Source organism: Aegilops tauschii, chromosome 2 (genome assembly GCF_002575655.3).
Source record: "Aegilops tauschii subsp. strangulata cultivar AL8/78 chromosome 2, Aet v6.0, whole genome shotgun sequence".
In the NCBI taxonomy this organism is placed as follows: domain Eukaryota; kingdom Viridiplantae; phylum Streptophyta; class Magnoliopsida; order Poales; family Poaceae; genus Aegilops; species Aegilops tauschii.
The window spans coordinates 117,596,988-117,669,076 of record NC_053036.3 but is presented as its reverse complement, the minus strand read 5'-3'; the positions used below and the strand labels follow the sequence as shown (position 1 = coordinate 117,669,076).

The following is a 72,089-nucleotide window of genomic DNA, read 5'->3' as shown; positions in this document are numbered from 1 at the left end:
TATTGTGCTTACTCTAGAAAACAACGAGATGTTCAACAAAAAAACTATATGGCATTTGATCGAACATCTGTAGGGTGTGGTGTTCACCATGGACGGTGTCGGTAGGGGGAAGAGGGTACCTGGCTACATATGGATCCTGAGTGGACGGTGGCATAGTCCAAGGTGAGCATGCGCGTGGGAGAGGGATGCAGAGGTCCGTGGTTGCCTGGGCGGCGACCGAGGAGGTGCAGCAGCAGACGAGAAGGAAGGTGCGGATGCAAAGTAAAGGGAAAGTAAGGGCGGAGTGGAAGGAAAGTGGACCGGAAGGGGATTTGAGTGGGCCAAGGATGTCGGAGTCCTATGTGGCGGCGGTCTGGACACTCGTAGAGCACCCCCGTTTGCGTCCGGTTTGCGGGAATTCGGACAATCGGGCTGATCCATAGAACGATGAGTACCACATTGGATGGCAAATTGCATCTAGACAGCTGGTCCGGACGATTGCTTGGCTTTTGAGGGTCCCGTCGAAGATGCCCTTTACAATTTTTCTTTAGGGACTTTACATTCTTTTTAAGTAGGTATAGAGATAAATATAGATATATAAAAAAATATAGATATATAGATAGAGATAAAAACAAAAACCCCAGCAAAAAGGAAATACAAATGGCGCGGACTAGTTAACGCGGTGCCTTCCTTCCCTCTGCTCACGCACCGCTTTTCTCCTCACCTTTCGCCACTTCCACCACCGGGATATTCTTTCCTGCTCGAAGACCAACGACCGGGGATATTTTCATCTCGCGCGCCGAATCCTCTCCGAATCCTGAGGGCTCCAGCCTCCAGGGACCTCGACCGCGATTCGAGCTGCCGTGCTGGCCGGCAGGAGCGCCCGCCACAGACCTCCGGCTCCCAGGGAGGTAAATCAATCATCCACCATAGGTGCTGCCGTCGGCGCGCGTGTTTTTCCGCCGATTATTTTAGGAGGGTTTGGTCTTGCTGCGTCTGAATGTGTGATCCCTCCCTCCCTCCCTGCCGCGCTGGGTTGCTCGGCTCGTCTGGGTTCAGTGGCGGTGGTTTGGGACTCTGGGAGGTTTTGGCCGGCCGCCGCGCTGCGCTTGAACTACTCTTGTTCGCAAGTTGCAGTTTTTTTCTCAGAGTTTCTCGGTTCCTTTCTGGAATTCACTCGATTCTTGTGCTTTTCCTTGGCAGGGACGATGGCCGTGTACTTGAACGACGATTTGGAAGACCTGCAAGACGACCGCTTCGACTCCGACGGGTTTGGCGTCTCCGGCAGCCGCGACGGCCATCCCTCGAGCCCGGTATGGTTAACCAAGTCTCACTACATGTAATTTAGTAGTGCGTGTGTTGCTTCAAGCCTTCAATACGGAAGCAGATGGTTGCTGGAGTGATTTTACGTGCAGACCACACATTAATTTTGATAAAGCTAAATAAAGCATGCTTGCAATTCGGCGACGCAATAGGTAGGATAACATTTGCAAATCTTGCCGATGGCCCCACCTAGTGGAAATGGTTGGCACTAAAAGGAAATTTTTGTGCTAAATTAGCTTTTGGAGTGCCTGCCGAAATACAACAACATCACTATTGAGGTGGACATATGTGATGGCAACGAGCCAACAACTCGGACACCTACTAAATCATGATGCAGAAATGTGCACATGCACATCTATGATTTCTAATATTGTGCTAGTTTTCTCTGGTGCAGTATAACATGCCGATACTTGAGCCTTTCTGGACATGTTGCTTTTACTTTTTATTAGACTAATCTGAATTGTTTTGGTTTGCCTGAACAATTGCATTCTTTCATTTGTTTCATGAATATTAAGACCTCAATTTTGTTCTTGCTGTAGAATAAGCATAAGAATGATACATCAGCCGTGGAGTACAGAAATGGAAAAGACATGCAAGGGATACCATGGGAGAGGTTAAAATACAGTAGAGATCAGTATCGCAAGATGAGGCTGAAGCATTACAAGAATTATGAGAACCTCGCGAGGTCACATCAGGGGTTTGATATGGTGAGATTTAGTGTTGTACACCTCAACACAAGTGACATTGGTGCAAAGCTGTTTTTCTGCTTATCGCCCTTATGGCTCTGCATGCCAATTGTGATGGTAGTTGTTATCTTCTTTCCTGCTTATAAAGGTTGGAGTTGGTTGTGAGTTCACCACTCTTTTTTCCACTAATTACTTATATGTGGTAACAACAACCTTAGTTGGTTGCACATGGCAATGGCGGTGTTTACACGCATTCCCGTTCCTGAAGGCATTGCTTGGAGTTGCTCGGATTTGATCTTCGAGGTGAAAACCTATGATCTGACCTTCAGTGCTTGAATCCGGCAGCGGTGACGCGGTGTGTCGTTCCCTTCCTAGGGGCGTTGTTGTTGAAGTAGACCTGGGTATAGGCAGCCCGGCTGACGACCCGACCTGAAAAAGCAAGGCCCGCCTGGGTCAGGCTTGTCAATCAGGCCAGACTCGGGCATCCTTTTGCAGCCCGGAAGGTAGTTAGGGATGGGCTCGGGCTTCTTTTTTTCTTTGGGCTCGGATTTGACTTCGGGCTGGGCTTGGGCTTCAGAAAAGAGGATAGTTCGGGCTGGCATTTTGAAGGTTGGGCTTTTACAAGCCCGGCCCGACACATGCTCAGGTTTATGTTGAAACCTCTCTCGCAGTTCTTGCTTTGCCAAGGGCAGTAATTGGTGTTGCCTCCTTTATCCCAAAAAAAGGTTGTTCAACGCCCGCCGCATGCAAATTTCTCCTCGTATTTTCGCTCTCTTTTAAACCATGAACCGCGCGATAGTTGCACAGCACCAATATTTTTTGACAATCTCCTAAGCTGATGGTCCAACTTCTTGTCATTTTTTTTTGCTTCGTGGCAATGCACCGGCATTGTGCTGATGTTCCAATAAATGGGAGATAGCTCGCTCTGTGTGTTAATCATATTCATAAATACTCTTGATTGTTTGGTTATCACACCGCTAGTTGTTTGTTGACGCTTGACACAAAAATTGTCAGGTTTGTTTTGGTATCTATCTCAGGCTCAACTATTGAGGTGACACTGCAAGCAAACAATACATCTTCCCATAACGCCATAAAAAATATTTGTTTATTTGTTACATGGTTGTAAATTCTTATCATAGCCATTAGCTGTTTGACTTATCTCCTCCCCCTCCTTTTCTAGGAGTGCAAACAAGTGGAGACAAATGACAAGTTCTATGATTTCTGCTTCAACACACGACTTGTCAAGCCAACGATAGTGCATTTTCAGGTACAGTTACCTTCCCATTTTTAAGATATTTGATGCTTGCATTGATATAAGAATCTTAACATCAAAGGTGTTAAACAACATATTCAATTCTTTAAAGAATTCTACAGAGTTTGTGATTGTTACCCACTATAGTTAGCTCAATCTTCAACATTTTTAAAGGAAAATTATGTGCACTCAAACTGCGTGGTATGTTTTACTTTTTGAACAAAAAAAACTGAGCACAACCTGTTAATATGGTTGCCCAAAGTTACTACATCATAATGCACTGCATTGTTACTCCTCATATGTAGTATAAGAACTTTCAGTATTCACCTCATTGTTTACCTTTACTAGTGCAAAGATATTTTACTGTTCCCTCTCCGTCCTTTCTTCTCTTATGTCTTTGGCTCCAAAAAGAAAAGGAAGTATGAGGAAAGCTTGTGCCAAAAGCATATAAATAATAACTGGTGACTGCCTGACGTATTCAAGCTATATTAGCCTTTTGCATTTTATGTTCTTACTCTGTTTTGTAGATGTTGTGAGATTCTTGAAGCTTTGACCGGTTTTGATTTTGTTAGGTGAAGCTTCTAATCTTCATTCATGTTTATTCCATTGGTATAGACTGCAACTATAGCGTAACAGTGAGTGCAGGTCATGTCATAACTCATAAGTTGAGCCGGATCTGGTAACTGAAGCTGTAGTTTCATTTCTGCAATTAGTGGGCTTGTATATTAGGATAGAACTGCAATACAACGGACTCAACAGGGTTCTTAAGCAGGTGGTTGAGCATCCTCACTCCTCAGTGGCCGGCTCTGTCATATGACATCTTCGGAATATGATATGATAGGTTATTTTAGCAAGGTTCGGTCAGATTATTCATATTCCCATTTCTTTTTGGCAGGTTGAACATTAGAGAGATGCTAACAAAATTTTATGCAGGACTTCTTATGGTATTAACTTTGACCTACTAAAAGTCCTTGAATGCTACTCCCTCCGTCCTAAAATAAGTGTCTCAACTTTGTACTAACTTTAGTACAAAGTTGTACTAAAGTTGAGACACTTATTTTGGACGGAGGGAGCGGAGGGAGTACATCTTTTGCATTATTGGCCGAGTGAATTGTGTGTGCATGTCTTGCATTCTCGGATACATTCTGCTGTCGATTATTGTACTATTTGACATTTTGACGTCATTTTATTTCCATGAGCTCGTAGTTATGGGTCCGGTTCCTAAAAGGCCTTATCTGCCTATCCTCTTTTAAATTGCTATAAATAGTGTGTGGCCGCACCCGCACCAATGTACAAAAAGTCTGCATTAGCCCTTGAACTTCTGTAAGGAGTTGAAAATTGGGTCACTAACTCACCATAAACTGTTGCATTGGATTATCTTCAGTTGGTTTCAGGTAAGATAACCAAATGCTTCTTCAGCTGTATTTTACTAACGATGGTTGGTGTTTTAGACATAGGTATTCCTTTAGGTACATCTTGAAATACTCCTAGGTCCTAACCATAATGGTAGAGTTACAGTCTGTAGTTGAGTTGGTCAAATGGGAGTGATGCCTAGAAATGTGCATGAGTGTGTAGGAAGTTATCGGCCCTTTGGTTTGTGCAGTTTCAGACACAACTCAGATTGCCAATCGGTTTTCCAGCAAATTCTTATGGATACGGTAATGTGCTCTCATCTGCTGTTTTGCTAGGCCTTTTTTATTCTCTTTCTTAATGCAGTTATTTGTAAGATAATTTCAGTAATGTTGTAAGACCATAGAGAACATTATGTTTCACTATCACTAAGCATATCGTCAAGATCAAATTGTCAGTGTTTGGTTGCTACAATCAACTACGTTTTTTTCCATTTGGATAAAACAGCACCTGCAAAGCATTGTTCACATTTTCTACTCCGAAGGCACTGATCATTCCTATTCTTGGTATCTTCAGCTAAGGAATCTTGTGTGGGCCACATCCAAGCATGATGTTTACATGGCACAGAACAATTCAGTGATGCACTGGTCTTCTCTTCTTCAAAGAGGGACAGAAGTGCTCCACGTTGCAGGCCAAGTTGTTCCAAAGCAGGTTTGCATCTCTTCAATGTGTGCCTTTTTCTGTTATTTTTGTATATCTAACTTCCAATCTATACTCCATCTGCTTCACAGAAGACGCATGGAGCTCGGACACTGTCCAGAGTGCAGATCAGCACAATGGCCCTAAAAGACAATCTCATGGTAGCGGGTGGTTTCCGTGGTGAACTGATTTTCAAGGTATAGTCTCAAGACGCGCTGAATTTTCAACCATTTTATGTATCTTAGCTCATAAATTGTTTCTCGACAGTATGTTGACAAGCCCGGGGTGGCATTCTGTACGAATGCCGCTGATAATAAAAACTCCGTCACGAATGCTGTAGATGTGTACGAGTCTCCTAGGTAAGAACTGCACAATTTGGTTGATATTCTGATTCTGAATTTGTGGGCAATACGTGATCAACTATCAGATTTCCTGTTGTCAAAATGCAGCGGCGCTACTCGAGTGACGGCGGCCAACAATGACTGCACTGTCAAATTTCTTGATGCCGAGAGGTGCAGCCTGCTTAGTCGCTTTACTTTCCCGTGGTCGGTCAATGTGAGTGAATCCATGCTCCTCTTCGGTATTCCTTGACTCTACCTTCGCCCCGACAGCTGAATCATAAGTTGTCATGGGATCATGTCCTTCACAGAACACATCGGTGAGTCCTGATGGCAAGCTCCTCGCGGTCCTCGGCGACAGCTCCGACTGCGTGATCACCGACGCTCAATCGGGTGAAGTACGCAACAGATCATCAGATCACAGCTTCAAATCCCCCTTCATTCCACCCTGCAGCAAAACTGAGCATTGTTCATGCTTACATTTGCAGGAGATAGCGACTCTCAAAGGGCACCTGGACTACTCGTTCTCATCGGCCTGGCACCCCGGCGGGCACGTCCTGGCGACGGGGAACCAGGACAAGACGTGCCGGCTGTGGGACACGCGCAACCTGTCGGCGCCGTTCGCGGTGCTGGGAGGGAGGATCGGCGCGGTCCGGGGCCTCCGGTTCTCGTCGGACGGGCGGTTCCTGGCGGCGGCGGAGGCGGCGGACTTCGTCCACGTGTACGACGCGCGGGCCGGCTACGGCGCCGCGCAGGAGATCGGGCTGTTCGGGGAGATCGCGGGCGTGGCGTTCAGCCCGGACGCGGACGCGCTGTTCGTCGGGGTCGCGGACCGGGCCTACGGCAGCCTGCTCGAGTTCGGCCGGCGGGGCCGGCACGCCTACCTGGACTCGTACCTGTGACTGAGTGGAACAGTCATGTCGGCCGCGCGTCGAGTAGATGCCTAGATGTGTGTATAGTGCTCCATATGGCAAGTGGTGGTTTCTGTTTATATGCGGAGTGGTACAAGTGAAAAGATGCTACGGTGCAACTGGGTACAGATGGTACATGATCTGGACTGACCCTGATTCAGAAGTCAGCAGGTACTACAGAATTTGGTTCGCGTGAGAAGAGTTAAGTCTTTTGATGACTGCGGCGCTTTGGGAATAGATACCTTCCAACTTGGGGCGTTTGGTAGGCTGCACAGCCCAACCAGACCCGGGCGGGATGGAAAATGCCTGTTGGTTGCATGCAAGGAGGTCTGATTTGCATTGGCACGATACTTAAAGCACCCCAGAGCCTGCCTTGCTGGGAACGCTTGAATCGGCCGTTTCTAACGAGACAGACTGCAAAAGTTGGTCCCGACATAGGGTGCGGTGCAGGGGGATTCGGAAACGCCTGATATCATATTGGTTGTAGAGGCCAATCAGAGCCTGCCTAGTTGGGAATGCTTGAATCGGCCGTTTCCAGCGAGTCAGACTGCAAAAGTTGGTCCCGACATAGGGTGCGGTGCAGGGGGATTCGGAAACGCCTGATATCATATTGGTCGCAGAGGCCAGTATAATTGGTATCTTCTTAATATTAATATATGTTCTTTATCAAAAAAAAAAATCTTCAACGCCTGTCGCATGCAATACAGTCCTTGTATTTTTGCTCTCTTTTAAACCACGAACCGCACGATAGTCACACATCACCAATAAACTAGGTACCATCTGAACGAGTTATTTGGTAGGAATTATCCTAGGACTCCTCGGGAACTGTTCAATCTCAGATACTTCAGCCTTAGAGTTACAGTTGAGAGGGCATTTGGAGCTGTGAAGAATATGTTTAAGATTCTGGATCAGAAGCCATTCCACCCTTACCCTACCCAAGTTAAGCTTGTTTTTGCATGTTGCATCATTCATAACTGGATCCTACAATGGAGTTATGATGACTTGTGCCGAACGAGAAAGATGTGACGCCTAATGAGGTGGTCAACTCCGGCCATGGTGGAGGCGTTTGACAACGAAGTGTGGGAAAACAAAAGGTTGAAGTGGGCTCAGAGGTCAGACAAGGATCTGAAAAAGAAGAAGGAAAAGAAGAAGAAGAAGAAGAAGGAGGACAACAACACAAGACAAGAAGAAGCAGCAGCACAACAGCAGAAGAAGAAGCAGCAACAGAAGAAAAAGAAGAGGAAGAGGATGGTCTTCTACCTAGTTAGCAACGTTGAACTTTGCCCTATTCAGTCATAGGGCTCTTAATAATTTATACTGCCATTTGTTAGTAGTTAGGATAAACTGGCATTTGTTTCCTCACTAGGACAAGACGATGTTCAGTGTGTGTGGTAAGGTCACCACCAGTGAGAAGTGATGATCACACCTTATGCCGTTTGCAACTAAACAACGTGTTGTTTGTTTAACATCAGCGACACAGACAACCAAATAGCATGCTACAAATTGCTTTCTTGATGTAGGGAGCTCAATGCAAGCAATCAAACTACATGCAGATATTTTAATTTTTAGGCTGCATTAGTCTAAACAGATTCAACTGAACAAGTACGCAAAATGGACTAAAACAGAGATATCAATCAAACGCGCCCTTGGCAACTACAGTTCTTTTTTTTTTTATATACTTTGAGCTGAACTACGGCTGCTTTGGTTTCCCGTAGGATTGACGCGAATCATCGCTTCTTCTATTTTACCAACCAAAGGAATATCAGCACATTGCTTGCTTCCAGAGAGCTACCACTGGCTGGTGCTCTGTCCCGCCATTCCTCCACTACGGACTCAACCTGCAGAGCTGCAAAAAATGTAAGGTGTAATATTACATGGTGTTTATTAAATTCATGCTTCAATCAATTCATTTAAAAGTTCAAACTGATTAAGAAAGACAAACAATATATTTCAACACGGCCGTGTCACGTATAGACTGATTCCGAATTATTTATGCTCCAATCAATACATCCAGAAGTCCGAATTGATAGAGAAAGACGGGAAACATATTTCAAACAGTTTTAGGCCGCATGCGAAACTAAATTGTCATTTCGATTGCCTGGTGACAGTAATCACATTCCACATGTCACCGTTTTTATCCCAATGCATAAAGGAATGGATTGTCGGCTTATTTTGCATAACAAGTGAATAATTAATAAAGTGGTTGCATGCATTGTCCATATGCAGAGGCCGGGGGTGTTCCTCCTTTAAAAAAAAGTACCTTCAAACTGAAACATTGGCCCAGATTACCGCTAGACCTAATGACTCACCGTCTTGGAAGGGGTTAATGAGGATGAAAGAAATCTTTTTTCAGAGGGTGAAATTTATCATTGGTAACGGTAATACGACTAGATTATGAGAAGATGCATGGCTAGGGGAGACACCTTTAGCCCTGCAATATCCCACATTAAATGATATTGTACAACGTAAGGAAGCTTATGTCGCTACAGTATTACAAACAATCCCTCTTAATATCCAATTCAGGAGGTCGTTGGTGGGGGAAAATTGGAACTCGTGGCTGAATTTGGTGCGCAGGTTGATGGGTGTTCAACTTTTGGATCAACCAGATGCCATTCACTGGAAATTATTTAGGAACGGTTGTTTCACGGTGAAATCGATGTACTTGGATCTAATTGACTTTGGATCAATCTCGAGATCACTTCATATCTGAAAAATTAAATTTCCACTTAGAATTAAAATTTTATGTGGTTTTGTCCACAAGGAAGTGATTTTTTTTTGCGGGAAAACATCCAATCTATTCATCTTCAATCATGGCAGTACAATGAACACCAGAAATAATAAAAATTACATCCAGATCCGTAGACTACCTAGCGACGACTACAAGCACTGAAGCGAGCCGAAGGCACGCCGCCGGCATCGCCCCTCCCTCATCGGAGCTGGTCAAAACTTGTTGTAGTAGACAGTCGGGAAGTCGTCGTGCTAAGGCCCCATAGGACCAACGCACCGGAACAGCAACTGCCGCCGATGAAGAGTAGCGTAGATCGGAAGGATCCAACCTGAAAACACACGAACCTAGACGAACGATTAACAGATCCGAGCAAATCCACCAAGGACAGATTCGCCGGAGACACACATCCACACCGCCTACCGATGATGCTAAACGTACCACCGGAACGGGGGCTAGGCGGGGAGAACCTTATTTCATCTTCAGGAAGCCGCCGTCGTCTCGCCTTCCTGAGTTGGACACAAACCCTAACAGATCTCGAAGACACATCTAAAAACGGAGCCCTCCCACCGGCAAGGGCCGGGATCCGCCATGCTCCCATGACCCTAAGGCCACCGGAGATGAGGCGGATCAGCGCCGGTGCCGGTGGGAGGCAGAGAAACCCTAGATGGGGAGGAGGCGGCCGCCTGCGGAGTCACGTATGTCTATCCAGAAGTGACTTTGACAAAGGATAACTTGTTAAAGCGAAGATGGATGGGTAGTTCGCCATGTTGCTTTTGCGATCAGGATGAAAATATAAAACACCTCTTTCTTGATTGTCCGCTTGCCAAACTGCTTTGACGCACGATGCATATAGCCTTCAACGTTAGTCCTCCGACTAGCATCAACATGTTATTTGGGACGTGGCTACACGGAGTAGAAACAAATATTGTGAGACATATTCGGATAGGGATATGTGCACTATTTTGGCCCACATGGAACCGCAGAAATGATATGATATTTAACAGAAAAATTTCACCAACTTTTTGCAGGTTATAAACAACGCCACTGCATGGATTTGTACGTGGTCGTTACTCACTCTTGTAGACTCCAGATAGCTTTTGGCTACTAGATGCAACCGCTGAGAGATGGTAGCCCGGGTTATTTTAACCGCTTTGGCGAGCTAATAATAGGCTAGGAGTTTAGTTATCGTAGACTGTTCTTTTGCCGGTTATGGCATATTCTATTTTATTTTGCTTTGGCTACTTTTGTGAGTCAGTATTGGACCTCAGATTTTGTATTCATACTTTCATTAAATAATATGGCTGCATGTATCACTCGGAAGCAGAGCCCGGGCTATCCTCCTTTAAAAAAAGTAAAATAAAATTGTCGCCTCTCTTGAGCAGTACCCTTTTGGGTGGAGGGCTTCTTGCGATTGCGAAACTGTCGCTCGAGCGATAGAAACTTGCACTGAACGCGAAATCTAGCAGAAAAGAAGCAGCGGGTCAACGGATACCTAATGTTTGGCGAAGAGCATGTACAGGGGTGGGGGGCTTCTCCATTACTTTGTTTGCAATAGAAACAGGTCACCTTCCGTCGTTGGTGGCTTTCCACGACGATCGGGAGTGCACCAACTGCCAGCAAGCCTCCTCGTTAGACTTAGATCCAACCGCCACCAAGCTAGAGAGTGTGTGTGTGTGTGTCCGCCGTGCATACATCTTAGATTTTTTTGTTGCCAGGGCATACATCTGAAGATTAATTAGTGAGTGTTATGCTTCATAGTTGAAATGGATGGTTCCTCGAAAAAAAAAAGAGTTGAGATGGATTTTGAAGAAAATCAAGAGACCATATGTTCTTCAATGGTGTGCACAACAGAAAAAGGGTGTTCTTCCGTGAGCTGGCTTCGCTTTGGCCCTACTCCAGCTCTAACTTTTCTAGGCTTCGGATCCAATTCTCCCTACGAGCAGCTACTTCACCGCTTCGTTAGTTGACTCCATGATTCGGCACATGCGTACGAGTGTGGCTCGCATTTTTCGGTGAACGTGACCCTAGATTCTCCTATGCAGTGTGCACGCAAGGAGCCAAGGATCGTTCCACCATGATTAACAAATAAAAATCAGTAAATGAGTACTCACTCTGTAAAGAAATATAAAGGCGTTTATATAGATCACTACTTTACAGAGAAAGTAATTCACAGACTCAGCGTATGTCAGATAGTTAGGTTCCTTGTGCAACCAGCCCAATAGGTTTAAGTTCTAGACTTGACACTGGTGATCGCATTTTCATATATTTATTTTAGTCCGGTGATGTTTCTTCAGTAGAAGGAGACTTTTCCCTCGATTACGACGCGTCTGTGTTAACTTCGTTAATCTTGTGTTCATATGGCAAATATATGTGCGTGTATGTGAATATCTATGTTTCTACCGTGTTAGAAAAAATACATGAGTAATTCAAAAGAACAACTGCAGTTTCTGATTACATCCCACTCATTCACGGTTATTTGTTCATTCTTTTTAGACCTCCCGTAGTGGGAGTGTTGTAAGAGTATCATGCATTGTTATGTATGAAAAATGTGATGTGACACCGATGTGAGAGGGGATTCTATTATCATAGCACCCAAATGAGAAAAGTTAATAAAAAATAAATCCTAGCCATGACTTTGTAATGAGATTCTACAAAGGAATAAATGATGTTTTTCAGCTCGAACTCAAATGAGTTTGGGTGAACAGTAAATCTATTTTTTTAAACAAATCCAAAAAAATTGATTGTTTTTGTGTCAAACATTGAAAACTGTTCTAAGTAATTGCAAAATTTCATCATGAGAAAACATCTGTGGAAGTCATGAAAAACGTTATTTTCGAGAGCATTTTGGTGTGATGATTTTTTTTCACGAGTTCCACGAATGTCATTACATGATGAAACTTCGCAAGCATTTAAAACATTTGTCGAAGTTTGTCATGAATTGCAAGTTTTTCACGAGTTGAAAGTAAAGAATTGCAAGTGCTAGTAAAGTAGGAGCTTGATTTAACTTAGCTAGCAATGTTGACATGGTGAAGATTTTTTACTCATGGTTCTGATAGGTGATGCTATCGTACGTCCACCTTGATGGAGGCTTCGATCCACAGAGGATCTAAGATCACGAAGATATCGGTTGCAAGATTCCACGGAGAAATCGAGTCCACGAAGAATCAACCACACATATTCCACCATGGCTTATACCCACGAAGGACTAGCCTCACTCGGGTAGATCTTCATAAAGTAGGCGATCTCCAAGCTCTCGCAAACTTCTTGGCTTCTCCACAACGTTTGGAAACTTCCCAGCACACCTAGTCGATCTAGGAGGGCATCACCCTCCAAATGATAATAGATGTTGTTGTTGATGATGAACTCCTTGCTCTTGTGCTTCAAAAGATAATCTCCTCAGCACTCAAATACTCTCAAGATTTTTTTCTTTGGTAGGAGAGGATTTTGGTGGAAAGCAATGAGGTGACTATTGTTAGATAATAACGAGAAATAAACGAGACAAAGAGACACGGATTTTTACGTGGAAACCCTTGCGGGAGAAAACCACGGACGCACGAAGGCGCAATCACTATGAGGAGGAGTATTACAAGCACGAGACGACAGGCTGTCTTAGGTGCGACTACATGGGGTATATATGAGGGCAATACATGAGAGTCCTTGGAGGACAAGTAAACGAGTTGTACTCGTACGCGTCGGTACCAACGCAAAGGCCCACTCCGTATGTACAACGTCTAGTCCAACACGGTAGAATTTGGATCACAATTTAACTATCTCCATCTTGAGCCAAATTCCCTCCAGTAGTCGAGGAAAGTGAATAACTCCATCCAAATCAGCATAAACATCTTGTGCGTCAAAGTCCATAGGACTAGTGAGAAATACCAACTAAGCCTGAGCAAAGCTCAAACTTATTGGTTGGAACTGGCTTTGTCATCATATCAGCAGGATTATCATGAGTACTTATCTTGCATACCTTCAAATTGCCTTCAGCAACAACATCTCGAATATAATGAAATCTGACATCAATGTGCTTTGTCCTCTCATGATACATTGGATTCTTTGTAAGATATATGGCACTTTGACTGTCAGAAAATATGGTAGGGCAAGATGAATCTCCACAAAGCTCAGTATACAAACCTCTCAACCAGATAGCTTCTTTGCATGCCTATAGCCATATACTCGGCATCAGTAGTGGAACATGCCACAATAGACTGCAAAGTTGCTCTCCAACTCACAGCACAACCATCAATGGTGAAAACATAACCTGTGAGTGATCTTCTCTTATCCAAATCATCAGCAAAATCAGAATCAACAAAACCAACAAGTCATCTCTAGTTTTCCCAAACTGTAAATACGCATTAGAAGTACCTCGCAGGTATCTGAAAATCCACCGAACTGCTTTTCAATGCTCTTTTCCAGGATTAGCCATGTATCTACTGACAACGCTCAATGCATAAGATAAATCCAGACGAGAACAAACCATGGCATACATAAGTGAACCAATTGCACTCGAATAGGGAACTCTAGACATGTACTCAATGTCTGCATCTAACTTAGGACATAAAGCTGATGATAATTTGAAGTGTGCAGCTAATGGAGTACTTACTGACTTGGCATTATGCATATTAAAACGACGAAGAACTTTATCAATATATCCCTTCTGACTTAGATATACTTTTCCAGACGGTCTATCTCTGGATATTTCTATGCCAAGTATTTTCTTTGCTGCACCCAAATCCTTCATCTCAAATTCATTACTCATTTGCTTCTTTAGTTCATTAATATCTGACATACTCTTTGTAGCAATTAGCATATCATCAACATAAAGGAGCAAATAAATAGTTGAACCTTTGGCAGTTTTCAAATAAACACAACTGTCATAATTAGACCTTTTGAAACCTTGAGAGAGCATAAATGTGTCAAATCTCTTGTACCACTGTCTAGGGGATTGCTTCAATCCATACAGAGATTTCTTTAACTTACAGACAAGCTTTTCTTTTCCAGGAATAACAAAACCTTCAGGTTGTTCCATATAAATATCCTCTTCTAATTCTCCATGTAAGAATGCAGTTTTAACATCCAATTGTTCAAGCTCAAGATCATGCATGGCAACAATACTGAGTAAAATGCGAATAGAGCTATGCTTCACAACAGGAGAAAAGACTTTGTTATAGTCAATACCTGGAATTTGACTATAACCTTTAGCAACTAACCTTGATTTATATCTTGTCTCATCATTAGGAGAAACACCTTCTTTCCTCTTGAAAACCCACTTGCAACAAATAGGTTTCTTCTCTCTAGGTAATCTTACTAAATCCCAAGTGCCATTCTTTTCAAGTGATTCCATCTCATCATGCATAGCAATCATCCACTTATTACTATCACCCGAAATAATAGCCTCGGAATATGAAGAAGGCTCAGAATTACCTTCAATTTCTTCTGCAACAGATAAAGCAAAAGAAACAATATTGCACTCTTCAATTAACTTGTCCGGTTTATTAATACCCCGTCTAACTCTGTCACGTGCGAGATTCCAACTGGGCGGAACAATAGGCTGATTTGGAGTGGGAGTGACATGATCATCATTAACGACGGGTTCATCATGTGCATCAACAATTTCATTACCAGAAGTATCACCTGAATCAATAACATGCTCCACCTGAACAGTAGTCTCCTGAACAATAGGTTGTTGTTCACTCTCAACAAGAACATTAGTAGATAAAACATCATGTAACATAGCAGATTCATTAAAGATAACATTTCTGCTAATAACCACCTTCTGGGTTTCAGGATTCCACAATTTAAAACCTTTAACACCAGACTTATAACCAAGAAAGATGCACTTAACAGCCCTAGGCTCCAATTTTCCATTATCAACATGAGCATAAGCAGTGCAACCAAAAACTCTCAACTGTGAATAATCAGCAGGTGAACCAGACCATACCTCAATTGGAGTTTTCTTATTAAGAGCAATAGATGGTGAACGGTTAATGAGATAACAAGCAGTGGAAGCGGCCTCAGCCCAAAAACGCCTATGCAAACCTGCATTGGACAACATGCAACGGGCTCTGGAAATAATGGTCCTGTTCATACGCTCAGCAACACCGTTTTGTTGAGTAGTATAAGGAACGGTGTAATGTCTGACAATGCCTTCAGACTTGCAATAATTCTTAAATTGCTTAGAACAGAATTCCATACCATTATCAGTGCGAAGTATCTTTACCTTCTTTTCAGTTTGTCTTTCAATCATAATCTTCCACTCCTTAAATGCTGAGAATGCTTCATATTTACGCTTCAAGAAATAAGGCCAAACTTTTCTCGAATAATCATCAATAATAGTCAGCATGTAACTAGCACCACCTAGTGACTTCTTGCGAGATGGTCCCCATAAATCAGAATGCTCATAATCAAGAATACCTTCGGTTGTATGAGTTGAAGTGTTGAACTTCACCCTCTTGTGCTTGCCGAAGATACAATGCTCACAAAATTTCAATTTACCAGGTTCATATCCATCAAAAAGACCTCTCTTATTTAACTCTGCCAAACCAAGTTCACTCATATGTCCAAGACGCATATGCCAAAGGTTAGCAGCATCACAATCAGAATTCTTTGAAATAACTGGAGTAGCGTTACCTGAAACGGCAGAACCTCGAAGGTAATAAAGACCATTGGTCAAACTTAAATCACCTTTCATCACAATAAGGGAACCTTTGGTGACCTTCAAAACACTATCTCCACCTGAATACTTGTACCCCTTTGCATCAAGGGCACTAACAGAGATAAGATTTCTCTTCATCTTCGGAATATACCGAACATCTGTCAAAGTTCTGATTGTGCCATCAAACATCTTGGTTCGAACGGAACCTATGCCTTCAATCTTGCATGGTGAATTATCAAAACCCAAAACGGAACCAGCAGCAGAAGTGGAATCAAAAGTAGTAAACCAATCTCTATGCGGGCACATATGAAAAGTGCATGCAGTGTCAAGTACCCACTCATCATTGGTCTCAGCACATCCAGCAATAACGACAAGAGCATCACCGGAACTATCATCACGAGCAACGTTAGCAGAATTGTCACCTTGTTTGTTACCTTTTCTCTTTTCCTTGTTCTGCAACTTGAAACACTCTGAGATGTCATGCCCGTCTCTCTTGCAATACCTGCAATACTTCTTGTCTCTGGATTGCGACTGGCCCCTATAGCCGTTCTTACTTTTGCCTCTGTTTTCATTATGTGAGTTCTTCTCCTTTGTCCTGCCACGAACAGATAATCCATCGGCTTGGGATGAACTCGAACCATCATGAGGCACCATTAATTTCATCTTCTCCTTAGAGTTCAAAGCTTCATAAACTTCATTAAGCGTGAGAGTATCACGACTGTATAGTATGGTGTCTCTAAAATTGGTATAAGAACTTGGCAGTGAACAAAGTACATTAAAGCAGTATCTTCCTCTTCATACTTAACCTCCATTGCAGCTAGATCGGATATGATCTCTTTAAATTCTGAAATATGATTCAAAACATTACCTCCCTCGGGTAACCTGTGCAGGAATAATTTTTTTTCAGATGCATCTTGCTGGTGAGATCTTTAGTCATGCAAATCCCTTCCAGCTTTAACCATAGAGCGGCGGCCGTTTTCTCGCTCAAAACGTCTTGCAAAATATTATTATGCAAATGAAGTTGAATTTATGACAAAGCCTTACAATCTATTCTTTTCTCCTCATCAGTCCAATCTTGAATTCGGTTCTTCCCAAAACTATTCAGTGCTTCATCGTAGTCGGACTGTGCCAACAACGCCCGCATCTTGACTTGCCATAGGGTAAATCTTGTGTCACGGTCCAGCAACGGAAGATCGTACTTCATGGATGCCATGAGTAGATTAGTCTGTGTACACAAATTAGTGCAAGCCGATAGAAAAATTCTTGATAGAATTTAATATGCAGATCAAACGGAATTAGAAACAGTAGCACCTGGTGGCTTTGGATGGACGTAGCAAGTAGTAATGAATTACTACTAGTCTCATGTAGCAACAGTAGTAGCACCAGCAGGTTCGTAGGTTTGACCACGTGAAGCAGCAGAAAACACAAACCGGTCTTGTACCTCGGGACTTGATCCGGTAGCTTTGATGGATGGATTAGTAGCAGCCGCAGCTCACCAACCAACGATAACGTGCGCGAGGGCAGCGGATATATCGATCGCCTCCAAACTCCGTCGGTCTCGGCTTCGTAGGGCGGCGGTAGCAGCAGATATCGATCCGTGTTCGGATTCGTCGGATCGCCTAGTTGCGTCAAATCTCGTACGCACAGACGGAACCCTAACTCTCGCCTCAAATCTCGTATCTGAACCTCAGCTTTGCATATCACTTGTTAGATAATAACGAGAAATAAACGAGACAAAGAGACACGGATTTTTACGTGGAAACCCTTGCGGGAGAAAACCACGGACGCACGAAGGCGCAATCACTATGAGGAGGAGTATTACAAGGACAAGACGACATGCCGTCTTAGGTGCGACTACATGGGGTATATATAAGGGCAATACATGAGAGTCCTTGGAGGATAAGTAAACGAGTTGTACTCGTACGCGTCGGTACCAACGCAAAGGCCCACTCCGTATGTACTACGTCTAGTCCAACACGGTAGAATTTGGATCGCAATTTAACAACTATAAATCAAACGATCAATGGTTGGAGTGGAATCCCTTTGAAATCAGCACAAGGAGATGGAGCTCTCTCTCAGAAATATGGAGATGAGTGATGTTTGCTTCGGGAGACACTAGTGGAGTGGGTGGGGGGTATACATAGTGATGACAGAAAATCCTACTTTCACACACACTTCTGCACACATCGGTGAGGCCGTCTGGAATGACTTGGTCAAACTGATATGTACAAAAGGCAACAACTTTGGATCATTCTGCCACATCGGGTGAAACTAGTCGGTGACACCGAGATGTGATGACCTAAGCACTTTTGCACGCTTCGGTGTCACCAATGAAACCATACGAAAATACCGGATGAATTACAGAAGGTTACAAAAAGGTTGGCATAGGTGCTTCGGTGAGTCTGAATGGACATCTCGGTGAGACCGATGCAATTAGGGTTTTTAGGACAGTGACTATATCTATTGATCAGTGACTCCAAAGAGTTTGGTTCAGTGAGTCCGAGGAGCACTTTGGGCTTGATATAGTAGGAACTTGTGAATACGTATGAGGTTTGTGGAGTTTGATCTCTAAGTACTTGAGCAATGACCTCATCTTCTCAATCTCGTCCCTTTTTGATAGTATCAGTATACCTACAGACTCAATGCGATCTTTGATCACTTAAATATAAAATGGAGAGTCTTGAGGCATGAACCAAGACTTTTCCTTAGTATTTTGAGGGGGCCAATTTCACTTCCCAAGTTGTACCTAAAATGAACTTTGTGTAGGAGATATGCCCTAGAGGCAATAATAAATGATATTATTTATCTCCGAGTTCATAATTATGTTTATTTTCCATGCTATAACTGCAATGATTCTCGAGTCTGCAATATCCACGAGGCTCGGAGGAAGACTCAAATGCACGTGTGGAATAATAAACGGTAAGAAGTATTCCTAGTCTGGCCTCTAAGACTAGCTCAAGTGTTGCATGATGATTCTGTTTTCCTGGTCATGGGCATGTCTATGCCAGCAACTTTGAGGGCACAATGTTAAGAGAACATTTGTGTTGAATCGACCCGGATTGATGTTATGCTATGAGATTCATTCGTCACAAGTTTATTGGTACATAACACAGAGATGGTTAACGTTTGCATGATTCCTTAGACCATGAGAGTATCGAGTTTCTTCATGCTTGCTTCATGAACTTTGGAGTTTGTTAAACGTCATCCGTAAATGGGTGGCTATTACGGCGGCTTACGGGTTCATGGAAAAGTGTGTCAAGTAACTTGATAGCTCAAGATTGGGATTTGCTCCTCCGACGATGGAGAGATATCTCTGGGCCCTCTCGGTGTTACGGTATCCATCATCGTCTGGCCAGACACTTTGTGATTTGATCACGGGGATGCCGGAACACGATAACGAGAAAAGAGAACAATACCGGTAACGAGGTAACTAGCATAGTGGACAAGTTGTTGATCCACGGGAATGCCAACATGTCTCACCTCGGGTATTTGTAACATATCGCGAAGCAACAGGAATAGCACACGGCAACTGGAGGTTCACTCGGATATTTATTCGTGTGGGTATAGGGGTCAATATGGGTGTCCACGGCTCCGATGTTGATCATTGATCGGAAGGGGTTCCGGGTCATGTCTATACTTCACCGAACCTATAGGGTCACACGCTTAAGGGTCATCTATCTGCTGAATACTAGACAGGGAGTCTGAGAGAAAATCACCGGAAAAGTTTCGGACACCGAAAAGTTTCGGACAGCGGAATCGTACCACAGAGAGAGGTCATGGATAAGTTTTGATGATACCGAAAAGTTGTTTCGGGATACACCATTAAGTCAAATTGGTTTCGGCACATGCCTGATAATTCTTGGAGGATGCCAGAATCATTCTGGAAGCTTTTTGGAATTTTCTGAGATAAAAACCGGAAATGTTCCGGAGCTGCCGGAGCCACTTCAGATGCATTTCGCAGATGAAAATCACTAAAACCGGAATTGTTTCGGAACGCGTTGAAAATCATTTTAGTGGGTACTGGAAATGTTCTTAGCCCACATAAATATTTTCAGTTCGATCAGACGCTGAAAAATGTCGTCGTGAATAGTGAAAATCAGCTTTATGGTTACTTTATGGAAAGCCACCTTTTGGGGCTTTGCTCCAAAAGATCTTGGGGATGACATGGATGGATAGGAGCCATTTTTTGGGCCCCTCATGGGGGTGTGGCCGGCCACATGGGGTATCCCCCCTTGGGGACCCTCTTGTTCCTTGGTTTCACTCCTAGGTCCTTGTGGAAGGACTTCATTCATGTGCATTTTGGGTTTTTTTGTGAAACTACCCTACCCCCTTGGGATTTCCTATAAATAGAGGTGGAGGGGCAGCCCTCCACACTCATCCCTTGCTCTCATACACATGCCATGCATTATCTGGCTTCTTCTCTCCCTCCCACGAAAAGAGTTTCGTAGAGCCGTAAGGCTGTCTGGGTTCCGGCAGGAACTAGTTCTGGACGGCGAAGCCCTGCCGGATAGATGACACCGTATGTGTGCAACTCTGTAGAGAGATCGTAGTTTCGGTCTTAGTTCGTGAGTGCCTCCCGAAGGGCTGTCCGTGTGACCGTCCGAGTTTCGAAGGTCCTCCCGAAAGGCTGTCCGAGTGACCGTTCGAGTTTCGAAGGTCCTCCCGAAGGGCTGTCCGCGACACCGTCTGGGGGGCTGTTCGACCGCCTCCCGGAGGGCTGTCTAAGGAGCAGATGAGGGTATACATCCTCGCGGTTGGGAGGTTGTAAATCCTAGCTGCGGGGATCTGCACCGCCGATCGTCATCGACTCTACTTCCCGCTGCGCTACGAGTCGGTAACGAAAAAGATCAAACCATGTATGCAGTCTCCATAGTGGTCCTGGGCTGGTCCGTAGGTCAGAAATTTTTTGTTTTCTGTCGCGTTCCCTTTCAGTGGCATCAAGAGCCGTGCTATGCGTAGATGCAGGTTTCGATCTAGAATACATGGAGATGTATGGGTATTGCATAATATAATTAGGTAGTAGATGAGAACTATTGCTGAAAATTATTTATGCGGGTGACAGATGAAATCTGTTACTCGAGGTTCTTGTTGCTTCCCTAGAATTTGCGTTTGCTCAATCTCGAGACAGCATGGTGGAATTTGACAAAGTTCTGGCAATCCGTGATCCTGATTGATCATGAAAGTGCTATCAGTTCTTTGGGTTCTGCCGTAGTCAAAAGAAAGATGAAATTCGCAGATGAAAGTGCATTGCAGACATGAATAGTGATGTTCATTGTTTTGTTTTTGAGATAGCTCACCACTCATGTCGAATGATGAACGGCGATGTTATTGTTCGACACTATTCAACATTGAATTTGTTTGTTTATCGCTCACACCATGTAATGTGTTCGAACTGGAATTTTTACATGCGAATGGAACATCACCACATAAACATCCTGTATTTTTTTTAAACTTTAAAACATTTGTGCGTGATTTCCATCAATTTCCATGTGACATTCTCCCCTCCCCCGCTTCCGGCCACGAGCCGACTTCTCTCCGAGCTCCGCTTCCTCGAAGCTTTCCAGCCCGCGCCCGCTCCACCCGTTGCGCCGACACCTCCGGCCCGGTCGGTGTCCCCACCGGCCAAACGCCACGCTTTCCCGCGGAGACCCCGCGTGGGCCCCACCCCCACGACCCCACCACCTCTCCCTCCACCTGGCCGCGCGCCGCGCGCGTATTAAACGGCCTCCTCCTCCCCCTCGCTCCTCTCGCACCAACGCCACAGACAGACCAACACCGCAGCACGCACCACGCGCCCCCCCCACCCCACCCTGTGATCCCTCGCCGTGGTCTCGCCGCCGCGCCGACCCCTCCACCGGCATTCGATTCGGAGCGCAGCTCGTCCGCCGGCGCGGAGGTACGTGAGATCCCGGCCGCCCTGTTGCGAGATCTGGCGGCGTTGTTCGCGCGCTAGCCTGCTGTTGTTATCACCTGGAGCGTGTCTCGAATGTTGTCCCTTGGCGGGTTTTCGGGCGGGCTGTAGTCTTTGTGATCTGGGGTTGAGGGAAAGGATCCCGCCTCCCGGCTGGAATGGTTGGCTCCGGCGGCAGTCTGCGATGCAGATCTGACAAGGAGGGGTCCTAGGGTTGCGTGCCTGGGGCTGGATCTAGGGATCATTGCACTGGGAGTTTAGAGGGGTGGATGATCTATGTTGCCCGAATCAAAATAGAAAAAAAAATTGAAATAGTATTAGCGGTGGGTGATCTGCTTGTTTTGATCTTTGTTCATGCTAGCTGTAAGCGGCGGGAAATCAAGGGGATCGTAGTTTAAATCGGGTTATAATTGTGATCCCTCTGTTTGTCTAGCTCATTTAAAAAATGGACCCGTATGCTTGTAAGCATAACAGTGAATATGCCTTGGTTAGGTGGAAGGAGAAGAAATATCCTTTTCTAGAACAGTGTGTGATCCTGCCCTTGTATCTCTCTTGATTGATGCTAGGCATGGGTCACGAGTAATTTTCGGGTGATGAGCCCGGAAACTTGTACGTAGTTTTGTTGGTTGGAAATGAGAATACTGATTGTGATCCTGTACAAGTAATTCGGGAGTCTACTCAATCAGTGCAATGCTGTTTAAGGGTATGTTCATGTGTGTGTTTGTGTGTAATTAGTGAATCAAACTCCCTGATTTTTCTAAGTGGTTTAAATAACCAAAGTGTCCTCAGCCCTTCAACAATGTTAGTGCCGCTACTGATCTTCACCATATAGAGTGGTCTTTTTTACATGGTGTATTTCTTCTCTTTTCATTTTGAGATGCATAACTAGAACTTCTAAACTGAATATTCGAATATTTTTCAGCCATGGGCACGGTTGTGGATGCTCCCGCAGTTGTGACTGAGAAGGAGGTACGTGACTGGCATTACTTTTCATTCCTCATTCCCTGGATATATTAGATAAGCACTTGTTGCTGCAAAGGCACACTTTTTCATTGAGGATGTGCAATGCCTTCTGTTTTCAGTATTAGTGGACATTCTTCAATTTATTAACCCTTTCGCACATAAGGATTGGTGCCCCGAATCTCACGGTGTTACATCTACTTCTGTTCATAAATATAAGATGTTTTGGATATTTCAATATGGACTACATACGGATTGAAATGAATGAACAAGCATACTAAAACGTGTCCATACACATCCAATTCAGAAAAAGTTAGAACATCTTTTATTTGTGAATGGAGGGAGTACTATTTAAGCATTTAGTTTAATTTGGAATAGATAAACATTATTGTTGTTGGACTCGTGTCCAAAGAACTTGAATTCTTGAGCATACTGCCAATATAATTCTGGCACCTTGAGCAACGCTTCTTGTATATAGTCAGTAAATGAAACTCCCTTGTCTCACAGAAATTTTGCTATTCATGGTTCTTTGTTTGTCTTATGGTCGAAACTTTGTTTTTCATGCAGGTGGTTGCTGAGAACATGTTGGGTGACAAGAAAGTCACAGTAGTATTTGTTCTTGGTAAACTTTCTTTGAGAATATGTCTGACCATCAAATACGCATTATCAAGCATTACATGTATCTAAATAAATAAACTTTCTTCTGTACCTGACCAAGAATTTACACACAGGCGGTCCTGGAAGTGGAAAGGGCACACAGTGTTCCAACATTGTTGAACACTTTGGATTCACCCATCTTAGTGCTGGAGATCTTTTGCGCGCGGAGATTAAATCTGGCTCTGAGAATGGGTATGTTAGTTTCTTTCATAAGTTTCTCTAGAGCAATTTTTTTATGAAAATTATATTTGTCATGTCAATCTGTTTATTATTTAACATTTGCATGCACCTATGTTTATTTTTACACTTAATTTTACAGAACTATGATTGAGAACATGATAAAGGAGGGAAAGATTGTTCCGTCGGAGGTGACTATAAAGCTCTTGCAGCAAGCCATGATAAAGAATGAGAATGATAAGTTCCTCATCGACGGGTTTCCAAGGAATGAAGAGAATCGTGCTGCGTTCGAGAATGTTGTAAGCTCGTCTACTCCTTGCACTTCAAAATTGATGTTCTTTTTCACTACTAACTCACATAATAGTTCAGCAGCTTCTTCTTCTCTTCCATCATAATGTACGTATAAATGACTTTTGCAAGATTGCTGATTGCTTCACATTTTCTCAGACAAAAATTTCGCCTGCATTTGTGCTATTCTTCAATTGTTCCGAGGAAGAGATGGAAAGGCGTCTTTTGGGACGCAATGAGGTTTCATTCTTCACATATGTGCTCATGTTCGGCCTATGTATCCTTATCAAAACCACCCTTTTCCTGTTTCCAACAATTTGTATTATTTTGCAGGGTAGAGTTGATGACAACATCGAGACTATCAGGAAGAGATTCAAAGTTTTTGTTGAATCCAGTTTGCCTGTGATTGAGTACTATGACGCGAAGGACAAGGTTAAGAAGGTATTGCTGCACTCCCACAATGACTAATGATGGACCTCAAAGGAATGCATCCCCACATGCATGCAGGGGGGGGGGGGGGGGGTGGTTATAAATTGAACATTTAGGGAACACGTTAGTCTGAATCCTGAAGGAACAATATACTGGGATAACAGTCTTTCTTTTGATTGTAATGAGTTACTGAGGAGTGAGGACTGTTTTTTTTCATGCACTTTACTACCTTTTTTTGGAATCTGTCCACTTTCAAACTTACTGCCCAACTTGCGTATGATCAGATCGATGCTGCAAAACCAATTCCTGAGGTGTTTGAAGATGTCAAAGCCATTTTTGCCCCATATGCCAAGGTAATTGTTTAATTATACTTGTTTTATCTTTCGTTTGTAGCATTTCAACGCTAAATATTATGTTTGTTTCTACGCTAAAAGCTAAATAGTTCCCCCTATCATGAGTATGTCATGACACTTGTATATTTTTATATAACATTATGTTATTATATATCAGGCTACATAGAACAGTATAAAGGACCACAAAGGTGATAAATGGAATGATTTCATACAAGGTATAACTTCTCTCCTTTTTATGTTTCATTACATTCTTTTTCGTAATGGTTTTTAGGCAATTTTCATAAGTGGCACAGCCATTCATCTTTTTTGTTTGGGAAATTGAGCAATAAGATCCAGGGTGGGGCTCTGTTTAGCTGTCAGGTTGACTTGAAAAGCATTCTTACTCACACTTAATTTGGATATATTAGTACCAGCAACATTTGAATGAGGATATATCAAATACATGATCCAACAGTCATGATGGTACTATGGACTACTTGCTCTGCATTTAACGCTAGAACCATGAGGGTCTTTTAGAAGTTATGGTAGTTAGTGGCTGTGCAGTAATATTTGCTTTAAAATATGCAATAAACAGCACATAGCTTTATGGTGATACTGTGCGCTGGAAGGCATTCTGCTGCTTCTTCCATGACGTTGTTCTGGAACCCTAGTCAGTCTGAAACTTTGTTATAGGATTCTGTACCAAGGGTTTAAATTGACATGAGATTTCTGAACCCAAGTTAACGTAAATATCTCACTTTGACGAACTCCCCTCTTGCTTTCAGAGTGAGTACTACTGATTGCACTGATAAACTTAACTTAAAAGTGAGTACTACTTTGAGAACACAAAATGCCCTCCTGCTTTCCACTTTCCTTAGAATTTTCATTAATCCCTTCTGAATGTGCCTTATGCTATTATGAATATCGAACTATTACACTGATAAACTCCACATAAGTCGACCTTAATCACACTGTTTTCTTTAGCCTGGAAGAAGCATTTTTTCCTTTTTCAGTTCTCCCCTTCAGTAAAAATGTATTTATCTGGTTATTGCTGTCACGACATACTTGTTTAATCCTCGTTATGATGTCTTGCAGGTTTTGCTCAAGTGTGACTACATATCTGTGATTACAAACCCTTAATATAGATCAGACTTATCAGTAGACAATTTGATTTGTTGCCAGCAATAAGTTAGATCTGGTTTGTGGTGTTCCTGCTAGAAGTTTTTATTTACCACCCATTGTTGGTGTATCCCATGTAGTGTACCTGTACCATTGTGTAATTTACGGTAAGGACGGATCAGACCTTGTGCCCATGGAGCTATCCGGTTGTATTACAGAAAATTGAACTTATCACATGTTCACTCATATTTACATTCTTTATACACTGTTGGTTCTTCTGTTGAAGATACAGAGTGACCCTTGCCAATGTCTGTTCAGTGTGCAGTTTGCATTGCAATGTTACGTGCTCAGAAGATGTTGGTATTTACAAAGTGTTCACACAAACTTGCATAATCTGATTGCGTGTGTTAGCCAATTTTTGTTTGGTCGTTGTTTGCAGACATTTGTGCTATTCTTTAAAACGACCCATTTACAAAGTACAGCAACTATTATAAGAAGGCAAAATACCTAGATCATCAAGATACACTGAGGTTCACCACAGAACGAGTAAAATGCATCTCTGGTCCTCCAACTTGTAGGCAATGTACACAACGGTCATGGTTCGGCTGCGTTAGACGGCAGTCGCCGTCATCAGAGGGCCAATCGAGACATCCTAGGATGGATAGTGTGTTGGGGGCGACCACATCGCCTCGCAGCTGTGTGAGCGGCGGCAGGAACAGGGGCATGTTCCCGAGTACGGTGAGCTCCATTATGGCCACAGCCCTAGTTCTTTTCCACCTAAGAATCTCAGCTATGTTCATTTGCAATGTATCTCTGGTCTATTGTACGTTTTTTGTTGATTTGGTTCCAATTCAATTAGGGTTTAGGAGGAATTGTGAGGTTTTATTACAACTGAGTTGAACATGTTGTTTCCTCTGAATTTTAGTCAGTACAACACACTGATCATTTCACTTGGAGTTTGTTCATGGGGGAATTTTTCATAGGACACAGATGCAACAAGTCATTCTGAACGGCAAGAAGGTTTGCTATCATTTATGTGAATGCAGTACAACATGTATGGAAATGTTGGATGATCTCATTGAGGATTTGGGATATGAGCACAAAGGGAAAATAAAGACCTATTTGCTACTGCTTGGTAGTCAAACAAATGAAGACGAGCTTCGGTTGATCTCAAAGAACGGTGACACAAACTGCATTTGCGCAACGGTTAGAGAGGGACATAGGTATCACATGTTCTATCTAGAACGCGTAGATAACGTCAATGCAGAATGGGATGATGTTTTTTAAAAACCCTGCTACACACTTCACACTTGCCTGCTATTATTAGTCCTATGAAGTGCAGAAGAGAGGAGAAGCAAGACAGTGGTGCAGATATGAGCATTGGGCCAAATCAGAGCATTGGGGCATGCTGTTTTGCAGATGGCCCAACAAAGGCATAAGCAGAAGTAGAGCAAGTGTAGAGGTTGTTCAAGATGATTTAGACCCTGTTTGTTTGAGCTTTTGCTTATGCTTTTGCAGCTTTTCCATTTTAACCAAAAAGCCATAAAAGCTTCTAAACATGTGCTTTTGAAACTTTTATGGCTTTTGATGCATCAATATAACAATATTTGGCTCCAAAAGCCATAAAAGCTCCAAAAGCACCTATTTAGAAGCTTTTATGGCTTTTTGGCCAAAGTGAAAAAGATACAAAAGCAGAAGCAAAAGCCCAAACAAACTGGGCCTTAGAGGAGGGGAGTGATGATGACTACGAGCCAGCAATAGTGGATAGTGACTATGACTTGGAGGAAGGTGATGATGATTTGTCAATGACAATTGTCAAACCGATGAAGAGAAGAAAAGGAAAGGAAAAGATTTCCGAAAGGAAAAGATGACAATTACGAAGTTGACGGACTTGAGCTTCCAGATTCAGATGACGAAGATATGAAATTCAATTTTTGAGATATCACAGATGCAGATATGAATGAACGCATACTCCATGTGGGCCAGGTCTTCTCATCTATTGACCCGTAGAGAAAAGCAATGAGGGCGTACGGTAGGAGAGGTTAAACATCACATTTCTGAAGAACAATGGTCACAACCCTAGTTAATGGTAATGTAATAGAGTAGTTAAGGATAGCATGGCATCATATTTACTTTTTTGGAAATTTGAAATCGAGGGAAATTCAAGCCGCATGTTAATTAAAAAGGGTAAAACCCTAATTTTGTTTACAATAAATCCAAAATGCCCTTCTTACACCCTAAGGTTTAGGCCCGAGCTCATATGTGACCATGTGGGCCCTATCCTAATCTTTTGGGATTTTAAGGGAATTATTTTTGGGCTTTCAAATTAATCCGTATTGTATTTGAATTGTGTTTATATTCATATAAAATAGAAATATAAGCTCAAAATTCCTAATTGTTTTATGTGCACTTGGAAGGGTCCATGGATGCCACATACGAATATCCAGAAGATTTGGTGCTCATTTGGATTTTCAATTAAATTCAAATTTGCAGCAAATAAATGAAAACAAAGAATAAAAAGTTAAAGACTGGTGTAAGCTCATCCCAACACAGCCCAAAAGGGCACATCTGTCTTCCACCTCTAGCCAACGCGGCAGACTTCTGCGTGGCGACCGCACCGAGCTCCCCCAGCCTCCCTAGCCTCTCCCGAGCCTATCTCTTTGCCCAAGAGATGTGCACGACCTCCTCTGTCCCTCCCTACTGCTGACACTAACTTTTCCCTCTCTCGCTTCGTTCTTAGTGCATGAACCGAACACACCATCATGCGCTGCACCATCAAACTCGCACGCAACGCTCGATCCGTGGATCGTTGTTGTGTCAAAGAGCATCGCCAGCCCACGCTCTAACTCACAGCCGAAGGAGTCACCCTGAGGCGAGTGTACAATCATCATATTCACCGCCAACGCCTATTTAAATGAAGAATCGTTTTTTGAGATCCAGGAACATTTTCAAAATTTAGGAAAAATATCATGGACATTAAAAAATGCACATTTTTTCTCCTTTTTATGTTTTGAAATTCATGAACTTTTTTTAATAAAATTTAGAAGTATTTTAATAGAACAACCACTTGATAGAATAAACCTGGCAAAAGATTAAAAAGCAGAGGATATGTCCGTACGAGGGATAGCCTCGCTATGCTTACTGGGTTGGTCCAGTTTTTTTCCAGAAACCTGGGTTGGTCCAGTTAGTGCCAGGACGGGGTTGGGCGCCCCTGTTTAAAAAAATGTTCACGTATTGTAAAAAATGTTCACATATTGTAAAAATACTCTGAATCGGTCGCACAGTGGGCCGGCCCAGTTTTCTAGGATTTTCACTTGCAGTCTGCCCGGTTTTGGGGAGTTCTAGAACCTTCCTCAAACCGGAATTTTTTTTCTATTTTTTCTTCCGGGTTTTCTTTTCTTTCTTTGTTAATTTCGGTTTTTTCTTTTTGTTTTCTTTTATGTTTTTTCTTTTCTCTCTTTTCTTCTTTACATTTTCACTTTTTTGTTCATCAGATTCAAAAACTTTTCATCAAATTAAAAAATTGTTCATCAAATTCAAAAAAATATTCATCAAATTAAAAAATGTTCATCAAATTAAAAATTTGTTCATAGTTTTTCAAAAAATGTTCATTGAATAAAAAAATTAATACATTTTTCGAAAAACAATATTCTTAATACAATTTTTGTTCATCTGATAGGACTTTGCACGCTTCTAATGAACCTGAAATAGAAAAATCTCCTGATAATGATAATGAAACTTTTATCTCTGATGCTGAAACTCAGTCTGGTAATGAACAATCACTTTCTGATAATGAAAAGATAATGATGAGGTTCATGAAAAGGCTCAACCAAATAATAAAGAACCAGACAATGATGTGGAGATAGAACCACCTGTTGATCTTGATAACCCACAACATAAGAATAAAAGATATGATAAAAGAGATTTTGTGGCTAAAAAACACGGTAAAGAAAGAGAACCGTGGGTTCAAAAACCTATGCCTTTTCCACCCAAGTCAACTAAAAAGAAAGATGATGAAGAATTTAAACGCTTTGCTGAAATGTTGAGGCCAATCTTTTTGCGTACTCGCTTGACTGATATCTTGAAAATGCCTCCTTATGCAAAGTATATGAAAGACATCATCACAAATAAGAGAAAAATACCGAAAGCTGAAATCTCCACTATGCTTGCTAATTATACTTTTAAAGATGGAGTACCTAAAAAACCTGGAGATCCGGGAATACCAACTATACCTTGCTCCATCAAAAAGAATTATGTGAAAACTGCTTTATGTGATTTATGAGCTGGTGTTAGTGTTATGCCTTTCTCTTTATATAAAAGACTTGATTTGAATAAGCTCACACCTACCGAAATATCTTTGCAAATGATTGTCAAATCAACTGCCATACCTATTGGTATTTGTGAGGATGTGCCCGTTGTTGTTGCTAATGTTACTATTCTAACTGACTTTGTTATTCTTGAGATGCCCGAGGACGACAACATGTCGATTATCCTTGGTAGACCCTTCTTGAATACTGCAGGGGCTATTATTAATTGCAATAAAAGCAAGGTCACTTTTCATATCAATGGTAATGAAAATACGGTGCATTTTTCGAAGAAACAGTTCCAAGTGAATGGTATTAATGTTATTGAAAAATCTCCGACAATCACTATTGGAAGTTTTCAAATACCTCTACCTACTATAAAAAAGAAATATGAAATTCTTATTGTTGGGGACATTCATATCCCCGTTGAGGTAACTTAGTGATTTACGAAAGTTCTTCGGTTTCATGCTAATCGAAAGTGGTTGTTAATAAGACTTGATCAACCTTATTAATGGATCATTTTTGAGCGGTATGAAGTTGATGAATTTAGTAAGCACTACCTTCTGTCCCTACTTTTTTTTTTCTGTTTTTATTAGTTAAATAAAATAAAATGCCATGTTTAGTCTGTTTTCTGAATTTCCCGTGCAATAAAAAATGACCCAAAGATAAAAGTTCTCAGAATGCCCTGAAAATTTAATACGATTTTTATTCTGAATATTTAAGAATTCCTGGTGCAAATAATTTCAGAGGGAGGTGCACCAAGTGGGCACAACCCACCTGGGCGCGCCAGGACCCCCAGGCGCGCCCTGGTGGGTTGTGGTCCCCACATGGGCCCCCTCACTTATCCCTTCACACCACATCATCACTTACCTCTAGAAAAAAATTCTCCATTGCTCTCTCTCCCGTGTTCTTGCCCTCAAACCCGCGGATTTCGATCTCTTTGCTCGAAGCTCCGTTTCCGAAACTGTTTCGGGGGATTGTTGCTTGGTATGTGACTCCACCATTTGTCCAATTAGTTTTTGTTTTAGTGGTTTATATTTTGAATAATTAGCTACTCTTGGTGCTGCTGTAGATGAGCTTGCATGTTGAGTTCTTAGAGTTCTAAGTAGTTTGAATGCTTGCTATGGCCTCTATGTATCCCTATGAGTAGTTGCTATCAATTTTGTGAAGTTTTGTTGAGAAAAATTTGTGGACTAAAAATTTCAAAATTTTGTTCATAGGAAAGATGAACATCTTTAGGAAGTTTGCTTCTAAGAACTCCAAGGGTGTTATTGGGGAGTCATCTAACAGTGATCTCCATCCTCGGAGGTTGGCGGAAGTACGGCCGTGCGAATGGCCGCACACCCAGTTCATGGAAGAGGCTGGAATCCTTTAGGAGTTCACACAGTATGCTGCTAATGCCGGCCTCACCGACTTCATCGCAGTTGAATGCGAACAGTATCATCTCCTCACAAACATCTTTGTTCAAAGTTTTACTTTCCTTCCTAGGAATAATCCTCCTGAGGTGCGGTTTGATTTATATGCTGAAACCCATCAGATACCACTCACTGAGTTTTGTAACATATGCATGATCCCTTCTGATGGGAGCTTAGCCGAGCCTAGGCCAGCGGAGTTTGAGGCCTTTTACCGTACCTTGACGGTGGGAGATGAGAGAGGGGCGTCAGCCGTCACTGCCACTAGCATACACTTTCCTGCCGTGCATTATTTTAATTTATTTATCGCTAAGTGTTTGCTTGCTAGGGAAAAAGTGGGTGCGCTCAGCGCACCAGACTTTGCTGTTTTACGCCGTGCAATAGAGGGCGATAACACTTATAACTTGGGAGCTATTGTGGCACGTCGCCTTCATATTAATAAGTCCAAGGGTAAGATACATGGTTGGATTTTCACTACTCGTTTGGTGGCTCACTTCGAGGTTGAGATACGCCTTCATGATCATCCTCTGACCAAGGTCTACCTAGACCGCTCAGCCATGGACCACCACCATTTTACTGATATTGAATCTCCTGACATTCCTATTCCTTATAACCTGACTTTTAGCATTGAAACTCGTGATATTATTCCATTGCCCGCTCCTGCTTTGTTTGATTCTGTTGCCAGGGCGGATATAGGATTATGCATGCAGACATCATCGCCTACCGGAACGGTCAAGCTGCTGCAGAGGCAGAGGAGGAGCCTCAGCAGTGGGATGAGTGGATGCCCGCTCCTCAGTACCCCAACTACTATCCAGGCTACCGATTGATTACCAAGTTAGGCCAAAAGGCTAAGCTTGGGGGAGTACGTGTTTCCCACCGACGTTACATTCATGTTCACTTATTTCATTTGTCGATATTCACACGTTTTCATTGTACCATCCATGTTTAGATTTATTTTCCTTGCTTTCTTCTTGTGTGTTTGAAAAACCTTAGAAAAAACCAAAAAGAAATTAGTTGTAGTTTGTTTACTTTCTATGCATGCTTAGCTGTAGTACTAAGAAGAAAACCCAAAAAGATTTCCTTGTTCTTCTTCTGCTTGTTGGGAGCTTTCCCGTGTAAATAGTCTTTCTCGTTTTTGCTTTTCCCTTTTATTTGCTTGTTCAAGAAAACCAAAAACTCCAAAAATATTTCAGTGTGTTTCTCTGAATTTCTTTTCTTTTTATTCGAGTTATACCGAGGAGAAGACCACGATGAAAATGTTGAGTGGCTCTCATATGAATAAGTGTTGATCTAATGAAGAGCAGATTTTACCTTGTCTTCTCCTGTTGAATAAAATGTTTTGCAGATTCCAGCTTAGTCCACGGCATTCTTGCACTATTATTATTTTCACATCGTCCAGTCATGCAAGTGAAAGGCAATAATGGCGATGTTCGATGAACTGGCCGTGGCAGAGAGAAACGGGTATGAACTCGACTTGTTCTGTTTGTGTAAATATGTTTAACCTAGTATCCATGATTCAGCCCAGTATGATTAAACATGTTTACAATGACAATTAGAGATTATAGTTTCTCATACCATGCATAAGTAGCTGGGAGTGGATAATGATTTATCTTGGATATCAACATTGTGTAAAAATGATTGTGATGTAGTATGATGATATGATATCCTCCTCTGAATGTTCGAGTGGCTTGACTTGGCACATGTTCATGCATGTAGTTGAATCAAAACCAACATAGCCTCTATGATATTTATGTCCATGGTGTTCATATCCTACTCATGCTAGTGTCCAATGTTACTTATGCATAATGCATGTTCATGACCGTTGTTGCTCTCTAGCTGGCCGCTTCTCAATCTAATTGCTAGCCTTCGCCTGTACTAAGTGGGAATTCTGCTTGTACATCAAAAACCTTGAACCCAAAGTTATTCCAAATGAGTCCACCATACCTACCTATATGCGGTATTACCCTGCCGTCCTAAGTAAATTTGCATGTGCCACCTCTAAAAACTTCTAATAAATATCCTTTTTGTGTGCCTGGATCGTTCACGGAACGACAGGAGGTGGTCGGTATCTTCCATGCTAAGCGGGTTATTCTCAGGTCGAGTGTTTATTCACTCGCCATCGCACGAGAAAAGGGCGGTAATAGGGATTCCCAGTCCCGAACTAAAAAATGCAAATAATTAAACAAAACTCCCCCGAGACTGTTGTTGGTTTGGATGGCACCCGTTGTTTCAGACAAGCCGTGGAGTGTGATTGTTGGTGGAGGGGGAGTAAACCTTTACTTTTATCGCTTGGGAACCGCCACTAGCGTGCTTAGCATGGAAGATATTGATAACTGATGGTCGTGAAGTAAATGAGAAGGGTGCATGTCTCAAAATATCATTTCCTCTGTTTTAAAAACTTGAGCTCTGGCATCTCTGCAAATCACTGCTTCCCTCTGCAAAGGGACTATCTATTTACTTTTATGTTGTTTCATCACCTTCTAAAACAAGCGCCAGAACCTGAGAGCACTGCTGTCATGACTTATGCATTGTGTGTAGCTAATGTTGGGTGCATCATGACTGGATCTTTTCTACCATGAATTACAATGTTTAGTCGCTGCTTGAACTTTGTAGGTGCTCTGCATTTATGTTTTGCGGTCTCAGAAAGGGCTAGCGAGATACCACTATTGTCATATTATATTATGGTTGTTTTGGCAACATGTTGCCATTTGAGATATCTTATTATTGCTCGCTAGTTGATTATGTTATTGATATGAGTTAATATAATCTTTAAGAGTTATTGTTGGCATGGTTAGTTATAATTTTGGCTGAAAACCTGGGTGCTGTTTAAGCTTATTTATGCAAACAAGAGCAAAAGAGTTCGTAAAAGTTTTTCTTTTTCACTTTCAGTTTATCAACTGAATTGCTTGAGGACAAGCAAAGGTTTAAGCTTGGGGGAGTTGACACGTCTCCAACGTATCTACTTTTCCTAACGCTTTCCTCTTGTTTTGGACTCTAATTTGCATGATTTGAATGAAACTAACCCCGGACTAACGCTATAAAAGTTCTCGGAATGGAACGAAACTTTGCGAGGATTTTTTATACAATAAATAAGAATTTCTGGAGCCAAGATCCACCGGAGGGGCCACCTGGGTGGGCACAACCCACCAGGGCACGCCCCCCTTCCTGGCGCGCCCAGGTGGGTTGTCCCCACCTAGTGGCCCCACAGACCGTGAAACCGACGCTATAAAATCCTATTTTTCCAAAAAAAACAGGGAGAAAGAATTATCGCGATCCACGAGACGGAGCCGCCGTCACCTCCTGTTCTTCATCGGGAGGCCAGATCTGGAGTCCGTTTGGGGCTCCGGAGAGGGGGATCTTCGTTCTTCATCATCACCAACCCTTCTCCATCGCCAATTCCATGATGCTCCCCACCGAGAGTGAGTAATTTCTTCGTAGGCTCGCTGGTCAATGAGGAGTTGGATGAGATTCATCATGTAATTGAGTTAGTTTTGTTAGGGCTTGATATATAGTATCCACTATGTTGTAAGATTGATGTTGCTATGACTTTGCCATGCTTAATGCTTGTCACTTTGGGCCCGGGTGCCATGAACTCAGATCTGAACCGTTTATGTTATCACAATTATATCCATGTTCTAGATCCGATCTTGCAAGTTATAGTCACCTACTATGTGTTATGATCCGGCAACCCCGGAGTGACAATAGTTGGGACCAGTCCGGGTGATGACCGTAGTTTGAGGAGTTCATGTATTCACTATGTGTTAATGCTTTGTTCCAGTTCTCTATTAAAAGGAGGCCTTAATATCCCTTAGTTTCCAATAGGACCCCGCTGCCACGGGAGGGGAGGACAAAAGATGTCATGCAAGTTCTTTCCATAAGCACGTATGACTATTTACGGAATACATGCCTACACTATATTGATGAACTGGAGCTAGTGCCGTATCACCCTAGGTTATAACTGTCTCATGATGAATATCATTCAACAAGTCATCGATCCAATGCCTACGAATTTATCTTATATTGTTCTTGCTAAGTTACTACTGTTATCATCACTGTTACACTTGCTACAAAACTACTGTTACCACTGTTACCGTTACTATTGCTGCTGTCACTACTAGCAAAACTATCATATTACTTTGCTACTGATCACTTTGCTGTAGAAAATTAATCTTCGGGTGTGGTTGAATTGACAACTCAGCTGCTAATACCTTCAAATATTCTTTGGCCCCCCTTGTGTCGAATCTATAAATTTGGGTTGAATATTCTACCCTCGAAAACTATTGCGATCCCCTATACTTGTGGGTTATCACGCCACCCCCGCACAGAACCTGCGCGCCGCGCAGGCGGCGGTAGATGAATTAGAGCACTTGGAGGGCGAAGAGCTGCGCAGCCAGATGAACCGCCTCCAAGAGCTCCTCAACGCTGCGAACACGCAGCAAGACGCGTGCAACCATGAGGTGGAAGCCGGCAAGCAAGCCGAGAACCAAGCACCCCGGTCCCCAACAGGCAGCGGCCGGCGTCAGCAGGACTCGGAGCCGGCTGCTAGCCGCAGCCGGCGGACTTGCCTTACGGTCGTGCGCAGCCAGCGTGACTGCCCACGAGTGGAGGACCGGCGGGATGAGTGTCCGCCACCCCCTCGCAGGGAGAGGCTGGCCTCTCCGCCGCCTCTGGATCATCCGACTCTCGGAGGCCGGCTGGGCCCCCGTGAAGGAGTCAGCGAGAACAATGCGCACTACCGGATCGAGTGGCTCGCTCGGTCCCTGGCCGTAGAAGAGGAAGACACGATGGTCCTGGCCTGCTTCGGCCCCCGCATCCGCGACGAGCCCTTCCCCAAAGGGTTCTCGCTCCCTCGAGACACTCCCAAGTACACGGACTCTGTGAAGCCGGAGGACTGGCTGACCGACTACACCATGGCAGTCAGCATAGCAAACGGCAACAAGCGTGTTGCCGTGAAGTATGTTCTGCTCATGCTCCAGGGCACGTCCCGGACATGGCTGAACAGCCTCAAGCCCTATAGCATCAACAGCTGGCTGGACTTCGCCGATGTCTTCATCCGCAACTTCACCAGCACCTACAAGCACCCCCCAAGCCTCGTCAGCTCTCCATGTGCGTTCAGGGGCCGACCGAGTCCACCCGCGACTACCTGACCCATTGGGCCAAGCTGCGCAACTCCTGCGAAGGGGTGCACGAGGTGCAGGCCATCAAGTACTTCACCGCCGAGTGCAGAGAGGGCACTCTGCTCAAGCACAAGCTCCTATGCGACGAGCCGGCTACATTGGACGAGCTCCTGGTCATGGCGGACAAGTACGCCACCGCCGACTCCTCCATGAAGTCGGAGATCCGGGTTGACGCGTCCGGGAAGGTACTCCCGCCGGCTCCTCTGACGCCGGCTGGTGACTCCAACCAGCGCCAACAGCCGAACGACAACAAGCGCAAGGCCCAGCAGCCGGCTTCCAACAGCCGGCAAGTGGCAACCGTCGAAGACCAGCAGCCGGAAGGGCAACCCGGCCCCAAGCATCAGAAGGGCGGCAAGGGTGCTTGGCTGCCCGCCTTCTCCTTCGAGCAATCCCTTGATGCTCCGTGCAAGTTCCACAGCGGTGCGAAGCCGTCCAACCACACCACTCGGAAGTGCAACTGGCTTGCCAGAATTGCCAAGGGCGAGGGCCTGGCGCCTCCGCCGGCCGGCCTGGCGCCTCCGCCTCTGCCTCCTCAGCAGCCGACGCCCCATGATGTCTACTACGCAACATTCTTGTAGACTCGTGTTGGGCCTCCAAGCGCAGAGTTTTGTAGGACAGTAGCAAATTTTCCTCAAGTGGATGACCTAAGGTTTATCAATCCGTGGGAGGCGTAGGATGAAGATGGTCTCTCTCAAACAACCCTCCAACCAAATAACAAAGAGTCTCTTGTGTCCCCAACACACCCAATACAATGGTAAATTGTATAGGTGCACTAGTTCGACGAAGAGATGGTGATACAAGTGCAATATGGATGGTAGATATAAGTTTTTGTAATCTGAAAATATAAAAACAGCAAGATAGCAAGTAACAAAAGTGAGCGAAAACGGTATTGCAGTGCTTGGAAACAAGGCCTAGGGTTCATACTTTCACTAGTGCGAGTTCTCTCAACAATGATAACATAATTAGATCATATAAAAATCCCTCAACATGCAACAAAGAGTCACTCCAAAGTCACTAATAGCGATTATTGTAGGGTACGAAACCACCTCAAAGTTATTCTTTCTGATCGATCTATTGGGCTATTCCTATAAGTGTCACAAACAGCCCTAGAGTTCGTACTAAAATAACACCTTAAGACACACATCAACCAAAACCCTAATGTCACCTAGATACTCCAATGTCACCACAAGTATCCACGGGTTTGATTATACGATATGCATCACACAATCTCAGATTCATCTATTCAAACCAACACAAAGAACTTCAAAGAGTGCCCCAAAGTTTCTACCGGAGAGTCAAGACAAAAACGTGTGCCAACCCTATGCATAAGTTCACAAGGTCACAGAAACCGCAAGTTGATCACCAAAACATACATCAAGTAGATCATGTGAATATCCCATTGTCACCACAGGTAAGCACATGCAAGACATACATCAAGTGTTCTCAAATCCTTAAAGACTCCATCCGATAAGATAACTTCAAAGGGAAAACTCAATCCATTACAAGAAGGTAGAGGGGGCGAAACATCATAAGATCCAACTATAATAGCAAAGCTCGCGATACATCAAGATCGTGCCAAATCAAGAACACGAGAGAGAGAGAGAGAGAGAGATCAAACACATAGCTACTGGTACATACCCTCAGCCCCGAGGGTGAACTACTCCCTCCTCATCATGGAGAGCACCGAGATGATGAAGATGGACACCGGTGATGATTTCCCCCTCCGGCAGGGTGCCGGAATAGGGTCCCGATTGGTTTTTGGTGGCTACAGAGGTTTGCGGCGGTGGAACTCCCGATCTAGGTTCTGTTCTCGAGGTTTGGGGATATATATAAGAGGTGTTGGCGTCGAGAACAAGTTAGGGGAGTCCACGAGGGGCCCACAAGGTCGGAGGGGGCGCCCTAGGGGGTGGGGGTGCCCTCCACCCTTGTGGTGGCCTCGGGACTCTTCTGGTGCATCTCCGGTACTCCGTGGGCTTCTTTTGGTCCAAAAACAATCGTCGTAAATTTTCAGGTCAATTGGACTCTGTTTGATATTCCATTTCTGCAAAACTCAAAAACAAGGAAAAAACAGAAACTGGCACTGGGCTCTAGGTTAATAGGTTAGTGCCAAAAATCATATAAAATTGCATACAAATGCATATAAAAAATCCAAGATTGATAATATAATAGCATGGAACAATAAAAAAATTATAGATACGTTGGAGACATATCAAGCATCCCAAAGCTTAATTCCTGCTTGTCCTCGAGTAGATAAATGATAAAAACAGAACTTTTGATGTGGAATGCTACCTAACATATTTATCAATGTAATCTTCTTTATAGTGGCATGAATGTTCAGATCCGTAAGATTCAAAATAAAGGTTTAATATTGACGTAAAAACAATAATACTTCAAGCATTCTAACAAGGCAATTATGTCTTCTCAAAGTAACATGGCCAAAGAAAGCTTATCCCTACAAAATCATTTAGTCTAGCTATGCTCCATCTTCATCACACAAAATACTCAAATCATGCACAACCCCGATGACAAGCTAATACGTCTCCAACGTATCTATAATTTTTTATTGTTCCATGCTATTATATTATCTATCTTGGATGTTTTATATGCATTTATATGTTATTATATATGATTTTCGGGACTAACCTATTAACCTAGAGCCCAGTGCCAGTTTCTGCTTTTTCCTTGTTTTTTGAGTTTCGCAGAAAAGGAATATCAAACGGAGTTCAATTGAGCTGAAAATTTACGGTGATTTTTTATGGACCTGAAGAAGCCCCTGAAGCAAAAGAGTTGGGCCAGAAGAGCCACACGGCCTCCACAAGGGTGGAGGGCGCGCCCTCCAACCTTGTGGTTGACTCATGGACCCCCCCTGACTTATTCTCGAAGCCAAAAATTCGTATAAATATAGAAACCCCCAGAAATAAACCTAGACCGGGAGTTCCGCCGCCGCAAGCCTCTGTAGCCACCAAAAACCAATCGGGGCCCTATTCCGGCACCCTATCGGAGGGGGAAATCATCATCGGTGGCCATCTTCATCATCCCGACGCTCTCCATGACAAGGAGGGAGTAGTTCACCCTCGGGGCTGAGGGTATGTACCAGTAGCTATGTGTTTGATCTCTCTCTCTCTCTCTCGTGTTCTTGATTTCGCACGATCTTGATGTACCGCGAGCTTTGCTATTATAGTTGGATCTTATGATGTTTCTCCCCCTCTACCTTCTTGTAATGGATTGAGTTTTCCCACTGGAAGTTATCTTATCAGATTGAGTCTCTAAGGATTTGAGAACACTTGATGTATGTCTTGCATGTGCTTATCTGTGGTGACAATGGGATATTCACGTGATCTACTTGATGTATGTTTTGGTGATCAACTTGCGGGTTCCGTGACCTTGTGAACTGATGCATAGGGGTTGGCACGCGTTTTCGTCTTGACTCTCCGGTAGAAACTATGGGGCACTCTTTGAAGTTCTTTGTGTTGGTTTGAATAGATGAATCTGAGATTGTGTGATGCATATCGTATAATCAAACCCACGGATACTTGTGGTGACATTGGAGTATCTAGGTGACATTAAGGTTTTGGTTGATGTATGTCTTAAGGTGTTATTTTAGTATGAACTCTAGGGCTATTAGTGACACTTATAGAAATAGCCCAATAGATCGATCAGCAAGAATAACTTTGAGGTGGTTTCGTACCCTAGAATAATCTCTTTGTTTGTTCTCCGCTATTTGTGACTTTGGAGTGGCTCTTTGTTGCATGTTGAGGGATTGTTATATGATCTAATTATGTTATTTTGTTGAGAGAACTTGCACTAGTGAAAGTATGAACCCTAGGCCTTGTTTCCTAGCATTGCAATACCATTTTCGCTCACTTTTACCGTTAGTTACCTTGCTGTTTTTATATTTTCAGATTACAAAAACCTATATCTACTATCTATATTGCACTTGTATCACCATCTCTTCGCCGAACTAGTGCACCTATACAATTTACCATTGTATTGGGTGTGTGTTGGGGACACAAGAGACTCTTTGTTATTTGGTTGCAGGGTTGCTTGAGAGAGACCATCTTCAACCTACGCCTCCCACGGATTGATAAACATTAGGTCATCCACTTGAGGGAAATTTGCTGCTGTCCTACAAAACTCTGCACTTGGAGGCCCAACAACGTCTACAAGGATAAAGTTGTGTAGTAGACATCAAGCTCTTTTCTGGCGCCATTGCCGGGGAGGTTAGTGCTTGAAGGTATATCTTTAGATCTTGCAATCGAATCTTTTAGTTTCTTGTTTTATCACTAGTTTAGTTTATAAAAGAAAATTACAAAAAAAATTGGAATTAAGGTTGCCTCATATGCTTCATCTTTTTAATATCTTTTGTGAAAATAAGGATTCCGATAATTGTGCTCAATTGCTAGAGGAAGAGTGCAATAAAATATTTGACATACAATCTTTGAATGACGAGCATGATTGCAATGTTGTTAGTATGAATTCTTTGAATATCCATGATGCTAATGATATGCAAAGCCACAAGCTTGGGGATGCTATGTTTGATGAAGATGATATTTTTTGTCCCCAGAGTTTTGATGAGCAAATTTATGAAAGCATGCCTCCTATTTATGATGATTATATTGATGAAAGTGGGTTTGGAACAGTGTCAACTTTAGTTAATTATCCCACTATTTTGGAGGGTGTTGAATCTTATAATATTTATGAAAGTGGATTTGGGTCATGACCTTATTTAGTGATGAATCCACTATTTCCGAAGAGGTTCCAATTGATTATGAGAACAAAGTTGCTATCTATGATGATTATTGTGATGAAATGTATGCTATAAAGAATAATGATAACCATGAAACTTGTCATCTTGATTTTAATTTTCAATCCCATGATAGTTATTTTGTTGAGTTTGCTCCCACTACTATCCATGAGAATAAATTTGCTTATGTGGAGAGTAATAAAATTCCTATGCTTATGCATCACGGAAATAATGCTTTATGTGATGGTTATATTGTTTAATTTATTCATGATGCCACTGAAAATTATTATGAGGGAGGAGTATATGCTTGTAGGAGTTGCAATAATATCAAGTTTCCTCTCTATGTGTTGAAAATCTTGAAGTTATGCTTGTTTTGCCTTCCTATGCTAGTTGATTCTTGCTCCCATAAATTGTTTGCTCACAAAATCCCTATGCATGGGAAGTGGGTTAGACTTAAATGTGCTAGTCATATTCTTCATGATGCTCCCACTATGTTTCAATTCTTATCTTTTATGTGAGCATCATTGAAATCATCATGCCTAGCTAAAAAGGCATTAAAGAAAAGCGCTTGTTGGGAGACAACCCAACACTTATACCTACTATTTTTGTGTGACCACATGATTAAGCTACTGTATTAATCATGTTTTATAGATTTTGTTTCAATAAAGTGCCAAGTAAGACCTTTGGGATGGCTTATGGTGATAGTTGATTTGATCTTGCTGAAAAACAGAAACTTTTGTGCTCACGAAAAAATTCTCATTTCTAGCTAAAAAGTGATTTTTAGTTGATTCTTTTTGAAGAAGATTAATAGAAAATTTTCTTAGCACTTCCTAATTTCTTAGGATTTTTGGAGTTACAGAAGTATGATTTAAATTCAGATCTTTACAGACTCTTCTGTTTTTGACAGATTATGTTTTCGATACATAGTTTGCTTGTTTTCTAGTTTCTATGGATTATATTGCTTAATATAAATTGTAGAAATGATAGGGTACATTAGGCATCATGTTAGAAAAATTATGAATATTGTCTTGACAGTACGAAAGTGAATGATTTGTTTTATTATACTAATGGACCTTACGAGTTTTCTGCTGAGTTTTGTGTTGTGAAGTTTTCAATATTGGGTAAAGTTTTGATGGAATACGAAATAAAGAGTGGCAAGAGCCTAAGCTTGGGGACGCCCAAGGCACCCCAAGGTATTATTCAAGGACAACCAAGAGCCTAAGCTTGGGGATGCCCCGGATGGCATCCCCTCTTTCGTCTTCGTTCATCGGTAACCTTACTTGGAGCTATATTTTTATTCACCACATGATATGAGTTTTGCTTGGAGTGTCATTTTCTTTTATTAGGATTTGCTTGCTGATATTTAGAATAATGTTTTGCATCTTTTAGTTCAATAAAAAGGTCAAGTATAGCCTTTACCATGCTTATTTTTCAAGTCTATATGTTGCTGTTTTAAAAACAGAAAGTTTGCTGTTATGTTTTGAATATTTGTGAATAGTCAGAACATGATAAAATCTTGAAATTTTTACACAATGAGTAACAACAAATTATCTATAGTGTGGTATTTTTCAGAATTTTTGGAGTTAGGGAAGTATGATTCCTCTTGCATTCTTTACAGACTATCCTGTTTAGATAGATTGCTGTTATGATTGCATTGTTTGCATATGTTTGCTTGTTTAATGATTCTATTTGATGACAGGAGTGTTAAATATGCAGAGTAATTTAGTATGCAATGTCAAATTATAATTTTAGTGATTTTCTACAGTAGAGAATGATAAGGTTTTGCATGGATTTATACTAACTTATCTCACGAGTTCTTGTTGAGTTTTGTGTGGATGAAGCTTTTAAGATTTAGGGAAACCGCGATATGAAAGTAATTAAGGAGACACAAAAGCTCAAGCTTGGGGATGTCCAAGGCATCCCAAGTGAATATTTCAAGAAGTCTCAAGCATCTAAGCTTGGGGATGCCCCGGTAGGCATCCCACCTTTCTTCTTCAAAAACTATCGGTCAGTTTTGGTTGAACCTAAGTTTTTGCTTCTTCAGATGATATGTGCTATCCTTGCATTGTCATTATATTTTGTTTTGCTTGCTGTTTGAATAAGGTACTTAAGATCTGAAATTTTATTTATGAGAGAGTCCTCACATAGCTAAATAATTATTTGACTACTCATTGATCTTCACTTATATCTTTTTGGAGTAGTTTGTCATTTACTCCCGTGCTCCACTTATATCCTATGAGTAAATGGTTGAATGATTTGAGTATCATAAATCTGAAATTATACATGTTTCATATGCTTATTCCATGGGGAGTAATGACTTCACATCTAAGGAGTATAGGTGGTAAATTTATTGAAAGTTAGCAAACATAGTTTTGGTCATTTAAACAATTCATGAAAGAATATTGAAGGAAGAGAGATTTCACATATAAATATACTATCTTGGACATCTTCTATGATTGTGAGCCCCATTAATTATTTTCAAACCTGAGCAAATTAGTTGAAGTTGGACAAGGAAGACAACATAATGATTTATGCTTGGGTATATTTGTCTAGAAGTTATATTGTTATGGATCCTCCAACATGTGATGCTTGCTATTTAGAATCTTTTGCTAGCCCAAATTTCTATACTGAGTGGGAATACTGCTTGTGCATCCAAAATCCTTGAACCAAGTTTCTTCCATGAGTGTCCACCATACCTACCTATATGCGGTATTTACCTGCCGTTCCAAGTAAATTTGCATGTGCCAAACTCTAAACCTTCAAATAATAATCTGTTTTGTATGCCTGAATCGCTCATGTAGCGACTAGGGGCTGTCAGTATCTTCCATGCTAGGCGGGTTATTCTCACGATGAGTGGACTCCGCTCATCATTCATGAGAAAATGGCTGGTAATTGTGATGCCCAGTCCTATGTTCAAAAGATCAAAAATAAAATCGCAAATAATTTAAACAAAACTCCCCAGGATTGTTGATAGTTGGACGACACCCGTTGTTTCGGACAAGCCGTGGAGTGTGATTGTTGGTGGAGGGGGAGTAAACCTTTACCTTTCTGTTTGGGAACTGCCTATAATGTATCTAGTATGGAAGATATTGGGAACTCTTGGTTGTTATATTGACAATGAAAGCATACCTATCAAAATTATTTTCATCTCTATTTTAAAGCTTCGAGCTTTGGCACCTCTGCAAATCCCTGCTTCCCTCTGCGAAGGGGCCTATCTTTTACTTTTATGCAAGAGTCAGTAGTATTCCTTCTCATTCCAACCCACTCTTTAGTTGGCAAGCATCATGTGGTGGGGAAATATCTAAGCATATATAGCCATTCATATATATTTGATCATGAGTTATTATTGTTGACAATTATCTATATGATAAATAAGTTGGGAGGCGAAACATTAAGCCCCTATCTTTCTCTGTGTTCAATGGATGCTATTTGTTCTAAAAATATGCTTTCAGTGGTAGCAATCATGGAAGACTATATGATAGTTGAGTATGTGGGATTTGCTAAATCAAAGCTCTTACATAGACCCTTCCTGAAAATAAGATGAATTGCAATTGTTTGATGACCGAGAGCATGGTTTGTTAGTTTTCAAGGAAGTTTACGGTCTATGCTTTAACATGTGAATAGCTTGTTACTTGATCATGAGAAGCTTTATGATATGAGCTACTGTTATGATATATAATGATGCTAGCAAAAGTGATTGAAATTATCGTTGATCAAACTTGTGCACTTGCTAGCATTCCACATCAAACATTCTGTTTTTATCATTTACCTACTCGAGGACGAGCAGGAATTAAGCTTTGGGATGCTTGATACGTCTCCAATGCATCTATAATTTTTGATTGTTCCATGCTATTATATTATCTATCTTGGATGTTTTATATGCATTTATATGCTATTTTATATGATTTTTTGGACTAACCTATTAACCTAGAGCCCAGTGTCAGTTTTTGTTTTTCCTTGTTTTTGAGTTTCACAGAAAAGGAATATCAAACGGAGTCCAATTGAGCTGAAAATTTACGGTGATTTTTTATGGACCAGAAGAAGCCCCCGAAGCAAAAGAGTTGGGCCAAAAGAGCCACGAGGCCTCCACAAGGGTGGAGGGCGCGCCCTCCGACCTTGTGGTTGACTTGTGGACCCCCCTGACTTGTTCTCAACGCCAAAAATTCCTATAAATATAGAAACCCCCAGAAATAAACCTAGATCGGGAGTTCCGCCGCTGCAAGCCTCTGTAGCCACCAAAAACCAATCGGACCCTATTTTGGCACCCTGCTGGAGGGGGAAATCATCATCGGTGTCCATCTTCATCATCCCGGCGCTCTCCATGACGAGGAGGGAGTAGTTCACCCTCGGGGCTGAGGGTATGTACTAGTAGCTATGTGTTTGATCTCTCTCTCTCTCTCTCTCTCTCTCGTGTTCTTGATTTGGCATGATCTTGATGTACCGCGAGCTTTGCTATTATAGTTGGTTCTTATGATGTTTCTCGCCCTCTACCTTCTTGTAATGGATTGAGTTTTCCCTCTGGAAGTTATCTTATCGGATTGAGTCTCTAAGGATTTGAGAACACTTGATGTATGTCTTGCATGTGCATATCTGTGGTGACAATGGGATATTCACGTGATCTACTTGATGTATGTTTTGGTGATCAACTTGCGGGTTCTATGACCTTGTGAACTTATGCATAGGGGTTGGCACACATTTTCTTCTTGACTCTCCGGTAGAAACTTTGGGGCACTCTTTGAAGTTCTTTGTGTTGGTTTGAATAGATGAATCTGAGATTGTGTGATGCATATCGTATAATCAAACCCACGGATACTTGTGGTTACATTGGAGTATCTAGGTGACATTAGGGTTTTGGTTGATGTGTGTCTTAAGGGTTTTGGTTGATGTGTCTCTTAAGGTGTTATTTTAGTACGAACTCTAGGGCTATTTGTGACACGTATAGGAATAGCCCAATAGATCGATCAGAAAGAATAACTTTGAGGTGGTTTCGTACCCTACAATAATCTCTTCGTTTGTTCTCCGCTATTAGTGACTTTGGAGTGACTCTTTGTTGCATGTTGATGGATTGTTATATGATCTAATTATGTTATTATTCTTGAGAGAACTTGCATTAGTGAAAGTATGAACCCTAGGCCTTGTTTCCTAGCATTGCAATACCGTTTTTGCTCACTTTTACCGCTAGCTACCTTGATGTTTTTATATTTTCAGATTACAAAAACCTATATCTACTATCTATATTGCGCTTGTATCACCATCTCTTCGCCGAACTAGTGCACCTATACAATTTACCATTGTATTGGGTGTGTTGGGGACACAAGAGACTCTTTGTTATTTGGTTGCAGGGTTGCTTGAGAGAGACCATCTTCAACCTACGCCTCCCATGGATTGATAAACCTTAGGTCATCCACTTGAGGGAAATTTGCTGCTGTCCTACAAAACTCTCACTTGGAGGCCCAACAACGTCTACAAGAATAAAGTTGCATAATAGACATCACAAACCAAGCAATTGTTTCATACTTTTGATGTTCTCAAACTTTTTCAACTTTCACGCAGTACATGAGCATGGGCCATGGATATAGCACTATAGGTGGAATAGAGGGTGGTTGTGGAGAAGACAAAAAGAAGGAGATAGTCTCACATCAACTAGGTGTATCAACGGGCTATGGAGATGCCCATCAATAGATATCAATGTGAGTGAGTAGGGATTGCCATGCAACGGATGCACTAGAGCTATAAGTGTATGAAAGCTCAAAAGAAACTAAGTGGGTGTGCATCCAACTCGCTTGCTCACGAAGACCTAGGGCAATTTGAGGAAGCCCATCATTGGAATATACAAGCCAAGTTATATAATGAAAAATTCCCACTAGTATATGAAATTGACAACATAGGAGAGTCTCTATCATGAAGATCATGGTGCTACTTTGCAGAAAAAGTGTGGTAAAAGGATAGTAGCATTGCTCCTTCTCTCTTTTCTCTTATTTTTTTGTTTTGTTTTTGTTTTTTGGGCCCTCTCTTTTTTGGCCTTTTTTTTTCGTCCGGAGTCTCATCCCGACTTGTGGGGGAATCATAGTCTCCATCATCCTTTCCTCACCGGGACAATGCTCTAATAATGATGATCGTCACACTTTTATTTACTTACAACTCAAGAATTACAACTCGATACTTAGACCAAAATATGACTCTATATGAATGCCTCCGGCAGTGTGCCGGGATGTGCAATGAATCATGAGCGACATGTATGAAAGAATTATGAACGGTGGCTTTACCACAAATACGATGTCAACTATATGATCATGCAAAGCAATATGACAATGATGGAGCGTGTCATGATAAACCGAACGGTGGAAAGTTGCATGGCAATATATCTCGGAATGGCTATGGAAATGCCATAGTAGGTAGGTATGGTGGCTGTTTTGAGGAAGGTATATGGTGGGTGTATGGTACCGGCGAAAGTTGCGCGGTACTAGACAGGCTAGCAAAGGTGGAAGGGTGAGAGTGCGTATAATCCATGGGCTCAACATTAGTCATAAAGAACTCACATACTTATTGCAACAATCTATTAGTTATCAAAATGAAGTACTACGCGCATGCTCCTAGGGGGATAGATATGTAGGGAAAGGCCATCGCTCGTCCCCGACCGCAACTCATAAGGAAGACAATCAATAAATAAATCATGCCCCGACTTCATCACATAACGGTTCACCATACGTGCATGCTACGGGAATCACAAAATTTAACACAAGTATTTCTACAATCCACAATTACTCACTAGCAAGACTCTAATATCACCATCTTTATATCTCAAAACAATCATAAGGAATCAAACTTCACATAGTATCCAATGCACTTTATATGAAAGTTTTTATTATATCCCTCTTGGATGCCTATCATATTAGGACTAAATTTATAACCAAAGAAAATTACCATGTTGTTTAAAGACTCTCAAAATAATATAAGTGAAGCATGAGAGTTCATCTATTTCTTCAAAATAAAACCACCACCGTGCTCTAAAAAGATATAAGTGAAGCACTAGAGCAAATGACAAACTACTCCAAAAGATATAAGTGAATATCAATGAGTAGTTGAATAATTATGTGACTATGTGAAGACTCTCTAATATTCAAGAATTTCAGATCTTGGGATATTATTCAAATAGCAAGCAAAACTTAGGCTCAACCAAAACTGACCGATGGTTGTTGAAGAAGAAAGGTGGGATGCCAACCGGGGCATCCCCAAGCTTAGATGCTTGAGACTTCTTGAAATATTAACTTGGGATGCCTTGGCCATCCCCAAGCTTGGGCTTTTGTCTCCTTAATTCCTTTCATATCACGGTTTCCCTAATTCTTAAAAACTTCATCAACACAAAACTCAACAAGAACTCGTGAGATAGGTTAGTATAAATCCATGCAAAACCTTATCATTCTCTACTGTAGAAAATCACTAAAATTATTATTTGATATTGCATACTAAATGCCTCTGCATATTTAATACTCCCATCCACAAATAGAATCATTAAACAAGCAAACATATGCAAACATAACAGCAATCTGTCTAAACAGGATAGTCTGTAAAGAATGCAAGAGGAATCATACTTACCTAACTCCAAAAATTCTAAAAAAATTACCACACTGTAGACAATCTTTTTTTACTCATTGTGTAAAAATATCAAGATTTTATCATTTTCTGACTATTCACAAATTTTCAAAACATAACAGCAAGCTTTCTGTTTTTAAAACAACAACATATGGACTTGAAAATTAAGCATGGTAAAGGCTATACTTGACCTTTTTTATTGAACTAAAAGATGAAAAACATTATTCTAAATAGCAGCAAGCATATCTAAACAAAAGAAAATGACGCTCCAAGCAAAACACATATTATGTGGTGAATAAGAATATAGCTCCAAGTAAGGTTACCGATGGATTGAGGACGAAAGAGGGGATGCCATCCCGGGCATCCCCAAGCTTAGGCTCTTGGTTGTCCTTTAATATTACCTTGGGGTGCCATGGGAATCCCCAAGCTTAGGCTCTTGCCACTCTTTATTCCGTAGTCCATCTAAACTTTACCCAAAACTTGAAAACTTCACAACACAAAACTTAACAGATGACTCGTAAGCTCCATTAGTATAATAAAACAAATCATTCACTTTGGTACTGTCAAGACAAGATTCATAATTTTTCCCACATGATTCCTACTGTACCCTATCATTTCTACAATTTATATTAAGCAATATAAGCCATAGAAACTAGAAAACAAGCAAACTATGAATCGAAAACAGAATCTGTCAAAAACAGAACAGTCTGTAAAGATCTGAATTGAAATCATACTTCTGTAACCCCAAAAATCCTAATAAATTAGGAAGTCCTAAGAAATTTGTCTATTAATCTTCTGAAAAAAGGAATCAACTAAAAATCACTCTTCATCTAGAAATGAGAATTGTTTCCGTGAGCACAAAAGTTTCTGTTTTTCAGCAAGATCAAATCAACTATCACCATAAGCCATCCCAAAGGTCTTACTTGGCACTTTGTTGAAACAAAAGGTATAAAACATTATTACTACAGTAGCATAATCATGTGAACACACAAAACAGTAGGTAATGGTGTTGGGTTGCCTCCCAACAAGCGCTTTTCTTTAATGCCTTTATAGCTAGGCATGATGATTTCAATGATGCTCACATAAAAGATAAGAATTGAAACATAAAGAGAGCATCATGAAGCATATGACTAGCACATTTAAGCCTAACCCACTTCCTATGCATAGGGATTTTGTGAGAAAACAACTTATGGGAGAAACAATCAACTAGCATAGGAAGGCAAAACAAGCATAACTTCAAGATTTTCAACACATAGAGAGGAAACTTGATATTATTGCAACTCCTACAAGCATATATTACTCCCTCATCATAATTTTCAGTAGCATCATGAATGAATTCAACAATATAACCATCACACAAAGCATTATTCTCATGATGCACAAGCATAGAAATTTTACTACTCTCCACATAAGCAAAATTCTTCTCATTCATAGTAGTGGGAGCAAACTCAACAAAATAACTATCATGTGAGGCATAATCCAATTGAAAATTAAAATAATGATGACAAGTTTCATGGTTATCAATATTCTTTATAGCATACATGTCATTACAATAATCATCGTAGATAGCAACTTTGTTCTCATAATCAATTGGAGCCTCTTCCGAAATAGTGGATTCATCACTAAATAAAGTCATGACCTCTCCAAATCCACTTTCATAAATATTATAAGATTTAACACCCTCCAAAATAGTGGGATCATTACCTAGAGTTGACACTCTTCCAAACCCACTTTCATCAACATAATCATCATAAATAGGAGGCATGCTATCATCATAATAATTTGGCACATCAAAACTTGGGGGACTAAAAATATCATCTTCATCGAACATAGCATCCCGAAGCTTGTGGCTTTGCATATCATTAGCATCATGGATATTCAAGGAATTCATACTAACAACATTGCAATCATGCTCATCATTCAAAAATTTAGTGCCAAACATTTTATTGACTTCTTCTTCTAACACTTGAGCACAATTTTCCTTTCCATCATTCTCACGAAAGACATTATAAAGATGAAGCATATGAGGCAACCTCAATTCCATTTATTTTTGTAGTTTTATTTTATGTACTAAACTAGTGATAAAACAAGAAACTAAAAGATTCAATTGCAATATCTAAAGATATACCTTCAAGCACTCACCTCCCCGGCAACGCGCCAGAAAAGAGCTTGATGTCTACTACACAACCTTCTTCTTGTAGACTCGTGTTGGGCCTCTAAGCGCAGAATTTTGTAGGACAGTAGCAAATTTTCCTCAAGTGGATGACCTAAGGTTTATCAATCTGTGGGAGGAGTAGGATGAAGACGGTCTCTCTCAAACAACCCTCAAACCAAATAACAAAGAGTCTATTGTGTCCCCAACACACCCAATACAATGGTAAATTGTATAGGTGAAGTAGTTCGGCGAAGAGATGGTGATACAAGTGCAATATGGATGGTAGATATAGGTTTTTGTAATATGAAAATATAAAAACAGCAAGGTAGCAAGTAACAAAAGTGAGCAAAAACGGTATTGCAATGCTTGGAAAGAAGGCCTAGGGTTCATACTTTCACTAGTGCAAGTTCTCTCAACAATGATAACATAATTAGATCGTATAACAATCCCTCAACATGCAACAAGAGTCACTCCAAAGTCACTAATAGCGGAGAACAAACGAAGAGATTATTGTAGGGTACGAAACCACCTCAAAGTTATTCTTTCTGATCGATCTATTGGGCTATTCCTATACGTGTCACAAATAGCCCTAGAGTTCGTACTAAAATAAAACATTAAGACACACATCAACCAAAACCCTAATGTCACCTAGATACTCCAATGTCACCACAAGTATCCGCGGGTTTGATTATACGATATGCATCACACAATCTCAGATTCATCTATTCAAACCAACACAAAGAACTTCAAAGAGTGCCCCAAAGTTTCTACCAGAGAGTCAAGACGAAAACGTGTGCCAACCCCTATGCATAAGTTCACAAGGTCACAGAACCCGCAAGTTGATCACCAAAACATACATCAAGTAGATCATGTGAATATCCCATTGTCGCCATAGATAAGCACATGCAAGACATACATCAAGTGTTCTCAAATCCTTAAAGACTCAATCTGATAAGATAACTTCAAAGGGAAAACTCAATCCATTACAAGAAGGTAGAGGGGGTGAAACATCATAAGATTCAACTATAATAGAAAAGCTCGTGGTACATCAAGATTGTGCCAAATCAAGAACACGAGAGAGAGAGAGATCAAACACATAGCTACTGGTACATACCCTCAGCCCCGAGGGTGAACTACTCCCTCCTCGTCATGGAGAGCGCCGAGATGATGAAGATGGCCACCGGTGATGATTTCCCCCTCCGCCAGGGTGCCGGAACAGGGTGCCGATTGGTTTTTGGTGGCTACAGAGGCTTGCGGCGGCGGAACTCCCGATCTAGGTTCTGCTCTGGAGGTTTGGGGATATATAAGAGGTGTTGGCATTGAGAACAAGTCAGAGGAGGCCACGAGGGGCCCACAAGGTCGGAGGGTGCCCCCTACGGGGGTGGGGGTGCCCTCCACCCTTGTGGTGGCCTCGAGACTGTTCTAGTGCATCTCCGGTACTCCGTGGGCTTCTTTTGGTCCAAAAACAACCGTCCTAAAGTTTCAGGTCAATTGGACTCCGTTTGATATTCCTTTTCTACAAAACTCAAAAACAAGGAAAAACAAAAATTGGCACTGCGCTCTAGGTTAATAGGTTAGTCCCAAAAATCATATAAAATTGCATACAAATGCATATAAAAATCCAAGATTGATAATATAATAGCATGGAACAATAAAAAATTATAGATACGTTGGAGACGTATCACCCCGCCCAGTCGGCATGCTCCAAGACGAGTGATATATCTCCAACATATCTATAATTTTTGATTGTTCCATGCTATTATATTATCTGTTTTGGATGTCTAATGGGATTTAATATACATTTTTATATTATTTTTGGGACTAACCTATTAACCGAAGGCCCACTGCAAATTGCTGTTTTTTGCCTATTTCAGTTTTTCGCAGAAAAAGGAATATCAAACGGAATCCAAACAGAACGAAACCTTCGCGAGGATCTTTTTTGGAACAAACGCAATCCAGGAGACTTGGAGTGGATGTCAAGGAAGCAACGACGAAGCCACGAGGCAGGAGGGCGCGGCCCCCACCCTCGTGGGTCCCTCGTGGATCCACCGACCTACTTCTTTCGCCTATATATACTCTTATACCCTGAAAACATCCAGGGGAGCCACAAAACACTTTTTCCACTGCCGCAACCTTCTGTACCCGTGAGATCCCATCTTGGGGCCTTTTCCGGCGCTCCGCCGGAGGGGGATTCGATCACGGAGGGCTTCTACATCAACACCATAGCCTCTCCAATGATGTGTGAGTAGTTTACCACAGACCTTCGGGTCCATAGTTATTAGCTAGATGGCTTCTTCTCTCTCTTTGGATCTCAATACAAAGTTCTCCTCGATTCTCTTGGAGATCTATTCGATGTAATTCTTTTTGCAGTGTGTTTGTCGAGATCCGATGAATTGTGGGTTTATGATCAAGATTATCTATGAACAATATTTGGTTCTTCTCAGAATTCTTATATGCATGATTTAATATCTTTGCAAGTCCCTTCGAATTATCAATTTGGTTTGGCCTACTAGATTGATATTTCTTGCAATGGGAGAAGTTCTTAGCTTTGGGTTCAATCTTGCGGTGTCCTTTCCCAGTGACAGCAGGGGCAGCAAGTCACGTATTGTATTGTTGCCATTGAGGATAAAAAGATGGGGTTTATATCATATTGCTTGAGTTTATCCCTCTACATCATGTCATCTTGCCTAATGCGTTACTCTGTTCTTATGAACTTAATACTCTAGATGCATGCTGGATAGCGGTCGATGTGTGGAGTAATAGTAGTAGATGCAGAATCGTTTCGGTCTACTTGTCACAGACGTGATGCCTATATTCATGATCATGCCTAGATATTCTCATAACTATGTGCTTTTCTATCAATTGCTCGGCAGTAATTTGTTCACCCACCGTAATATATGTTATCTTGAGAGAAGCCACTAGTGAAACCTATGGCCCCCGGGTCTACTTTACATCATACCAGTTTCCGTCAACTAGCAATTTCTGTCGCCGTATATTTTGCAATCTATACAACAAAAATACCAAAAATATTTATCTTATTACCTTTACCAGATCTCACTTTTGCAACTGGCCGTGAAGGGATTGACAACCCCTTTATCGCGTTGGTTGCAAGGTTCTTGATTGTTTGTGCAGGTACTAGGCGATTTGCGTGTAGTCTCCTACTAGATTGATACCTTGGTTCTCAAAAATTGAGGGAAATACTTATGCTACTTTGCTGCATCACCCTTTCCTCTTCAAGGGAAAACCAACGCATGCTCTAGAGGTAGTAAGAAGGATTTCTAGCGCCGTTGCCGGGGAGATTGATGACCCACAAGTATAGGGGATCTATCGTAGTCCTTTCGATAAGTAAGAGTGTCGAACCCAACGAGGAGCAGAAGGAAATGATAAGCGGTTTTCAGCAAGGTATTCTCTGCAAGCACTAAAATTATCGGTAACAGATAGTTTTGTGACAAGGTAATTTGTAACGGGTAACAAGTGTAAATAAAGTGCAACAAGATGGCCCAATCCTTTTTGTAGCAAAGGACAAGCCTGGACAATTTCTTATATGAAGGAAAACGCTCCCGAGGACACATGGGAATTATCGTCAAGCTAGTTTTCATCACGCTCATATGATTCGCGTTCGGTACTTTGATAATTTGATATGTGGGTGGACCGGTGCTTGGGTGCTGTCCTTTCTTGGACAAGCATCCCACTTATGATTAACCCCTATTGCAAGCATCCACAACTACAAAAGAAGTATTAAGGTAAACCTAACCATAGCATGAAACATATGGATCCAAATCAGCCCCTTACGAAGCAACGCATAAACTAGGATTTAAGATTCTGTCACTCTAGCAACCCATCATCTACTTATTACTTCCCAATGCCTTCCTCTAGGCCCAAACAATGGTGAAGTGTAATGTAGTCGACGTTCACATAACACCACTAGAGGAAAGACAACATACATCTCATGAAAATATCGAACGAATACCAAATTCACATGACTACTTATAGCAAGACTTCTCCCATGTCCTCAGGAACAAACGTAACTACTCACAAAGCATATTCATGTTCATAATCAGAGGAGTATTAATATGCATAATGGATCTGAACATATGATCTTCCACCAAGTAAACCAACTAGCATCAACTACAAGGAGTAATCAACACTACTAGGAACCTACAGGTACCAATCTGAGGTTTTGAGACAAAGATTGGATACAACAGATGAAGTAGGGTTTGAGAGGAGATGGTGCTGGTGAAGATGTTGATGAAGATTGACCCCCTCCCGATAAGAGGATCGTTGGTGATGACGATGGCGATGATTTCCCCCTCCCGGAGGGAAGTTTCCCCGGCAGAACAGCTTTGCCGGAGCCCTAGATTGGTTCCGCCAAGGTTCCGCCTCATGGCGGCGGTGTTTCGTCCCGAAAGCTTGCTTATGATTTTTTCCAGGGTAAAAGACTTCATATAGCAGAAGATGGGTACCGGAACCCTGCTAGGGGGCCCACGAGGCGGGGGGCGCGCCCAGGGGGGTAGGGCGCGCCCCACCCTCGTGGCCAGGGTGTTGGCCCCCTCTGGTATTTTCTTCGCTCAGTATTTTTTATTATTTCAAAAAATGACTTCCGTGGAGTTTCAGGACTTTTGGAGTTGTGCAGAATAGGTCTCTAATATTTGCTCCTCTTCCAGCCCAGAATTCCAGCTGCCGGCATTCTCCCTCTTCATGCAAACCTTGTAAAATAAGAGAGAATAGGCATAAATATTGTGACATAATGTGTAATAACAGCCCATAATGCAATAAATATCGATATAAAAGCATGATGCAAAATGGACGTATCAACTCCCCCAAGCTTAGACCTCGCTTGTCCTCAAGCGGAAGCCGATAACGATAAATATGTCCACATGTTTAGAGATAGAGGTGTCGATAAAATAAAATACGGACATGAGGGCATCATGATCATTCTTATAACAGCAACATATATGGATATTGTCATATTATTTCTTATGCTAAAGTAACAATCAATTCACAATGTAAAGTATGAATTAGAAACTTCATTGAGAACTAACAAACTATAATCTCAGTCATTGAGGCAATTACAGTTTATCATAACATCAGAAAGAATCAATATAAGAGCTTTTCAGCAAGTCCACATACTCAACTATCATTTAGTCTTTCACAATTGCTAACACTCACGCAATATTTGCGGTTATGGAGTTTTAATCGGACACAGAGAAAGATAGGGGCTTATAGTTTCACCTCCCAACTTTTTACCTCAAGGGTAATGTCAACAATAATAGTTCATGCTAACTTACATCCAATTGGATATATATATCAGGATCTTTCCAACACAATGTGCTTGCCAAAGGATAAAATGTAAAAAGGAAAGGTGAAGATCACCATGACTCTTCCATAAGGTAAAAGTAAAAGATAGGCCCTTCGCAGTGGGAAGCAGAGGTTGTCATGCGCTTTCATGATTGGATGCACGAAATCTTAATGCAAAAGAACATCACTTTATATTGCCACTTGTGATATGGACCTTTATTATGCAGTCCGTCGCTTTTATTTCTTCCACATCACAAGATCGTATAAAGCTTATTTTCTCCACACTAATAAATCATACATATTTAGAGAGAAATTTTTTATTGCTTGCACCAATGACAACTTACTTGAAGGATCTGACTCAATCCATAGGTAGATATGGTGGACACTCATGGAAAAACTGGTTTTGAGGGTATTCGGAAGCACAAGTAGTATCTCTACTTGGTCCAAGGAATTGGCTAGCATGAGAGGGAAAGGCAAGCTCAACATGTTGGATGATCCATGACAATATACTTTATTTCGGATATAAGAAAACATAACCCATTACGTTGTCTTCCTTGTCCAACATCAACTCTTTAGCATGTCATATTTTAATGAGTGCTCACAATCATAAAAGATGTCCAAGATAGTGTATTTATATGTGAAAACCTTTCTTTCTTTGTTACTTCCTATTAATTGCAACGATGACCAAAACTATGTTTGTCAACTCTCAACAACTTTTAATCATCATACTCTTTATATGTGAAGTCATTACTGTCCATAAGATCAATATGATCTCTGTATTTCTTTTTTTTCTTTATTTTTCTTTTATTCTCTCAAGATCATAGCAAGATAATCAAGCACTTGACTCAACACTAATCTTTATTATAGCTCACGGACTCGATTACATAGAGAGATCATAAAGCAAAACCCGAAACTAAATCACACTAGAACTTTATTCTACTAGATCAAGACATTACTAAAAGGATCAAACTAAGAAAAAGGTAAAGATAGGAGTGTGATGGTGATACGATACCCGGGCACCTCCCCCAAGCTTGGCAGTTGCCAAGGGGAGTGCCCATACCCATGTGATTATTGCTCTTTCTTCGGAGGTGGTGATGTAATATTCTTGGCTATGATACCCCTCAGGATACGATTCTCCTCCTCGAGCTTGTTGACTTGCCGCTTAAGATCCATTATTTCCTTACGGAGCTTACCCGTGACAGTTAAAGCTCCTTGCACCCATGGATGCTGCATAGGTGCGGGAGAACAAGTAACACTCCTTTTCATATTTTCATAAGAGAGAAATTTAACATTGGAGGGCATCGTGAATCCTGCCCGGAAACGAGAAGTAACTTCTTGATCCTCCTCCATGGCATCTATCCTTTTCAAGTCAGCTTCCATCTCTTCCTCCGTTAAGGGCCCAAAGTGATAGGCATCGCTGTTTGCCCCTGGACCTGGTGTTGGATGAGACACCCGACTAACTCTTGAGAAGACATCTTGCTCTAATCTGCGGCAGAAACAGCTCGAAACAAAAACAGAGGATATTTTCGTGGTACGGTGGTCAAAACCTTCGGGAGATTATATAATGAATTTTTACCGACCAAAAGAAGTATCGTGCAAGAAAACGGAGTCCGGAGAGTGCACGGGGTGCCCACGAGGCAGGGGGTGCGCCTCCCACCCTCGTGTCCTTCCTGGACTACTTCTTATTTTCCTATTTTCTTAAATATTCCAAAACGGAGAAAAATTGCCATTATAACTGTTTTGGAGTCAGTTTACTTACCGTACCACGTACCTATTCCTTTTCGGAGTCTGAAACATTCTGGAAAGTGTCTCATGTATTCCTCCGGGGTTACGGTTTCAATAACATTAGTTTCAAAATTTATAGGATTACCTGAGATATAATGTTTGATCCTTTGACCGTTCACCACCTTCGGATTTGTGCCTTCGAAGTTGTTGATTTTTATGGCACCGGAACGATAGACCTCCTCGATAACGTAAGGACCTTCCCATTTAGAAAGAAGTTTTCCTGCAAAAAATCTTAAATGAAAGTTGTATAACAATACATAATCACCTATATTAAACTCACGCTTTTGTATCCTTTTGTCATGCCATCTTTTAACCTTTTCCTTGAACAGTTTGGCATTCTCATAGGCCTGGGTTCTCCATTCATCAAGTGAGCTAATGTCAAATAGCCTCTTTTCACCGGCAAGTTTGAAATCATAATTGAGCTCTTTAATAGCCCAATATGCCTTATGTTCTAATTCGAGAGGTAAGTGACATGCTTTTCCATAAACCATCTTATACGGAGACATACCCATAGGATTTTTATATGCAAGTACTATAGGCCCATAATGCATCATCAAGTTTCTTGGACCAATTCTTTCTAGATCTATTAACAGTCTTTTGCAAAATTAATTTGAGCTCTCTATTACTCAACTCTACTCGACCACTAGACTGTGGGTGATAAGGGGATGCAATTCTATGATTAACATCATACTTAGCAAGCATTTTACGAAAGGCACCACGAATAAAATGTGAACCACCAACAGTCATTAAATATCTAGGGACTCCAAACCTCGGAAAAATAACTTCTTTAAGCAACTTAATAGAGGTGTTATGATCAGCACTACTAGTTGGAATAGCTTCTACCCACTTAGTAACATAATCAACAGCAACTAAAATATGTGTATACCCATTAGAGGAAGGAAAAGGTCCCATATAATCAAAGCCCCAAACATCGAATGGTTCAATCACGAGTGAATAATTCATAGGCATTTCTTGACGTCTACTAATGTTACCAATTCTTTGACATTCATCACAAGACAAGACAAACTTACGAGCATCCTTGAAGAGAGTAGGCAAATAAAAACCGGATTGCAATACCTTATGTGCAGTTCTATCTCCAGCGTGGTGTCCTCCATAAGCTTCGGAGTGACACTTGCGTAGGATCTGTTCCTGTTCATGCTCAGGTATACAATGTCTAATAACACCATCTACTCCTTCTTTATAAAGGCGTGGGTCGTCCCAGAAGTAGTGTCTTAAATCATAGAAACACTTTTTCTTTTGCTGGTATGTGAAACTAGGTGGTATAAATTTAGCAACAATGTAATTAGCATAATCAGCATACCATGGAGCGGTACGAGAAGTATTTATGACATTTAATTGTTCATCAGGAAAGCTATCATCAATAGGTAGTGGGTCATCAAGAACATTCTCTAACCTAGACAAGTTATCTGCAACGGGGTTCTCAGCTCCCTTTCTATCAATAATATGTAAATCAAATTCTTGTAGCAAGAGAACCCATCTAATAAGTCTAGGTTTAGCATCTTTCTTTTCCATAAGGTATTTAATAGCAGCATGATCAGTGTGAATAGTTACTTTAGAGTCAATAATAGAAGGTTTGAACTTATCACAAGCAAAAACAACTGCTAAAAATTCTTTTTCAGTAGTAGCGTAATTTCTCTGGGCATTGTCTAGAGTTTTACTAGCATATTGAATAACATTTAATTTCTTATCAACTCTTTGCCCTAAAACAACACCTACAACATAATCACTAGCATCACACATAATTCCAAAAGGTAAATTCCAATCAGGTGGCTGAACAATAGGTGCAGAAATCAAAGCTTTCTTAAGTATTTCAAATGCTTCTACACAATCATCATCAAAGCCAAAAGGAATATCTTTTTGTAATAGATTAGTCAGAGGCCGAGAAATTTTTGAGAAGTCCTCAATGAACCTCCTATAAAACCGGCATGACCAAGAAAACTTCTTATACCTTTGATGTCCTTAGGACACGACATCTTTTCAATAGCATCAACTTTAGCTTTATCAACTTCAATACCTCTTTCAGAAATTTTATGTCCCAAGACAATGCCTTCATTAACCATAAAGTGGCATTTCTCCCAATTCAAGACAAGATTAGTTTCTTCACATCTCTACAAAACTCGATCAAGGTTGCTCAAGCAATCATCAAAAGAGGATCCATAAACGTAGAAATCATCCATGAAAACCTCACAAATCTTTTCACAAAAGTCAGAGAATATAGCCATCATTCATCTTTGAAAGGTAGGAGTTTCATTACATAAACCAAAAGGCATACGTCTATAAGAAAAAGTACCGAAAGGGCAAGTAAAAGTGGTCTTTTCTTGATCCTCAGCTGACACAGGTATTTGAGAGAAACCAGAGAAACCATCTAGAAAGCAAAATGTGTATGTTTGGATAATCTTTCTAGCATTTGATCAATAAAAGGCAAAGGGTAATGATCTTTTTTAGTAGCTTTATTTAGTTTGCAGAAATCAATTACCATCCTATAACCTGTAACAATTCTTTGCGGGATCAATTCATCTTTATCATTAGGAACGACAGTAATACCTCCCTTCTTAGGGACACAATGGACAGGATTTACCCACTGACTATCAGCAACGGGATAAATTATACCTGCCTCAAGGAGCTTTAATATTTCCTTCCTTACCACTTCTTTCATCTTAGGATTTAGCCGTCGTTGGTGATCAATAACTGGTTTGACGTCTTTCTCCAAATTTATTTTGTGTTGACATAGAGTGGGACTAATGCCCTTAAGATCATCAAGAGTATATCCAATAGCAGCACGATGCTTCTTCAGAGTTTTCAATAATTTCTCTTCCTCCTTCTCTGAAAGGTTAGCACTAATAATAACAGGATATATCTTCTTTTCATCAAGATAAGTATATTTAAGAGTATCAGGTAATGGTTTAAGCTCAAACACGGGATCACCCTTGGGTGGAGGAGGATCCCCTAGGATTTCAACAGGCAAGTTGTGTTTCAGAATAGGTCCCTGTTTAAAGAATACTTCATCTATTTCCCTTCTTTCATTCATGAACATGTCATTCTCATGGTCGAGCAAATATTGTTCTAAAGGATCATTAGGAGGCACGACAATAGAAGCAAGACCAATAATTTCATCTTTACTAGGCAATTCCTCATCACGGTGGTGTCTACTAAATTTAGCAAAATTAAACTCATGAGACATATCACCCAAACCAATAGTAACAACATCCTTTTCGCAGTCTATCCTAGCATTAACAGTGTTCAAGAAGGGTCTACCAAATATGATGGGACAAAAGCTATCTTGTGGGGAACCAAGAACAAGAAAATCAGCAGGATATTTAACCTTTACAGACAAGACTTCAACATCTCTAACAATCCCAATCGGTGAAATAGTATCTCTATTGGCAAGCTTAATGGTAACATCAATTTTTTCTATTTCAGCAGGTGCAATATCATGCATAATTTCTTTGTATAAGGAATGAGGTATTGCACTGGCACTATCACCCATATCACACAAGCCATGATAACAATGATCTCCTATTTTAACAGAAATAACAGGCATGCCTACAACATGTCTATGTATATCTTTAGCACCAGGCTTAGCAATTCTAGCAGTTTCCTCACAGAAATAAATAACATGCCCATCGATATTATCAGCCAAGAGATCTTTAACCATAGCAATATTAGGTTCAACTTTAACTTGCTCAGGAGGTTTATGTGTCCTAATATTACTTTTGTTGACAACAGTTGAAGCTTTAGCATGATCCTTTATTCTAACAGGGAAAGGTGGTTTCTCAACATAAGCAGTAGGAACAACAGGATCATCATAAGTGATAGTCTTTTCTTCAACTTTAATAGGTGCAACTACCTTTACTTCAATGGGAGGATTATATTTAAACCACTTCTCCTTAGGGAGATCAACATGAGTAGCAAAGGATTCACAGAAAGAAGCTACTATCTCAGAGTTAAGTCCATATTTAGTGCTAAATTCACGGAAAGCATCGGTATCCATAAAAGATTTAACACAATCAAACTTAGGTGTTATACTTGACTCTTTACCTTCGTCGATGTCCCAATATTCAGAGTTGCGTTTAATTCTTTCCAATAAATCCCATTTGAATTCAATAGTCTTCATCATAAACGAGCCAGTACAAGAAGTATCAAGCATGGAGCGATTATTGAGAGAAAGCCGAGCATAAATTTTTTGAATAATCATTTCTCTTGAGAGCTCATGATTGGGGCATGAATATAACATTGACTTAAGCCTCCCCCAAGCTTGAGCGATGCTTTCTCCTTCGCAAGGCCAAAACTTATATATATAATTATGACCACGATGAACAAGACGCATAGGATAAAACTTCTGATGAAATTCCAATTTCAATCGTTTGTAGTTCCATGATCCCATATCATCACATAGCCTATACCATGTCAATGCATCTCCCTTCAAATATAAAGGTAATACCTTCTTCTTGATAACATCATCAGGCATACCTGCAAGCTTAAATAATCCACAAACTTCATCCACATAGATTAAGTGTAAATCGGGATGCAATGTCCATCTCCTACAAAAGGATTAGCTAGCAGTTTCTGTATCATACCCGAAGGAATTTCAAAGTAAACATTTTCAGTAGGCTCAGTAGGTTGAGGAGCAACTATTTGCTCTACTGGTCGGGGTGAAGATACCCCGAACAAGCCCCTCAAACGATTACTTTCCATAGTAACAAGTGACAGTAAATTTCAGCACCCTATATAAATTTTTCCTTACCAAATTCCACCTACCAAAGGCGCTTCACTCCCCGGCAACGGTGCCAGAAAAGAGTCTTGATGGCCCACAAGTATAGGGGATCTATCGTAGTCCTTTCGATAAGTAAGAGTGTCGAACCCAACGAGGAGCAGAAGGAAATGATAAGCGGTTTTCAGCAAGGTATTCTCTGCAAGCACTGAAATTATCAGTAACAGATAGTTTTGTGACAAGGTAATTTGTAACGGGTAACAAGTGTAAATAAAGTGCAACAAGATGGCCCAATCCTTTTTGTAGCAAAGGACAAGCCTGGACAATTTCTTATATGAAGGAAAACGCTCCCGAGGACACATGGGAATTATCGTCAAGCTAGTTTTCATCACGCTCATATGATTCGCGTTCGGTACTTTGATAATTTGATATGTGGGTGGACCGGTGCTTGGGTGCTGTCCTTTCTTGGACAATCATCCCACTTATGATTAACCCCTATTGCAAGCATCCGCAACTACAAAAGAAGTATTAAGGTAAACCTAACCATAGCATGAAACATATGGATCCAAATCAGCCCCTTACGAAGCAACGCATAAACTAGGATTTAAGATTCTGTCACTCTAGCAACCCATCATCTACTTATTACTTCCCAATGCCTTCCTCTAGGCCCAAACAATGGTGAAGTGTTATGTAGTCGACGTTCACATAACACCACTAGAGGAAAGACAACATACATCTCATGAAAATATCGAACGAATACCAAATTCACATGACTACTTATAGCAAGACTTCTCCCATGTCCTCAGGAACAAACGTAACTACTCACAAAGCATATTCATGTTCATAATCAGAGGAGTATTAATATGCATAATGGATCTGAACATATGATCTTCCACCAAGTAAACCAACTAGCATCAACTACAAGGAGTAATCAACACTACTAGGAACCTACAGGTACCAATCTGAGGTTTTGAGACAAAGATTGGATACAAGAGATGAACTAGGGTTTGAGAGGAGATGGTGCTAGTGAATATGTTGATGAAGATTGACCCCCTCCCGATGAGAGGATCGTTGGTGATGACGATGGCGATGATTTCCCCCTCCCGGAGGGAAGTTTCCCCGGCAGATCAGCTTTGCCGGAGCCCTAGATTGGTTCCGCCAAGGTTCCGCCTCATGGCGGTGGTGTTTCGTCCCGAAAGCTTGCTTATGATTTTTTCCAGGGTAAAAGACTTCATATAGCAGAAGATGGGCACCGGAAGCCTGCCAGGGGGCCCACGAGGCGGGGGGCACGCCCCCCACCCTCGTGGCCAGGGTGTGGGCCCCCTCTGGTATTTTCTTCGCTCAGTATTTTTTATTATTTCAAAAAATGACTTCCGTGGAGTTTCAGGACTTTTGGAGTTGTGCAGAATAGGTCTCTAATATTTGCTCCTCTTCCAGCCCAGAATTCCAGCTGCCGGCATTCTCCCTCTTCATGCAAACCTTGTAAAATAAGAGAGAATAGGCATAAATATTGTGACATAATCTGTAATAACAAGCCATAATGCAATAAATATCGATATAAAAGCATGATGCAAAATGGACGTATCAACTCCCCCAAGCTTAGACCTCGCTTGTCCTCAAGCGGAAGCCGATAACGATAAATATGTCCACATGTTTAGAGATAGAGGTGTCGATAAAATAAAATACGAACATGAGGGCATCATGATCATTCTTATAACAGCAACATATATGGATATTGTCATATTATTTCTTATGCTAAAGTAACAATCAATTCACAATGTAAAGTATGAATTAGAAACTTCATTGAGAACTAACAAACTATAATCTCAGTCATTGAGGCAATTACAGTTTATCATAACATCAGAAAGAATCAATATAAGAGCTTTTCAGCAAGTCCACATACTCAACTATCATTTAGTCTTTCACAATTGCTAACACTCATGCAATACTTGTGGTTATGGAGTTTTAATCGGACACAGAGAAAGATAGGGGCTTATAGTTTCGCCTCCCAACTTTTTACCTCAAGGGTAATGTCAACAATAATAGTTCATGCTAACTTACATCCAATTGGATATATATATCAGGATCTTTCCAACACAATGTGCTTGCCAAAGGATAAAATGTAAAAAGGAAAGGTGAAGATCACCATGACTCTTCCATAAGGTAAAAGTAAAAGATAGGCCCTTCGCAGTGGGAAGCAGAGGTTGTCATGCGCTTTCATGATTGGTTGCACGAAATCTTAATGCAAAAGAACGTAACTTTATATTGCCACTTGTGATATGGACCTTTATTATGCAGTCCGTCGCTTTTATTTCTTCCACATCACAAGATCGTATAAAGCTTATTTTCTCCACACTAATAAATCATACATATTTAGAGAGCAATTTTTTATTGCTTGCACCGATGACAACTTACTTGAAGGATCTTACTCAATCCATAGGTAGATATGGTGGACACTCATGGAAAAACTGGTTTTGAGGGTATTCAGAAGCACAAGTAGTATCTCTACTTGGTCCAAGGAATTCGCTAGCATGAGAGGGAAAGGCAAGCTCAACATGTTGGATGATCCATGACAATATACTTTATTTCGGATATATGAAAACATAACCCATTACATTGTCTTCCTTGTCCAACATCAACTCTTTAGCATGTCATATTTTAATGAGTGCTCACAATCATAAAAGATGTCCAAGATAGTGTATTTATATGAAAACCTCTCTTTCTTTATTACTTCCTATTAATTGCAACGATGACCAAAACTATGTTTGTCAACTCTCAACAACTTTTAATCATCATACTCTTTATATGTGAAGTCATTACTCTCCATAAGATCAATATGATCTCTTTATTTCTTTTTATCCTTTCCTTTTCTTTTATTCCCTCAAGATCATAGCAAGATAATCAAGCCCTTGACTCAACACTAATCTTTATTATAGCTCACGGACTCGGTTACATAGAGAGATCATAAAACAAAACCCAAAACTAAATCACACTAAAACTTTATTCTACTAGATCAAGACATTAGTAAAAGGATCAAACTAAGAAAAACGGTAAAGATAGGAGTGTGATGGTGATACGATACCGGGGCACCTCCCCCAAGCTTGGCAGTTGCCAAGGGGAGTGCCCATACCCATGTGATTATTGCTCTTTCTTCGGAGGTGGTGATGTAATATTCTTGGCAATGATACCCCTCAGGATATGATTCTCCTCCTCGAGCTTGTTGACTTGCTGCTTAAGATCCATTATTTCCTTACGGAGCTTACCCGTGACGGTTAAAGCTCCTTGCACCCATGGATGCTGCATAGCTGCGGGAGAACAAGTAATACTCCTTTTCATATTTTCATAAGAGAGAAATTTAACATTGGAGGGGATGACCGAGTTTGGGATAGCTGAGCTCTGTAATTCCCCCATCGAGAATCCTGCCCGGAAACGAGAAGTAACTTCTTGATCCTCCTCCATGGCATCTATCATTTTCAAGTCAGCTTCCATCTCTTCCTCCGTTGAGGGCCCAAAGTGATAGGCATCGCTGTTTGCCCCTGGACCTGGTGTCGGATGAGACACCCGACTCTCCCCGACTAACTCTTGAGAAGACATCTTGCGACAGAAACAACTCGAAACAAAAACAGAGGATATTTGCGTGGTACGGTGGTCAAAACCTTCGAGAGATTATATAATGAATTTTTACCGACCAAAAGAAGTTTCGTGCAAGAAAACGGAGTTCAGAGAGCGCACGGGGTGCCCACGAGGCAGGGGGCGCGCCCAGGGGGTAGGGCGCGCCTCCCACCCTCGTGGAAGCCTCGTGTCCTTCCCGGACTACTTCTTATTTTCCTATTTTCTTAAATATTCCAAAATGGAGAAAAATTGCCATTAGAACTGTTTTGGAGTCAGTTTACTTACCGTGCCACGTACCTATTCCTTTTCAGAGTCTGAAACATTCTGGAAAGTGTCTCTTATGTATTCCTCCGGGGTTACGGTTTCAACAACATTAGTTTCAACATTTATAGGATTTCCTGAGATATAATGTTTGATCCTTTGACCGTTCACCACCTTCGGATTTGTGCCTTCGAAGTTGTTGATTTTTATGGCACCGGAACGATAGACCTCCTCGATAACGTAAGGACCTTCCCATTTAGAAAGAAGTTTTCCTACAAAAAATCTTAAACGAGAGTTGTATAACAATACATAATCACCTATATTAAACTCACGCATTTGTATCCTTTTGTCATGCCATCTTTTAACCTTTTCCTTGAACAGTTTGGCATTCTCATAGGCCTGGGTTCTCCATTCATCAAGTTAGCTAATGTCAAATAGCCTCTTTTCACCGGCAAGTTTGAAATCATAATTGAGATCTTTAATAGCCCAATATGCCTTATGTTCTAATTCGAGAGGTAAGTGACATGCTTTTCCATAAACCATCTTACAGGGAGATATACCCATAGGATTTTTATATGCAGTTCTATAGGCCCATAATGCATCTTCAAGTTTCTTGGACCAATTCTTTCTAGATCTATTAACAGTCTTTTGCAAAATTAATTTGAGCTCTCTATTACTCAACTCTACTTGACCACTAGACTGTGGGTGATAAGGGGATGCAATTCTATGATTAACATCATATTTAGCAAGCATTTTACGAAAGGCACCATGAATAAAATGTGAACCACCATCAGTCATTAAATATCTAGGGACTCCAAACCTCGGAAAAATAACTTCTTTAAGCATCTTAATAGAGGTGTTATGATCAGCACTACTAGTTGGAATAGCTTCTACCCACTTAGTAACATAATCAACAACAACTAAAATATGTGTATACCCATTAGAGGAAGGAAAAGGTCCCATATAATCAAAGCCCCAAACATCGAATGGTTCAATCTTGAGTGAATAATTCATAGGCATTTCTTGACGTCTACTAATGTTACCAATTCTTTGACATTCATCACAAGAGAAGACAAACTTACGAGAATCCTTGAAGAGAGTAGGCCAATAAAAACCGGATTGCAATACCTTATGTGCAGTTCTATCTCCAGTGTGGTGTCCTCCATAAGCTTCGGAGTGACACTTGCGTAGGATCTGTTCCTGTTCATGCTCAGGTATACAACATCTACTAACACCATCTACTCCTTCTTTATAAAGGTGTGGGTCGTCCCAGAAGTAATGTCTTAAATCATAGAAAAACTTTTTTTTGCTGGTATGTGAAACTAGGTGGTATAAATTTAGCAACAATATAATTAGCATAATCAGCATACCATGGAGCGGTACGAGAAGTATTTATGACATTTAATTGTTCATCAGGAAAGCTATCATCAATAGGTAGTGGGTCATCAAGAACATTCTCTAACCTAGACAAGTTGTCCGCAACGGGGTTCTCAGCTCCCTTTCTATCAATAATATGTAAATCAAATTCTTGTAGCAAGAGAACCCATCTAATAAGTCTAGGTTTAGCATCTTTCTTTTCCATAAGGTATTTAATAGCAGCATGATCAGTGTGAATAGTTACTTTAGAGTCAACAATATAAGGTCTGAACTTATCACAAGCAAAAACAACTGCTAAAAATATCGGGGGGTATGAACCATAGAGAAGTTGGAGTACAGTAGGTTTAACACCAATATAAATAAAGAATGAGTTCATTATAGTACATTAAAGTGGTGGTTTGTTTTCTTATACTAACGGAGCTCATGAGATTTTCTGTTGAGTTTTGTGTTGTGAAGAGTTTTTGTGTAAAGATTTGATAGATTTTGGAACAAGGAGTGGAAAGAGCCTAAGCTTGGGGATGCCCAAGGCACCCCAAGGTAAAATTCAAGGACAACCAAAAGCCTAAGCTTGGGGATGCCCCGGAAGGTATCCCCTCTTTCATCTTCGTCTATCGGTAACTTTACTTGAGGCTATATTTTTATTCACCACATGATATGTGTTTTGCTTGGAGCATCTTGTATGATTTGAGTCTTTTATTTTTACTTTACCACAATCATCCTTGCTGTACACACCTTTTGGAGAGACACACATGAATCGGAATTTATTAGAATACTCTATGTGCTTCACTTATATATTTTGAGCTAGATAATTTTGCTCTAGTGCTTCACTTATGTCTTTTTAGAGCACGGTGGTGGTTTTATTTTATAGAAATTATTGATCTCTCATGCTTCACTTATATTATTTTGAGAGTCCTTTAGAACAGCATGGTAATTTGCTTTGGCTATAAAATTAGTCCTAATATGATAGGCATCCAAGATGGGTATAATAAAAACTTTCATATAGAGTGCATTAATACTATGAGAAGTTTGATACTTGATAATTGTTTTGAGATATGAAGATGGTAATATTAGAGTCGTGCTAGTTGAGTAATTGTGTAATTGAGAAATACTTATGTTGAGGTTTGCAAGTCCCGTAGCATGCACGTATGGTAAACGTTGTGTGACAAATTTGTAGCATGAGGTGTTTCTTTGATTGTCCTCCTTATGAGTGGCGGTCGGGGACGAGCGATGGTCTTTTCCTACCAATCTATCCCCCTAGGAGCATGCGCGTAGTGCTTGGTTTTTGAATACTTGTAGATTTTTGCAATAAGTATGTGAGTTCTTTATGACTAATGTTGAGTCCATGGATTATACGCACTCTCATCTTCCATCATTGCTAGCCTCTTCGGTACCGTGCATTGCCCTTTCTCACCTTGAGAGTTGGTGCAAACTTCGCCGGTACATCCAAACCCCGTGATACGATATGCTCTATCACACATAAACCTCCTTATATCTTCCTCAAAATAGCCACCATACCTACCTATTATGGCATTTCCATAGCCATTCTGAGATATATTGCCATGCATCTTTCCACCGTTCCGTTTATTATGACACGCTTCATAATTGTCATATTGTCTTGCATGATCATCGTATTTGTGGCAAAGCCACCATGCATAATTTTTCATACATGTCACTCTTGATTCATTGCCCATCCTGGTACACCACCGAAGGCACTCATATAGAGTCATATTTGTTCTAGTATCGAGTTGTAATCATTGAGTTGTAAATAAATAGAAGTGTGATGATCATCATTATTAGAGCATTGTCCCAAAAAAAAGAAAGGCTAAATAAAAAAAGGAAAGGCCAAATAAAAAAAAGAAAAAAGAAGAAAGGCCAAATAGAAAAAAGGAAGGCCCCAAAAAAAGAAGGGACAATGCTACTATCCTTTTTCCACACTTGTGCTTCAAAGTAGCACCATGATCTTCATGATAGAGAGTCTTTTATTTTGTCACTTCCATATACTAGTGGGAATTTTTCATTATAGAACTTGGCTTGTATATTCCAACAATGGGCTTCCTCAAATGCCCTAGGTCTTCATGAGCAAGCAAGTTGGATGCACACCCACTTAGTTTCTTTTGTCGAGCTTTCATACATTTATAGCTCTAGTGCATCCGTTGCATGGCAATCCCTACTCCTCGCATTGACATAAATTGATGGGCATCTCCATAGCCCATTGATTAGCCGCGTCAATGTGAGACATTCTCCTTTTTGTCTTCTCCACACAACCCCCATCATCATATTCTATTCCACCCATAGTGCTATGTCCATGGCTCACGCTCATGTATTGCGTGAAAGTTGAAAAAGTTTGAGAATACTAAAGTATGAAACAATTGCTTGGCTTGTCATCGGGGTTGGGCATGATGAGAGCATTTTTGTGTGACAAAAATGAAACATGGCTTAACTATATGATTTTGTAGGGATGAGCTTTCTTTGGCCATGTTATTTTGATAAGACATAATTGCTTAGTTAGTATGCTTGAAGTATTATTATTTTTATGTCAATATTAAACTTTTGTCTTGAATCTTTCGGTTCTGAACATTCATGCCACAATAAGGAAAATTACATTGAAAATTATGTTAGGTAGCATTCCACATGGTGCTGAGGGATCTGGCAAGAAGCATGGCGGATAAGGAGGTCGCCGCGTGCTACCTCTTGAGCACTGCGTTGGTTTTCCCTTGAACAGGAAAGGGTGATGCAGTAAATGTTGGAGAACGTAGCAATAATTCAAAATTTTCCTATGTGTCACCAAGATCAATCTAGGAGATGCTAGCAATGAGAGAGAGGGAGTGCATCTTCATACCCTTGAAGATCGCTAAGCGGAAGCGTTACAAGAACGCGGTTGATGGAGTCGTACTCGCGGCGATTCAAATCGCGGAAGATCCGATCTAGCGCCGAACGGACGACGCCTCCGCGTTCAACACACGTACAGCCCGTGGACGTCTCCTCCTTCTTGATCCAGCAAGGGGAGAGGAGAAGTTGAGGGAGAACTCCAGCAGCACGACGGCATGGTGGCAATGGAGCTCGTGGTTCTCCGGCAGAGCTTCGCTAAGCACTACGGAGGAGGAGGAGGAGTTGGAGGAGGAGAGGGCTGCGCCAGGCCAGGGGGTGCGGCTGCCCTCTCTCTCCCTCACTATATATAGGGGGAAGGGGGGTGGAGGAGGCGACCTAGGGTTCCCTAGGGGAGGGGCGGTGGCCACAGGGGAAACCCTAGATGGGTTTGGGCGCTCCCACCCCTGGGAAACTTGCCCCCCAAGCCGGGAGGGGTGGCTGCCCTAGGGGAGGCGCCCCCACCTCTCCATATTACGTGAGAGGGGTTGGGAGGGGCGCACAGCCCCTTAGTGGGCTGGTGTGCCCCCTCCTCTTGGCCCATAAGGCCCCCCAACGCTTGCCGGGGCCTCCGAAACACCTTTCGATCACGCTGGTCATCACCCGGTACTCCCAGAACAATTCCGGACTCCAATACCCTTCGTACAATATATCGATCTTCACCTCCGGACCACTCCGGAGTTCCTCGTCATGTCCGGGATCTCATCCAGGACTCCGAACAACCTTCGGTAACCACATACTATTTCCCATAACAACTCTAGCGTCACCGAACCTTAAGTGTGTAGACCCTACGGGTTCGGGAACCATGCAGACATGATCGAGACACCTCTCTGGTCAATAACCAATAGCGGGATCTGGATACCCATATTGGCTCCCACATGTTCCACGATGATCTCATCAGATGAACCACGATGTCGGGGATTCAATCAATCCCGTATACAATTCCCTTTGTCCATCGGTATGTTACTTTGCCCGAGATT

At 41.4% G+C, this 72,089-nt stretch overlaps 2 protein-coding genes and 1 pseudogene across 6 annotated transcripts; 2 read left to right on the top strand and 1 right to left on the bottom strand.

The window, feature by feature from the left end:
* Positions 1–612: 612 nt before the first annotated feature.
* LOC109773616 (uncharacterized WD repeat-containing protein C2A9.03) lies at positions 613–6,737 on the top strand. Of its 5 annotated transcripts, none has more exons than XM_020332313.3 (10): positions 613–890; positions 1,183–1,292; positions 1,842–2,009; positions 3,169–3,255; positions 5,167–5,301; positions 5,382–5,486; positions 5,557–5,648; positions 5,739–5,844; positions 5,939–6,020; positions 6,116–6,737. In XM_020332313.3, the coding sequence occupies exons 2-10, from the start codon at positions 1,188–1,190 to the stop codon at positions 6,637–6,639; spliced, it is 1,404 nt and encodes a 467-aa protein (XP_020187902.1). In that variant the 5' UTR covers positions 613–890; positions 1,183–1,187; the 3' UTR covers positions 6,640–6,737. The 5 variants fall into 5 exon arrangements, with proteins under 5 accessions (XP_020187902.1, XP_020187903.1, XP_073364239.1 ...); XM_020332314.3 differs by having other exon boundaries at positions 643–890; positions 5,939–6,025; XM_073508138.1 differs by lacking the exons at positions 613–890; positions 1,183–1,292; positions 1,842–2,009 and adding an exon at positions 3,768–3,812 and having other exon boundaries at positions 3,168–3,255; positions 5,939–6,025.
* Positions 6,738–21,494: 14,757 nt separating this feature from the next.
* On the top strand, positions 21,495–26,079 carry LOC109773617 (UMP-CMP kinase 3). Its single transcript, XM_020332318.4, has 10 exons — positions 21,495–21,817; positions 22,755–22,801; positions 23,360–23,414; positions 23,524–23,641; positions 23,769–23,925; positions 24,074–24,154; positions 24,248–24,355; positions 24,628–24,696; positions 24,854–24,911; positions 25,771–26,079. The coding sequence occupies exons 2-9, from the start codon at positions 22,757–22,759 to the stop codon at positions 24,860–24,862; spliced, it is 642 nt and encodes a 213-aa protein (XP_020187907.1). The 5' UTR covers positions 21,495–21,817; positions 22,755–22,756; the 3' UTR covers positions 24,863–24,911; positions 25,771–26,079.
* Positions 26,080–58,894: 32,815 nt separating this feature from the next.
* Positions 58,895–68,572, bottom strand: LOC141040804 (uncharacterized; annotated as a pseudogene).
* Positions 68,573–72,089: the final 3,517 nt, after the last annotated feature.

Excerpts from the sequence above, each read along its gene's own strand:
- LOC109773616 (XM_020332313.3), top strand. The coding sequence starts at position 1,188 with ATGGCCGTGTACTTGAACGACGATTTGGAAGACCTGCAAGACGACCGC. Across the intron at positions 1,293-1,841 it reads ACGGCCATCCCTCGAGCCCG|AATAAGCATAAGAATGATAC; the intron begins GTATGGTTAACC and ends TTCTTGCTGTAG. Across the intron at positions 5,302-5,381 it reads GCCAAGTTGTTCCAAAGCAG|AAGACGCATGGAGCTCGGAC; the intron begins GTTTGCATCTCT and ends TCTGCTTCACAG.
- LOC109773617 (XM_020332318.4), top strand. The coding sequence starts at position 22,757 with ATGGGCACGGTTGTGGATGCTCCCGCAGTTGTGACTGAGAAGGAG. Across the intron at positions 23,415-23,523 it reads CACAGTAGTATTTGTTCTTG|GCGGTCCTGGAAGTGGAAAG; the intron begins GTAAACTTTCTT and ends ATTTACACACAG. Across the intron at positions 24,155-24,247 it reads GTCTTTTGGGACGCAATGAG|GGTAGAGTTGATGACAACAT; the intron begins GTTTCATTCTTC and ends ATTATTTTGCAG.